The following is a 72,089-nucleotide window of genomic DNA, read 5'->3' as shown; positions in this document are numbered from 1 at the left end:
CCTGGCCTCTTTAATGGCTGAGTCATGTCTCCAGCCCTAAAAAGCATATGCTTTTAAAGCATTTACTATATGTCAGGCTCTGATCTAAGTAACACACACATATAAATTTATGTATGTATCGAAAATAATTTGGTTCTTACGTCTGACTGTAAAACAGCACTACTTTTGAAAAGACTACAGAAGTATTAAGAATGAAGTTTAATTTGCTTTCAAGCAATCCCACTCCTATTCCAAGATCCTTTTCTGTCCCTATTCATGCCCTACCTACCTGGCTCCACACAACAAAGGAGTACATTTCAGATGAAAGGGGGAGGAGCTAAGAAAAGATAGATTTGGGAGGTAATTATCCTGGCAGTTGGGAGTGGGAGACAGGAAAGGCCAATTATTAAACGAAGCAGAAAAGTTCGTAGCACTAGAAAATAAGGCACTCCTCTTTAGTCATCAAAGACCTGCAACAGAAAAACAACCCGCATATTTTTTCTTTTCCTCCAGCAAAGACTGACAAGGCCAAGTGTGTGTTTGGGAAGGGGGTAGGTGAGGGAGCAGAGGGCGGGCCCACATCTGCCGCGCTTTTTGTGGGAGTGGAGATTCGGGACCCGAGCTCACTGGTGACGTAGATCTCATGTGACCAGGAGTCGACGTGTGCAGAAATCCTGCTAGTCTGGTCCTTGTTTCCATCTGGGTACCAGCTTCCTTCAGCCTTGCAGGCGGCGGTGTGAGAGAGACCACCGAAGGAGACAGCTTGCTTGAATTCTCCAGGTTGGTGTCAGAAGGGGCATTGCCTGGGGTTTTCTAGCGGAGGGTGGTCTAGCGCAGAGACTTGAGTTCCAGTTAAGTCAGTCCCTCCACCCCTTCCTTACCTTCAGTTCTGCAGGAAAGGACACTTGTGAAGGGAACTAGGGCGGTCCCAAAAGGAAGACAAGGAGACCTTTGACGGCTCAAAAATAATCATACTCTGAGATTTGAAACCTCTCTTCTGACAGCCGCTCGGCTGCCCAAACCTCGTCTTGGATCTACAGATAGTTGGGAAGCGATATCCCTTTCCTCCCCCCTGTCTGATGAGAAACACAAGCTAACTTGCGGGGTGGGAAGGAGGCGTCCTGTGGGAAACAAAAGGGTGGGAAACTTCCACAAGCGAGACCTTAAATAAGGAAAGCTCCGTGAGCTTGATCTGTGGTGCTGCTCTGCTGAGCACCGAGGGCTCGCCCACCCCACCCCCAACATCCCCTCCCTTCTCTGTTTGCCTGCAGGTTTGTTCTTTGTGCTGCTGCTGGCTAAGTAGGAGAAAGAAACTGACCAGATCAGTACCTGGTAAGTGAAGGGAACTTTATGAAAGATTCCCAGGGTGTGGGTTGGTGAAGGCCTGCAGAGGGTGAAGGCCACACTCTCCCCCTCCCTTCCCCCTTAAACCCCCTAACCCCCCCCCCTTTCTGAGGGCCCTGTGTTAGGCCCGTAAGGGAGAAAGATTTGTGGAGGGTTGGGGCGGGAGGCGGGAAGGAAGGCCTTGGAAAAAGCTTGAGGGAGGGACTAGAGAGGGGAGGGGGTGGAAAATGGAGGTAAGAGGGGCGGGGACAGGGAAACCTTGATAGTGGACTAGCTTCTCAGGTGGAGGGTGTTCGCTTAGGACAGTTGGACCAAAATGGGGTGGGAAGGGAGAGGGAAAGAGGGAAGGCGAGGGGGTGGGGAGAGGATAGAGAGAGAGAGAGGGAGGGAGGGAGAGAGGGAGAGGGAGAGGGAGAGGGAGAGGGAGAGAGAGAGAGAGAGAGAGAGAGAGAGAGAGAGAGAGAGAGAACACTGGAAAGCAAGCAAACGGTAAGACCTTTTGTGAACAGCACCTGTACACGTACCAAGTCTTCCACTTACCGTCTCCTACTTGCTTCCTAGAAATAACTGCATTCGCCAATAGGCAGGAAGGAGCAAAGAAGGAAGAGAAGAATACACAAGATGAAACCCTGCCAAAAAATGGAAGGAAACCCAGAAAATGGGGATGTGCCAAAGCCCGAGGAAGAGCCAAAGCCTGAGGAAAAGCCCGAGGAAAAGCCGGAGGAGGGGCAAGGACCAGGAGAGGAGGAAAAATCCAAAGAAACTTTTAGGGAGAAGCTGATTCAGTCTCTTCAGGATTTTAAAGAGGATATACACAACAGGCATTTGAGCAGTGAGGATATGTTTAGAGATGTGGATGAAATAGATGAGATAAGGAAAGTGAGAAACAAGCTTGTTGTGATGCGTTGGAAGGCTAATCGAAGCCATCCTTATCCCTATTTAATGTAGTTTGCCTTGGTTTCTGTTTTATCTGGAATTATCATTGCAATATAGCTTTCTTTTAATGAGCTTTTTTTTCCTGATATACCTTTGCCCATCTCCCTACTTTGAATCTGTTGCTGTTAGTAGATTAGATATATCTCTTCTTGTCTGCATCTTACTGTTGGTTATATATGAACCAATTTACAAGTCTCTGGCTTTTAATAAGAGAGCTTTACTGATTTGTAAAAAATGAGCTTCTGATGGGATACAAAATGAAAAAAGGTTACAAAATACTATGAGAATATCGTATTTTGAAAGACAAGAGTACCTTTGTATGTTACATATATGCACATATAAACTTGTGAAAGATGAATGATTTTTCTTCTGCTTATTTGTATTTGCCATAGTCCTAAAATGAACATGCATTATTCTTGCTAAAAATAATAAAGGTTTTATAACTAAAAATAAGCATCTAATAGCACTTATTAATTTCTTTCTAAAACACTGGGGCACTTGTATTCATTGACAAAACTGTTAGAGCCTTTGAGTCAAAAGATTAAAATTTACATCGTTTCTCATTTATGGTAATAACCATAATAATCTTGTAGGAATTTTGTGGTGGCCAAATAAGATACTGAGAGCTGTTTGACAGGGTTTTATCACCATTTTCTCTCACAGGATCCAAATGCTAAAGATTTGCTCTTGTCATTTGGAAGCATAAAGTCATACCCATACTGTGCTTGAGAACAAACTCAAGCAACTGTTCGGCAGGTGCTACATACTCGTTATACCTGTCTAGACTCCCATCTAGCTGTTTTATGATGTTAACTGATATTCCAGCCCCTGTCCCCCATTCTGAAAATTTCAGTTCCCTGGTGCTACATAAAATTCTCAAGTACCAAACCCTAGAACACTTCTTTGATACCTTTAGTGGGCCAAATCTGCAGACATCAAAAGTGATGGAAATTTTGTCCACATCTTCCATTTTGATAGACACTTATGCAGTGCTATTTGGGTCCCAGAGTCTTTTGGCTATACCTTGACAGCACTGGAGTCTTATTTCCTTTTATAAGGCTCAGATAGAATGGGCTTATCTGAGAGTTTGAGCAGAACATCTAAGTCTGACTAATTCTTATGAAATTATTCAGAATTTTCATAAGAATTTCAGCCCTGGATATGAAGTTGCCATTCAGTCTTAGTGACTTTGCTTCCTTATAATGAGGGATTTCTCTTCTGCAGGCTGATGACAGGTTCTCTCAGGTTCAACAAGTACCCAATACTTGGGTGAATTTTATAGGGATGCTGAAAGATCTGGGGATGTTCCCACCTCTGGTTGGAAAGAACGTGTGACGGTAATATGCCACCTGTATATAATTTTTCCTTTATGACGCTCCTTTTGGGAGCTCTTCCTTTTTTCCCCAAGGTTATGACAGCTGGATAGATACTGACGAGGCTGGAATTCTGGCTGGAGTAAGGTGAGAACTGAGGGGCATACAGTGCCAATTTTACGAGAAGTAGTATATCTAGGTTTCTGTAGCTTGGAAGGTGGTCACTGGAGCACAACACAACGTGAAATGACTCACCCAGAGCACAGTCTTCTGCAGGTGGCCCTTTCTTTGGTTTCTCTACTCCAACCGGCACTAGGCATCTAGTAGGGGCAAACGTATCTAAAAGAGGGCAGGTTTATTTATTTATTTTGCACTGCACATCAAAACACTAGACTCCCTTATTTTATTGGGGGAACTTAAAGAGCGCTTTTCAAAAGAAACAGAGCACCAGCTCAGAATTTACTAAACAGAAACATTGGCTGTGGGGATCTTTGTCCCAGACACAAGAGCTTTAGATGTAATCAGATAATGTATGTTAAGGCAAAAGGACCTGGCAGAAGGGAGAAGGTAATTTTTAGACAGTAGTTACGAATTTTACATTGTTATCTCCATGTATTTATCTGAACATGTATTAAATAATTTTAGCTTAAAGTATATGAAGATAAGTCAGGTGAAGGGGCATGTTAAACTATTCAAATGATATAAGCGAGTCAGTTCGAAGAAAAAATTAAATAGAACGCAATGTTAATGGCCTTGGTGGTACACAGACATGCTAAAATTATACTGGTAGGAAAAATTTCCAAAGCATAATTGCTTTATGAATAGTATCTGCGAGCACCTGTCAGAAACTGTACCAAGCCTAAGGTTTTATCCTACATATAAACTGACAGTTGTCCTGCTGTTTTTCAGTGGATACTGGCAGAAGATACTAGAGTGCTGGCTTAGAGACTGAGGACATTATTATAGAAAAGCATTAACTAGAACGTCATGCTGATTTGTACTCTCTCTGAGTCTCAGATCTCTTGGGGGTGATAAAGGGCCCATGATAGACCCTTAAATATGCACCGGGACTGGAGAGTTTACTATTTTCAAAGAAATCATAAGCCTGTTCTGTGTCCAAGGAAAGATGTTACCTCATACTTCAAGGTTTCTTACTGTAAGTACAACGGAAAAATTATCTGCCTGGGTAGAGAACGCTCAGGGCCCCACATTCTTGGCACATGCAGTAAGAACATACAAGGACTCTCAGGGCCTTTGGCAGATTGCCTGTCCTAATAGCAGTTTGCTCTGCACAATATATCATGGTGATGTCAAGTCTTAGGAGAAAGTCTTTGAGGAACTTAAAAAATATACTAAAAGTAGTATGCCTATAATCCCAGCACGCAGGAAGCAAAAGCAGGAAGATCGTGAGATCAAGATCAATCTGGGCAACGTGGTCATTTTAAGCCCAGACTGAACTACCCAAGACCTCATTTCAAAAGAAATTACTCTAAGACATCCTTTGCTATATGGTCTGGAGAATGATCTATAATAGCCATATTTTTGGTTTTAAAGAAGTGAATTTATTAATTATACAGCAAGCTGAAATAAAAGAATAAAAAGCAATATCAGACATAGAGATGATAAATAGATGGACAGACAGACAGACAGGTAGAAAAATGTCATCAAATCAGATACTCAAAATATCCAGCAGAATCAGATTGAGGAAGTGTTCTTGAGGCAATTAGCTCATTCCAGAGAGTTCTCAATACAGAGAGCACCCTATGGAGAGTCCCTGGCAGGGAAGAGTGTGCCCCCTCAGGTGAGGCTTTCAAGAGAAAAAAACAAACAAGAAAGAGGCAAAAATAGCCAATCAGGAGCTTACAACATCCATCAAAACCCAGCTGAAGCTGAAGTTTTTGAATAAGCTTCCTCTCCATGGCTGAACTCCCATGGCTGAACTTCTTTTTCCTATTGCAGGCATTTTTGTATCTTTGGTTAAGCAATAGTAAGATCTATTGGAAAATGTTTGCCTTCTGGTTGTTTTCAAGGATACCGTGTTTTGACTTGGGTTGTTTTGCTGTACTCTCGCCTGTTACAGACTCAGGGAGGACAAGCCCATTCCTAGACAAGAGGCTTTGGAAGAGCACTCAGAGACAAACATGCTTGAGTCTGAAATGAGGAGCAACCCACTTTCGGAGCCAGATTCTCAGTGATCTCAAAAGCATGTGACAATTTATTAATTTAATATAACATACATTACACACAGTCGATACAGTAACATGTTAATTCACAATAACAAAGGCAGAAGTGGTAAAGCCATTGAATTCACCAGGATACTAAAGACAGGACTAAACTTGGGTAAATATTTTCCTAGGGAAATGAGAGGCAAACATGTTTAAAAATCAGACCCCACATCACATACTCTGCAAAAGGATGGGTGTTTTGCCAGTGTATGTCTGTGTACCACATACATGTAGTGCCCACAGGGGCCAAAAGGGAGCATTGGATCCTCTGGAACTGGAGTTGAAGGTGTTTTGTTGGTAAGCCACCATGAGGGTGCTGGGAGATGTAGTAAAACCAAAATAAATCGATGTTAATTTATTGGACAATTGGGTATGGAGTCATTTTCCACATACCAATTGTGTGTGTAGGGGTGTATGGGTGGATGTGTGCATTTTTTTAGATGGGGTCTTACTATGTAGCCCTGGCTGGCCTGGAACTCTGCTATGTAGACCAGGCTGACTTTGAACTCACAGAGACCTGTCTGCCTCTGTTTCTAGATTCCTGGGCTTAAAGGCGTATGCCACCATGCCCTGCCATTTGTCTATTTTTAAATAAAAAGTACTCATGGAGTCTTCTGCTCACATCTTCCTTGCTATTGTTAGTATATGTGGTAAATACTTAAAGGAGTGAGGTAGGTTTGAATATAGTACCTGTTTGCCATATACAAAGCAGGCCTATTCCCCAGGACAGTGACTTACAGGGCAGCACATTCCTAAGTCTGCTCATTTTTCTGAATTGCTCAGATACTTTAGCTTTTCTTTTTTCTTTTCTTTCTTTTTCTTTTTTGATTACATGTTTTTATTTATTTTCCAAATGGACCACAGTTTCCCCTCCCTTCTCTCCTCCTGATCCCTCTTCCCACCTTCCCCTCCCCCTCCATCCCTTCTTCCTCTCTCTGTTCAGAAGGGGGCAGGCCTCCTATGGGAGTCAACAAAGCAAAGCTTGGCAACACCCCCCCCCCCATCAAGGCTGGGCAAGGCAAACCAGCATGGGGTAATAGGTTCCAAAGAGCCCGCTCGTGCGTGCAAAAGGAAGAGGTCTTGATCTCACTGCTAGGAGCCCCACAAACAGACAACTCTTACCCACACGCAGAGGGCATAGGTCGGTCCCATGCAGGCTCCCTAGCTGTTGATACAGAGTCCAGGAGCTGTCTCTGTGGGTTCCCCTGTCATGACCTTAACTCCCCCCTCCCCCGCCCCTGGATCTTTTCTTCTCTTTTCTAATTCTGTTTTCCCTAGCACTCTGGGCCCCACTCTTTTTCTAAAGCTCTCATCCCCAACACGTGGCTGATCTCCATGGCAGCTTAAACTCAAACAACAGGGCGTTTTCTCCCCTTTCTCTTCTCCATCTTCCTTCTCCAGGCAGCTCCTGGGATTTACAGCGGGTCCGCCCCGAGATTTTTCTTTTAAAATCTAATCAAATTGTTCTTGAGCTTTTCATAGATCCCATTCTTAGATTCTTTTATTAATGAGACTAAGAACCCCCAAATTGGCCACTGATTTCGCTGTCATCAGTAGAGAAATCTCCACGATAGGCCTCAGATGCCATCTTCCAAAAGCTTCAGTGGATAGTCACAAGGATGTCAGAACAGACACAGAGACGAACCAGAGGCTAAGTGGGCTAAAGGTACTGAAGATGAATTGCAATTAGCCTCTGGGCCTGCAACACTCTATCCTCTCCAAAAAGGTTGAATTTCTAATCAGAGTCAGTTTTGCAGATGGCTTAGTGTAAGGTTATAGGTGGGGCTCTTTCCGAGAGCATTCATTCACACTGGCTGATGTGGGATCTGATGCCGTGGGTTTTTTTTTTTTTTCTTTCACCTTTGACCTTCACTCTTGTATACAGTTACCTTGGCCTCCCTTCCCCTTCAGAAGGATAAGAGGGGTAAGAGATAGGAAGTGTTTTTTCACTAGGGAGATGTGCTACTTTTCCCAGGAGTGCCATCACACCCCCAAATCTTACTGTAAGCACTTTTTTTTGTAAAAAATTAGAAAAGGACTTATACTGATTTTATGTGTTTGACGGTTTTGTCTGCACATATGCATGTATCTGCACCACTTGTGTGTAGGGCACCTGGGGAAGTCAGAAGAGGGCCCTGGGAGTTACAGACAGCTGTGAGCTGCCATGTGGGTTCTGGGAATGGAACTCTCTGCCAAAAGGGCCACCTGTGCTCTTAACTGCTCAGCTATCTCCACAACCTGTCTATGTACTGATCTCCATTCCACTTTGCCTCAAATAATGTGCCCCCCAGGCCTAGAATCTTTGGGCATTCAAAAAAATGAAAATAAACAAACAAACAAATCAATGTTCCAGTCTCATTCCAGTTTAAAATAAAAGAAGCATAAAAATCCAACATGTTTATTTCCTAAAGACAAAAACACCCACCCCGTGCCAGGTAAAAATGCAATTAATAAGAGGATTTTTCTATGGGCAGTGTACCTACTTTTCTGTATTAGGAAAAAATATTCAAACTAGCAAAGACTTTGGCTTACTGTGCAGAAAGCACTGTGGGAGTTTAAATGAATGCTATAATTAAACGGCTGGGCCAGGATCACTGCGGGTGAGAAATAAAAGGGCTGGAGGCTGGGTATGAGCTAGTCAGCCTGACCAAGAGAAGAGGAGGGACAGGGCTGATTAATGTGTGACTACAATTCAAGTGCCTTGAACACCTATACCCCACTGTGGGGGGCTGGGCTCTCTGCTGCTGGTGACTGGAGCCATGGGGGCAGGGCTTCCCTAGAGCAATCTTTGCTAGGGTCTAAAAGACCTAGAATCTGTAATATGTACTTCATAAATATTTATAAAATTTCTTTAAAATCACAAGGGAGAAACCACCAGGCTGCTCCAATCACTTTGTGGACTATTTGCTATGCAGCTTTGCTAAATAAACCTCTGCACAAACTGGGGGTGATGGCGGAGAGAAGATACAGACTAGTAGATGTACGCACCCACAGACGCTAAGATGATGTCCCTTAGGTAGCGAAAAAGAAGGGCCGTTTCTTTTTAAGGGGCAGTGTGGTGTTTTACCAGGCCTCTACTTGCCCTCCAGTGGTTTACGAAATAAGAATATATTTTTTTAATTTTCTAATAGGAAATTCTATTGCCCTTGCACTATAGAACTCAAGTTATTGCTTGGACTTACACAGAGTCATTTGCTTCTGTGAACTCTGAGTTCTTTTCCAGATGTCATAACATTAATCTACCAATGGAATGTGAGGCTTAGCCAAGTTCACAAAGCTGTTAAATGAAATGCGTGCCTAAGGTCAAAATATTTACTTGTGTGTGTGTGTGTGTGTGTGTGTCCTTGCAGCTGGATGTGCATTCATATATATGTGCACGCCATAGGGCAATCTTGGCTGCTGCTCCCGGGACATCATTGGCCTGGAACACATCAAGTAGGCTAGGCTGGCTGGCCAGCAAGCCCTAGAGAGTCTCCTGTTTCCGCCTCCCTGGCACACCTGACTCTTTACGTGAGCTCTGTGCTTGGAACTCCCGTTCTCAGGCTCACACTGCATGCATTTTAGTTTTGGAATATCTTCCCAGCCCCAAAGCCCTCGCTCTTACTCACTGCCTCCAACACAGCTGGTGTTTAATAAATAGTAACAGCAGTGCTATGCCGAATAAATTCTTTTCCGTTTCCTCAAGGTCTTTGTTCTTTCAATTCCTTGTCTTGGTTCCTGCACTTTGTCCTCCCTAAAACTAAAACCTATCCCCTTGATAGGCCACAGTCATCTTCTGAGTGTTTATCGAAGAAGGGTTTACAGTTGCAAATATGTTTCTTTGCATCTAAAACTCATCTCTCAAGGACATAGTAACAACTGTTAAGAATTTAGCCATCAAAAGCAGTCCTATGGCTCCAAGACAGCATACAAGGACAAAATTCTAACTTTGATAATCACCATCACATTCTCAAAACAAAACAAAGAGCCAAACCTGACTTTGTCTCCTTACATTAAACAGCATTTTCAACCTTTTACTTCTATGATGTCACTGAGCCCCTTCCTCCAGTCCCAAATTGCTTTCCTTTAGAAATTACTAGCTCTGGAGGTCGAGCAGCTGAGCTACATATGAGTCTCCCACTAGCTTTACTGTCTACCACACCTCTAGCATGTGGGTCTCAAGGATAACGTTTGCCTAGGTTACTTTTCAGGGAACTGAAGATCACTTTTGGAGAGACCATCAACTCTTCACTTGTGTCTGTGGAGGAGTCTACTGGGTAACTTTGACTGTCAGGAGGTTGAAAAGTCCAGCATCATTTTGTGACCATAAATCCCCTGAAGAGCCCTGGAGACTGAGTATGCTTTTCCATCGTGCTGATTACTTTAAAATTCTAACCACATTTCTTCAAGCCTTAGCTCTACCTGATACTGAACCCTATCAAGAAAGTGGATTTGAGACTTAGCTGTCTTACCCCAACACTTAAGCAACATGTGAAAAATTAATTCTCTTTTGAAAAAAATCAGTTTCAGTTACTGTGCAGATAAATTAGGTGTGATTCACTAACAAAAATCTCTCAACCAACCCATTATATACTTAGTCTGGATCACACCTATCTATCTATCTATCTATCTATCTATCTATCTATCTATCTATCTATCCATCTATCACAAGATAAATTTTCCTTCTTGTTAGATAGCATCTTTCTATATAATACCTTTGGGTGCTGGCTAGTTTATGTCACCATGACACAGCTAAAGTTGTCTGGGAAGAGGTATTATTCTCAGTTGAGAAAATAACCGCCATCTAGATTGACCTGTGGTCAAGCCCATGGTTTATTTTCTTGATTGATGATTGATGTTAGAGAATCCAGATCATTATGGGTGGGGTCACCCCTGGGCTGGTAGTCCTGGGCACTATAAGAAAGTGGGCTGAGCAGGCCATGTGGAGCAAGCCAGTAAGCAAAAGTCCTCCATGGCCTCTGCATCACTACCTCTCTCCTGTTTGAGTTCCTGCGCTGACTATCCCCAGTGATGGACTGTGATGTGGAACTGTAAGCTGAAATACACCTTTATCTCCCACGTATTTTTAGCTCATGGTGTTTTATCACAGCAATAGAAACTATAACTAATATAGGATATAGTGGAATATAATTTGAATATCCATCAATTCACTCACTTAAAGAATACAGTCCAATGATTTTAAGTATATTCGCAGTCCTGGGCTACCACCACTATAATTGATTTCTGTACATTTCTACAGATTCAAAAGAAGCAGAAGGACATACTTAAGTCCCTATCCTCCTAGTCCTAAGCAAAACTTAATATACCTTCTATCTGTACAGTTTCTTAGATGTGTAAAATATGGTCTCCTGTGGCTTATTTATCCTAACATTCTGACGATCAATCCACATACATTAGTATCCAGAGTCAATGTTTCTGTCAGTACCTCATTTCTCTTTATTGCTTGTAATGCCAGCACTGTCCCTACTCACAGCACTGGAGTTACAGACAAGTGGGGGAGGGCTCCTATGTGGGTACTGGGGAGTAAACTCAGGTTTTATGTTTAAGGGGCAAGCACTTTACCAACTGAGCCATTTCCCCAGCCTGGTAGTATCACCTTAATGATGATGGTTTTTAATAAGACTTTCTTACTTCTTCACTAACCATGCCCATTTTAGAATCCTCTAATAACGTCTTGATTGGTCTATTCCCAGACATTCCCTTGGTTATCAATTACTCTGAAAACTAGTAAAATATGGCCTCTCATAAAAGAATAGATCCCAAGGTTAGAGGCTTTAGTTTGTTTTGCTTTATTTTGAGTCAGGGTATTGATTTGTAGACCAAATTTTCCAGAAAATAGAATTATTTCTGCTTTGGCCTTCTGAGAGCTGGGACTACAGACATGTGCCACCATGTCTAGGTGAAGGTCAGTGTTGCTAGTTTGTTTTGACCATAGGAAGCTTCCTGTCAGTCATCTCCTTTGCTTTCTCCAACAGTCTAGCCAGACAATAGTAAACTACCTTTACCAAATTTATCTAATTACTTCCCAATCACTCCTACCACAACTTGCGGGAAACGACTTGAATTTCTCCAGTTGAAAATGAGCTAGGTTCTACTGGGAGAATAGTAGTAGCTGCTTGCTTTATGGCTTGTGTATCTCCAAGGGTGAAATGTCTGATCAAGGGCTGTGGATCTGGGGACAAGGAGCATAGCAATTTCCTTTCTGGGCAACATTTCTATTCTAAAATGTGTACTCTTCCCGGAGACGTACAGCAGTCTGAAATCCTCTCAGCTTACCTCTGTCAATGTAAAATAATACCTTACTTTAAAGAATGTAAGAAAATAGCTTGTTCTTGGCCAAATATGCATGACAATGGTCCAAAAACATGGATTGAAATTAAGTGACATGTTCCAAAATAAAAGAGGTTACATGCACTTTCTTAGCTAAAGCACAAGAAAAATGTTTGAAATGAACACGTTCAACAAACACGTTGCCTTCAGATGTTATCTCCCAGCATTCTTAGCTGTCTTACCTTTAGGCTTAGTGGAGCCTAGATGTCTCCTTAGCTCCCTGATAACATTCCAAGAGCTTTACCTAATGGCCAGGAGGGTGTTAAGACAGACGCAGAAACTGAAAAAAACTGGCCATTAAAGGACAAAGATAACCAAGGTAATTTTGTCCCCTGACCTACACCCTTCCTTCCATCCCTTCACAATGACAATGTTTTTCTATTTTGACAAGACTCAAACAGCCAGTAGAACTGTTATCACGGAAGCACCACAGTTGGAGAACTTTCCTTCCACGCTGATAATTCTGGAAAACCATGCCTTTAAAACAAGGAAAGGATAAGCAGGGCCCCAGCATTTTTCTGTGCTTCCACATTCAAGAGACAGCATGCATTTTCTAATTGGTTTAGGGGCTGGATGGAGTTCTTACCTTTGGATTGCACTCATTCAGCATCCATCTTAGTCAAGGGTCAGCACGGCCATCTTGAGCAATGCAGATAGCCTTCCCTCCCCAAGAAGAAAGCTCCAGTCTCAGAGTTGCAAGAGGCTTGTTTTCAGTTGTCTGGTAGAGTGCTGTTTATGCCTCACCCTCCCACACACAACTGAGCTAGGGATTTTTCTGGAGAAAGGTATAGATCACGTGTCACAGATTTCCCCCTATTTTATGAAAATTTTCTCAAATTTGTCAAATTCATGATTCTTTATTGATGTATGTTATTAATACTATCTAAACAGGTTTGAGTTATTTGGGCATTTTGTTCCAGTTTGATTTTAGAGTCTTTACTAGCTTTATGAGTGAGAAAGACGTCAGAGCTACTTATGTTTCCATGCTAATAATATCGCCTAGATATTACTTGTCCCAAGAAGATATCGATAGCATATAGGTTAGGTATTCTTACTCTGAGGCCCAGTACACACCAGACTCAATATCTACTGTCTCACATTAATTAGTCTCCATGTACATATGAATGCCACATTTTCCTCATCCTTTTCATATTTCTACTGTCTTACCAGACACATAATATAAAACACAGAGTAATTGATCTGAATGTATAATTTTAGCAAAGAGCTATATCCAGGGTATTAAAACTCTAAATTAGGGGCTGGAGAGATGGTTCAGCAGTTAGGAGTGCTCATTGCTCTTCTAGAGAACCAGAGTCAAGTTCCTAGCACTTACATTATGCAGCTCACAAATGACTGTAAACTCCAGCTTCAGAGGATCCAATGCCCTCTTCTGACCCTGTGTGTACCTGCCTGCATGTGCATAGAACACACACACACACACACACACACACACACACACACACACATGCACACCCCTCTTTAAAACTCTAAATTAGGTACTGAAAATGTTTGATAAATATGGGTATGTGGCACTAGCACAAAAAGAGTTCAAATGTCATCAAACTATAAATGTTTAATTAATATAGGAATGAATACATTATATAGCTTGGAACTTGCTAAAAGGAAAACGGAGTGGTGGTTTAAGAATACAGATTAGGAACTAGAGACTTCAGGAACTTGAATTCCTGTTTTGTTCCTTCTTATCTGTTGCTTAGCTTTGCCATCATGCGATTCTTTTGTTTGTAAAATGGAAGGTGCTATCAGCACCTCCTTTCTAGGACTGCAGAAAGGAAAATATGTGACCATCAAGGTACATACAATAATGCTTCACATATAGTAACATGTTCTTAGCTCTTATTTTTCATTGCTCTTTATGTGTAAGAAAAATTGTTTAACTTGAATATGCTATTTTATTTTATGTGCATTGGTGCTTTGCATGACAGCTATGAAATGCGGTGTGTGTGTTGGAAATTGAACCCAGGTTCTCTGGAAGAACAGCCGGTGCTCTTAATCACGGTGGCATCTTTTCAGCTCCTGTATATGCTCTTTTATAAGGCCTTTTAAATACTGGTATTTTTTGTGATTCTAGATATCAAACCCAGAGGCAGTGACTCCTTTGTTTCTGCTACTTTACTGTGTGTTCCTGTCTCTGTCTCCTATTATGCATAGGGGTGATAGGTTTACAAATTTTTTTATGTGAGTTCTGTGGATTTCAGGGATCAAATTCAGATAGTCAGGCTTGCATAGCAAACATTTTTCCCTGATGATCCATCTCCCTGGCCCTGCAATTACTCTATTTGACAACCTGAGCATTTGCCTGGGTCTCTGTTTTACAATTTGTAAAGTAAAGCACTGGGACTAGATTATTTCTATGGTGATTCTGTTTTTCATAATACATTGTCTGTGAAGAAACGAGACTCTAGACCATAATTTCCTACTCTACAAATCTAAAACTAGGTGAAAGCCCAGGAAAGAGTGCTATAAAATCCAGTGTTCACTTAAAAATGATAGATCCACTCATTTATTTTTTTTCAACTCATGGTTTCTTTTTCTCTCCTTTCTAAGCCCACTGCAGTGACTTTACACCACTTAGCTCCCAACCAGTACACAAGTGAGTATTTGTGGCTATGCTAATTATTTAGAAATGCTTTAGAAATCCTTCATGGATCAATAATACCAATGGAGCAAAGTTGTGGTGATTTTCTTCTAGGTCATAGTGAATGTGATTTGCACCTAACCATTATACTCCAACATGTGCTGCTAACATATTGACTTTTGCCTAGCAGGAGGTCGAGAAATGGATGGTAAGAGGTGGTAAGAGGTTTCTAACAGTGAGGGGCATGACAGCTTGTGAATATGGCTAGAATTATTGAGCACTTCTCTTGAATGAGGTGACATTTAAATTCCATCTACTTGAATCTTGGAAGAGGTCTTATCACTGCTTTTATTGATTGAGCACAGTGGGACTCCCAAGGCCAGATCACAAAAGGCCACATCACTTCCAACAGGAGAGTTTTGCAATTGAAACCCGAAGATAACCATGTTGGATATGCTACGCATGAATTCTGTCTCTCGGCTAGCTTACTTCTAGCATCAGGCTATTTGTGTCATCTATGGACTTTCAAGTTAGCCTAAAGTCAACTATTCACTCTATGGTTACTGTATTATTTCTGATTACTTGACCACAGAATCACTGACTGTGCGTGTGTGTATGCTTGCGGGCACACATGCATACCAGTGAATTGTGAGGTGGTTTGTAACCATCAGTAGGTCACCTGTAGAGTCACCTGTCATTCTGCAAGCAATAGCACTGTATTAGTTACTTTCCTATTGCTGTGATAAAACACCATGACCAAGGCAACTTACAGAAAGAAAGGCTTATTGGGGACTTATAAGAGGAATAAGAGTTAATGAACATCATAGCTGGGAGCATGGCAGTGCAGCAGATAGGCAGTCAGGCATGGGGTGGACACAGCAGTCGAAAGCTCACCTGATGTGGGAGTGATTTCTTACTAATAAAGAAACTGCCTAGGCCCCTTGATAGGCCAACCCTTAGGTGGGTGGAGTACACAGAACAGAATTCTGGGAAAAAGAAGCTTAGTAGAGGAGTCACCATGATTCTCCCGCTCCAGACAGACACAGGTTAAGATCCTCCCTGGTAAGCCAGCTCGTGGGCTACATAGAATATTAGAAATGGATTAGATTAATATGTAAGAGCTAGCCAATAAGAAGCTGGAACTAGCCGGGCCAGGCAGTGTTTGAAAGAATACAGTTTCCGTGTAATTATTTCGGGGCATAAGCTAGCCATGCAGGCGGCAGGGTGCCAGGGACGCAGCCCCGCTGCTCCTATTTCAACACTCACCTATTAATCCAAACAGGATACAGAGAGAGCTAACTTAAAATGACCCTAGTCTTTTGAAACCCTAAAGCCCACCCCTAGTAACAGACTTTCTCCAGCAAGATCACACCTCCTACCCCCCCCCCTTCACCACCACAGCCATCACTAGGAACCAAGCATTCAAATGCCTGAGACCTATGGGGGACATCTCATTCAAATCACCACACACACATCACAATCATGACACCTATTTATAACTAAACCAATAAGAGAGTTTGGGGCAGCTGACATGGTAATGCCCATCTGTATTTTCAGCACACGGTAAACAGGCAGGAGGATCATGAGTATGAGGCCAGTCTGCCCTATGTAGCAAGATCGTTTCAAAGAAAGAGTTGAAGAAGTATATAAAATGGTAAGGAAATCAATTCATAGTTACAAATTTGTAACTTTTTTTTTTTTTTTTCGAGACAGGGTTTTTCTGTGGCTTTGGAGCTTGTCCTGGAACTAGCTCTTGTAGACCAGGCTGGTCTCGAACTCACAGAGATCCGCCTGCCTCTGCCTCCCAAGTGCTGGGATTAAAGGTGTGCGCCACCACCGCCAGACACAAATTTGTAACTTTTTAAAAGAACAATTTTCACATAAACTTTTACATTTCTGATATCTCCATGTGGATGTTTCACAACCCTGGGCCTGAATTTCCGCAGGACAGTTGACCTGAGGTGCGCAAAAACCATCTCATTTTCATGGGACATGTGCTCTCCAAATCAGCCGTAGTCTTGCTGATCAGCCTTCACTCACATATATGGTACTTCTCACCTTGCTAGCTACAAAACTCACCTTGCTAGATACAAAACACAAACTAATAGGGTCCACTAGATGCAGGGTCCCACCAAGCATCAGAACCGTCAAACAGTCCTTCCAACATAGCAGTCCAATTTAAAAGTTTGTTTTAAAAATTGTGACTTTATGGGGCCAGTGAGGCGGCTCAGCAGCCAAAACCACTTCTGAACCAGTTCCTTCAAGCTGTCAGTTGATCTCCGCACGTGCGAATAAATAGGGCAACTGACATGGTTTGTAGAAAGTACATTTTTAAATGTGATTTTTTTTTCTGGATGAGCTCATTGTGAATGCTTCACACTTAGGGAAATATTAATATCTGAAGTTCTTATGTAAAAATTTGCACGGTGTGCATGTATAACATACATTGTGCATGTGCAGTTTCAAAGGCTATTGAAGCATGATGGAAAGACAAGGAAAACTTGGGGGACTGGGAAATGGAGAAAAAGTCATCCAGTTGAAAGGTTTTTTGCCAGCACATAAGCCAGAATTCCAGCATAATTAACAGCTGTTTATGGCCTTCCTCTATTCCCAGATACAAAATCCGTATTTTTTTTTGGATTCTCACCAGAATTCACATGTTAAACTTTTTAGTTGGTCCTGATTTGTATGTGTTTGCAATTTTTTAAAGATTATATTTTTAATTATGTGTATGTATAGTCGTGGTGCACACATAAGTGTAGTGCCCTCTGAGTCCTGAAGAGGGCATCGGATTCCCCAGAAACAGGCCAGAGATGGGTGTTCAGAATCCACTTTGGTCCTCTGCAATTCTTGCTATTAGTAGCTGAGCCATCTCTCTAGCCTGTTTCAACTTTGTTTGTTTGGTGTGTATGTGTGCCAAATTGAAGTCCCTAAAAGTTTAGAAAATCGTCTTAGACTTAATGAGGTGGCAGTGTGGTATCGCGTCTCCTTCCCTTTACTGCTGATATCATGGGGCCCGAGTATAGGATCTATCTGAAACATTATTCGTGAATTTTCCTGGCTGTCACTTGGCCCATCTGCTCATCAGCTAAGCATGGCTTCCATGTTATCTTTGTTTCATGGCTGTTGTTCTGGCCAGAAATCCAGAATGCTATAGACCCAAAATTTAGAAATCCCTTAGACACATTCATACCCTTGCCTAGGTTAAAAAGGAGTTTTGTTGGCTCTATCCAGAACAATCATGAGAGTAGATCACCCAGAGTCTTGGGCCCCCTCACACTCCCATAAATATTGAAGACAAGCCTAAAGAAAACATGTGGGAAAGCTACTCCTCAAAGTCTCATATGCCAGGTACAAAACACAATAGAAACGACCACTTCTATACTTTGCCAGCCTCGCAATTCTAAAGGCGCTGTTTTCTTTCCTTCAGCTGTCTCCTAGAGGTGCTGGCTGTTTTGCCTATTTTAGGTACTCTCCGTGAAGAAGACTGCCTTAGGCAAAGGGAATGCTGCCTGCTGAATGCAGTCTTAGCAGTTCTCAGCTTAAATAAGGAAGAAGTCTAACAGCTTTTCCCTCAGTACTCGCCAAACAGCTCAAAGCCAACTTAGGTGAATTCAGGCTCCGCATGTTTTCATTTTGTGAGAGATTGAGATCCCAGGCACTGCACATGTCTATTTCTTTTAACTTTGCACTGGATGGGACAGTGGTTTCCAAGTCATGAAAGAAATCCCCAAATGGGAAGTAGAAAAAGACAAAATCTCCTGAGAAAATTAGGAGCATGGGGACCATGGGAGAGGGTGTAAGGGGAGGGGAGAGGCAGGGAGGGGAGCAGAGAAAAATGTAGAGCTCGATAAAAATCAATTAAAAGAGAGAGAGAGAGAGAGAGAGAGAGAGAGAGAGAGAGAGAGAGAGAGAAAGGAAAGCAAGAAAGAGAACAGAAATCCAACTACAGAGGCCTAGAGGGAAAAGTAGCTACCAGAGCACAAGTAAATGGCTGTCACTGGATGGGTTGGCACTGTCAGATCCAGGCAGGGATATATTCCAGAGACTTGCACTGGAGGGCTGGAGTATTCCTCATCCAGAAACCTATACATCTTTTATTTCTTTCTTTGAGATATCCAAGCAAGCCCCCCCCCCCAAATAGACTTTGGCTTCAGTGTAAATTAGAAAGTAAAAAGCTTTGGCCTTAAACTATACAGAGAAAGGCATTTTTGTCTGTAAAGTCATTTCCCTTCTGCTGTTTAGTTCTTAAAATAGAAACTATATTGCTTTAGATCTGAACGACTAGCTTCAGGTTTTGACCTTTTATGATTTTACTGCGTGTCTACTGAGCCTTACTAGTGATCAAATTAAACTCTATCTTAAGATGTAAGCTATCATGTTCTTAAGAAATGTCATATCATAGCTTGGGATGAAGAATTGCTCAATGCTATAAAATAAAAAAAAATTAGATCAATGACTTACCTTGAAACTGGCTAGTGATATCTCTAAATGAAAGCTAAAATAATTTAGTCTTTAAAAACTGTCTTTGCACATGACTATGTATGCATTGTCATACACGTTTACGTTTTAATACTTTATTTAATTTATACTTTAATAATTTATTTGATATTAAATGAGTGCTCATGTAAATTGAAATTATAATGTCATCCCAACTTCCTTTCAGGTCATAATGTAACAAGCGTTTAAAGGTTAAAAGAAAAGCTCCACTAGGTCCAACCAGTTAACACTTCATCACCTGTCCCTAGATACCAGTTAAAGAAAAGGGTAATTGTCAGGGGCAGAGAATGCGCAATCATTGTGACCCCAGGTCCATTGTTGGGGGCATTAATAAGAATCTTAAATTAAAATTTTAAAACAAAAGCAAATGGTATACATAATTAGGCAGTTCTGGTTAGGTGTTATCTAGGTTGATAACGGTCTTAATTCTGATTCCAGAAAATGCCTCAAGAAGTCCGTGTTGCTTAGGTGGATGGACTGGTTTTCAGGAGATGATTACTATGATTATTCCTGCTTGTCAGTGCAACCCTGCACTCATCTGTGGCGCTAGGCTTTGGTGGGGGGGGTTCTAAGGACTGGAAATATGACATTTTTCTGTGCTTTCAGTTGTCCCTGTGTAATTAATATACTTACCTACAGAAATAAGGATGCAGTGCAAACAAAAATGACATAATATGAAGACAGAAATGCTTTCGTTTCTGGTTGCCTTATAAGCCCAAATGAGATAGGAATACTCTAAAAAATTCAGAGGTTGGAGAGATAGCTCACTGGTTAAAAGTATTGGCACTCTTCCCAGAGGACCCAGATTTGAGTCCCTGCATCTACATGGTAACTCACAACCATTTGTAATTTCAGTTCTGGGGAATCCTATGCCCTCTTCTTGACTCCTTAAGAATCAAGCATTCGGGCTGGAGAGATGGCTCAGAGGTTAAGAGCACTGGCTGCTCTTCCAGAGGTCCTGAGTTCAATTCCCAGCAACCACATGGTGGCTCACAACCATCTGTACTAAGATCTGGTGCCCTGCTCTGGCGTGCGGGCATACATCGAGGCAGAATGTTGTATACATAATAAATAATAAATAAATCTTAAAAAAAGGAATCAAGCATTCATGTGGTATGTAGACATACATGGAGGGGAAAAGTCCTATACTCATCATCATCATAATACATTTTTAAAAATCAGTTTCTAAGTACCTATTACAATAGGACTTAAATCTCAAACAAACTGCTTCATTTAAACTTGTTGCTGAAAATGTTTCTAGTACTGTTAATATGATTCTGCTGCATTTCATATACAGCTTTCTATGAGTGACTAAAATATAAACTTGTTTTAATCAAGAAAAAATGTGTTCCATCATATTGAGTGAGGTAACCCAGACCCAGAAAGACAATTATCTTATGTACTCACTCATAAGTAGTTTTTAAGCATAAAGCAAAGAAAACCAGCCCACAAATCACAATCCCAGAGAACCTAGACAACAATGAGGACCCTAAGCGATACATACATGGGTCTAATCTACATGAAAAGTAGAAAAAGACAAGATCTCCTGAGTAAATTGGGAGCTGGGGAGGGGGTTGAAGGGGAGGGGGGGGGGGGGGAGGAGCAGAGAAAAATATAGAGCTCAATAAAATAAAAAAAAAAAACCAAAAATGTTTTCTAAATTTTGTAGAAAAAACAAAACTGAAAAGAGTCATCAAGGAAGAAAAGAGATAAGGAAAGTTTTAGGATTAAGATATATTGAGTAAAAGGAGATTAAAGAAAAATGCACATGCTTTCAAAGAAGAGTAGGTTTTAGATAGTTTTGTCATAAAATAAAATAGGTATTTTTTTTAAGTTGGAAGTAAAGACCAGGAAGATGGCTCATCTGAGAAAGGTACTCTTTGCCATGCTGGAAGACCTGTGCTTAATCTCTGAATGCACACTGGGGAGGGAGAGCAGGGACTTTTGCAAGTTGTCCTCTGACTCTCCTCATGGTTTTCTTTTAAAGTTTAAACTAAAAGGCTTAAACATGTTACAGGAGCTCTGAGTAAATAAATTCTAAGACGTTTATGAAAACGTGGAACTTTAAAAACTAAAAATGCCCCTCAATCACTGCTCATTGTATTTGGTATGTGCATATAGTCAAATTTAGTATAATTAGAAAAATAATTCCAAGGTCAGATATTGCTAGTTGTTTATTTCATCCCTCACTCCATGTGTTCCAGACACTAGGAGGAAAGTGCGGAAGCAGGAAAGCACTCCAGGTTACCTTTTAAATTTGAATTTTGCTCTTCTTAAGAACACAGCTAAAACAGAGACAACCAAAAGACCCAGGGAGAACGATACAGGTAATGACACAAACCTGGTCAATATAATAGCATTGATCCTGGGGAATGATCTATTTCTTCAAGCAGATTACAAATGGTGGCCTCGAGAGAACCCAGGGAAAATGTTACACACAATCTGTAGGGAACCAAGGCCCTAGGAAAGAACTTCCCTTCGTGGAGTTTGAAAGTAACAGGCTCCGTTGCTCTACAAAAAGGGAGAGCACTGTAAAAGACATGTACTGTAAGAGACATGTCTTATATTATGTCTCCGAAATCGTCCTTCAGCTTCCTATGACTGCCCTCAAAGATGCTGCCCAAGGTAAGGGCCCCACAGGCATGACTTCAGAGAACTATCATTTAACTTGCATAATTTTGGAGTTTGACAGGCAAAAAATTGTTAACATTTGGCGGCTTTGTTAGAGAACAAAGTACCTTAATCAGTACCCCAGGAGTCTTTTGTTTGTTTGTTTTTTTAGTGCAGTAACTAGTATTTCTGAGAAAGTCCAGTGTACTCTTAGCTTCTTTCCCCTAGTTACCCTATATTTCAACTTTCTGTTCTCTTTCCTTAGACCTTATAACTATCTAAAATGATCCTATTCATCTGCTTACCTGTTTGTTTTCTATTTGCACCCATCATAACAGAAGTTCTTTGAGTGTGTGGGCCTATCTATGCTTTCTGCTCTCTGTTGCTTAAGAGCATGGCTGGCATATGATAGCTCCTCAGCTCTTAGTTGTTTAAGATAATAAAAAAATATTGTATACTCATATGAAAAAAATCCCCTCCCCCCCAAAAAAAACCTAGTCTCTCTCTGTGTCTATTTTCTTTTACGATGAGATAGTATCCTGTTATGAAGACCTGGGTGGATCACGATTTGTTGTGTAGACCCGGGGGGCCTCAAAGGTAGAGCAGTTCTCCTGCCCCTGCCTTCCAAGTGCTAGTATTATAGACACTGCACCCCTCCCCTCAATCACTGCTCATTGTACTTGGTATGTGCATCTTTTCTTTAAATGTAATTGACGGTACCTTTCTTTTTCATTCATATATTATTAGTTTCACAGAGTTTCTAGATCAAAGTACCCCAGGAGGCTTAAAACAATAGAAATGTGTTTTCTCTCAGAGTTCTGGATAATCAAAATCCATAATCAAAGAGAATTATACTTCCTCAGAGAATCTAAATCCAGGTGGATCTTTCTTTGCATTTTCCTAATTTCTGGTTGTGACTGTCAATTGCTGCCATATTTTGGCTTAAAACTGCCTTTCTCCAATCTTTTCTCTGTCTGTCCTTACTCTGTGTTTTCATCTGCTGAACAAAGACATTAGTCACACTGGATTAAGATCTTTGTGGATGGCACCATCTCAAATCATACCTAAAAAATGGTTTTTCCAAATACAGTCACATACACGGGCAGCATGGATGAGGACTTTTACATATCATTGGATGACATATAATTCATCTCATAGTGCCAGTGGCTGAAATACTTGTCTCAAAATTTTCTATATCCTTTAAGATAGAACTGGTGTTCTTTGTTACCTTAGATATTAGCAACAGAACTGAGATGGAGACTGCTAAGCTTGGATAGTATAAAGAAAGTGACTTCGTAGACATTTGTGTATGAATTTTCTATTTTTTAAGCGAACACAGAATTTCATGAATGTTGACAAGTGTTCTGTCACTGAGCCACATCCCTAGTCTCTGCATGAGTTCTCTGGTATGCCACTGAATTCATCCCAAGGTCCAAGGGGAAGGAGGAACATTACTACCACAGGCTTGATGAGTCAAAGGAATACACACACACACACACACACACACACACACACACACACACAGAATTTAGCACTTTAAGACACTACATGGAGATGACCTCTTCTAGCAAGTTCCTAAACTGCTGTAAGTAGACTATAAGATGACCTTGTCACAATGTATGCATCTTCTGTAGTCCTTGAAATAAATAATATCCTACTGCTGTTCTCCAAGAGATGATAAGTTGGATATTCGTTGTTTTTACTTTCAGATATTCAAGTTCAATAGCCCCTTTCCCCATTATTTCAGACAATATTATTCAATTAAACATCTTTCAAATGATCCAAACTCTTTCAGAAATACTTGCAAACTTTTATTAGGTCCATTCTTTATTCTGTAAGTCTTGTCATCAACTTTAGAATGGGCATACATTATGGGAAGCCTAAGGGAAGCATGCTTTCCTATATTCTTGACACCCAGTTTCAGTTTGTAATGTTTTAATGTTGATGAAAAGAGAAAAGCACAAACAGAGTGCAGCAATGAGCATCAGGAAGGCACGGAGAAATATCTAAACAAGAACAGGAATACTCATACCCACAGAGCCCACCAGTGCTTAGAGCCTTACCCCAAGCCTAACATTCAACCAGGAGAACAAAATGAGAAGAGAACAGAGCCATTAGCAAAGTCCAAAGGTGCACGTCAGTCAAATATGTGTGAATTTCGTAGTGGATCATTGTCTCAAAAACAAACAAGCAAACAGACAAAGACAGGATATATCTCAAAGGTTAGCGCCCTTGCCTACCAGGCACGCATGGATTCAATCTCCAGTAGTGGGAAAAAATATCATGAGATTTCAGCAAAAAGAGGCTTCCTCTGAAAGAATATTAATCAGCCTGATAGCTCCAGAATGTGATTGAAGGATCTTAACAAGTACAGGTGAAGTCATAAAAACAAACAAACAAAACCAGCAAATCAATAATATGCTTTCCCCACTGTTTTCCCATGGGCGGTGGCCTTAACTGTATACAAGTCTTGCTCTTCAACTTTTACCTGACTATAGTTCTTAAAATAGGCTCAGGCAGACAGTTGCCTATTGGGCTCTTTTTGTTTCGAGCAATTAACCACACTTTCTATTCAGAGTCCTCTTAGCCACTTCAGGACCTTTGGAATGTGACTTCTGGGTCTAGGATGTGTGGGACCAAGGTTTTCTGTTGCCTAACAGGTCTCCTTCCGTGTGTTTGTGTGTTTGGTTTAGTGGTGTGAGAGCTTGCAGAAGAGGAATAAAAAGACAAGTCTTAGTTCTGGGAACGCACTTCAGTGACAGCGTACTCATCCAGCTTGTTTAAGGCACTAGGTTCAATCTTCAGAAATGCAAAATAAAATACACCTCTTCATCTAAATATCTAGGATGATGCCCATGTAATTAATCTCCCATGTAAGTGAAACTGCCACACAATTCATCACTATTGAGATTCAAGTTAGATCCTATATATTACCATGACAAGAGCTGGCACCAGAGTGGCTCTCTTAGCTCTGTTACTGCGTTAGGTTTGCTGGCATCTCTGGAGCCTGGGCAGTCTCTTACTTGTGACTTTCAGTCGACATTACTACACCATGTATGCCTTTTTGCCCTGCTTTGTAACTCTGTATCTCAAACTTTTGTTTCCTCAACTTCAACTTTGGACCCTGCCAGCAGGGAGGGATTTCTTTTTCTTATCTTTTTAGAATTGGAAACCTTGTTAGAAAAACAATACTGACCCTTCAGTTTTCTTTCTGTCACACAGAGAAACCTTGTCTTGAAAAACAAAACAAAAAAAAAAAAAAAAAAGAAAAGAAAAGAAAGAAGTAAAAATAAAAAAGAAAGAAATAAAAAAATATTCATTACTTTATTGTAACCAGTCTCCTATATAAAATTTGATTTGAAAGTAATTAGGTGGCTGCAAACAAAGGCTTATCCAGGATGGATGAAAAGGGCAATGTTCAACTATGCACCCACCGAAAAAAATAAAAATCCACTTGATAAACATCATATTCAATGGATGATTTATCTACTTGCAGGGAATTCTTTCAATGTAATTCATTAATTTTTTTCTACTTTACACTATAGCTTTCAGAACAATATCATCAACAACAATTACCATTCTTTCAGCAATTATTCACTTACTTTGCACAACAAGACTGGTGAATCACTAAGTATGCCAAGTAGACATATGGATTTCACAAGTTAATATTGCTAAGGAAAGCATCACAAACTGATACTCTTAAAATATTGTAAAAACAGCCGGGTGGTGGTGGCGCACACCTTTAATCCCAGCACTCGGGAAGCAGAGGCAGGCGGATCTCTGTGAGTTCGAGACCAGCCTGGTCTACAAGAGCTAGTTCCAGGACAGGCTCCAAAAAAAAAAATTGTAAAAACAACTCAATGGTAGTAAAAAAAAAATAAGGAGTCAATTTTATCGGCAATTTGGCAGGCTCTGTGAATTCTTATTCTGGGTAATCATATTCTGTTAACAATCCTATTTCACTATGGGCACACAAAACATACACAAGAAATTGACTTGGAGGTATACATCATTACTTTAGCAGACGGAATCTGATCCCAGATTCGTCTGATATCCTAGCTCATGCTTCTTTCCGCATCCTTTCAGTCAGTATCATCAACACGGCAGTCTATATGATGTTAAATCATGCAAAATTTGGCCTAAAGATGGCTCTATACTAGACCAATTACACAAGAAACTGCAAAGTAACTTAAAGGAAAAAGTTAAATGAAAGCCTAACGTTGGCGTATACTTCCTAACAAACAGCTGCATCTCAACTGTGCACAGCATTCTGCCTGCAGTGGGTAGCTGTGGAGGAAGTGTTCTAACCCTGTGTTCCCATTTGTGCTTTGTTGCTGTGGCAAAACATCATGACTCAAAGCATGTCGTGGGAGTAATTGGTTTATTTGACTCACAGGTTATCACCTACCACTGAGCTGAGCTAAGGCAAGAACGGAAGGTGAGACCATGGAGAAGTGCTATTTACTGACTTGATTTCCTTGATTTTCTCATCTGCTTTCTTATATAACGTAGGACTGCCTGCCCAGCGGTAACACTGCTCACAACTGGCTGTTAGTTCCGTGGACACCAATCATTAAACAAGAAAAGGACCACAGGTTTGCCTACAGTCCAGTTTGATGGAAGCAATTCTTAAATCGAGGGTCTCTTTTTCCAGGTGACTCTGGTTTGTTTGTATCAACTTGATAAAAAAAAATCATCAGGGCACTATGCTTAAAAAACACAACAGAACAAAACAAGCACTAAGCTGTAATCAATCAAGCTGTCTCTTTACCTCAGCTCTGTTTTCTGTACAATTCCATTTTCTGTCCAAAACATGAGGCATGCCATGTTGAGGAACAGCATCTTTGAACCTGCTCTGGCTATGGCTTTGGGAATCATTCATTGTTCAAATTTATCAGTTTGTCTAAATTTTTTTTTGGAGACAGGGTTTCTCTGTAACTTTGGAGCTTGTCCTGGAACTCACTTTGTAGACCAGGGTGGCCTCAAACTCATGGAGATCTGCCTGCCTCTGCCCTCCCAAGTGCCGGCATTAAAGGTGTGTGCCACCACTACCTACCAAAACTATTCTGTTTTTAAAAAGGAAGTGAGAGAGAGAGAGTTCAGAAATCGCTAGCATTGATTCAAAAAGCAATTAGTTGCTATGGTTTTGCAATTTGAGATATCGGAGCTATGTGCTAACATCTCCAAAGTCACAAGTTTATAAGTGATATATAGCTCCGAATCCTTAACACACCAAGCATTCACACGTTACTTCTCCAGTATCCCACATGATTTATCACGGAAGGAGAAAGTACAGACATTTGAGGCCCAAACTAGAGGCAACTTCTTGCTCTCATAAGAAACAGTTATTAAGTTGTAAGTAACAATGCTATGTTTCTAAAAATCTATTGTCTAGCTGTGATCTTTTTTTTTTTCATCCCTGGGCCTGTTTTGGCTGCAGTGTGAGACTTTGTCTCAAAAAAAAGCAAATAACCAAAAAACTAAAAACAGTGATTTCAATGTGGAAGAAACAGTTGGACTCAGGATGAGTTTCAGTGTGAGTTTAATTGCTTCACCATCCATCCTTTGCTTATTTATGATATTTTTGAAACATTCAAATCAGAGTAGGAGGTTTGGGGAATAACTTCTAGATATTTTCTATTCTTCAGTCCATTAAATATTTATAGAGTAGTTTGAAAGGTTTGGAGAGGAAAGCAAGAAATTAAAATGGCTCTTTTTCATGAGGACTATGGACTCAAAGACATCTCCTATAACACCAGCACTTGGAAGGTAGAGGGAGGAGGCAGAGGCAGGAAAGAACACCCCAAGTTTGGGGCCATCCTGATTGATATAGTGATTCCAGGCCAGCCAGGACTACATAGTGAGACCCTTTCACACACACACACACACACACACACAATCCTATAAAACAATAACTTCTCACTGAAGGAACTATCCCAGGTCAGTTTTAAAACATTAGCTGCATTCAGCAAGAGTCCCTCACTCTTAAAATAAAATATCAAAACAGACTAATGCAGTCTGTTTCAAAAGAGCCATTCAAAACCCAGAGAATATATTTTCTGTGTGATACACACAGGTTGACATAAACAAGCTTTTTTTTTTTTCATTCTGCAGAATGAAGCATTTCTTTCAAAGCTGGAAAGTCACCAGCCTTGGTAGTGCAGGCCTGTAACCTTAGCTACAAGGGAGGCTGACGCAGGAGGTTTGAAAATTCAAGTGTCTCTCCAACAACATACACAGGCACTGTTGTCCTCGTTTTTTTTTTTTTTAAAAAGTTTACAAAGTGTGTGTGGTGGCAGGGGGTGGAGCGGTCTGGGAATACAGCTCAGAAGAGAGCTAGCTTGTCCAGCAATTATGAGGCTAGAGGATTTATCCCCAGCATTCCAAAAAAGAAGTGACCCTTGGAATTTTGAATTTTCTGAAGCATGCTGATTTTATTTACGGAAATAAAGAGAAGTATGTACAATATAGCCCACTCCCCACTTCAGGTTGTCTGTGGGAAGAGGTCCTGGGGAAAACGGTTGACTATGGTGGAAAGGAATCTCAAAGAAGGCTAAAGCCAAGACCTGGCTATGGTGGGAGAGAGAGATGGAGGAAGGTGCAGACTCTCCCTGGAAACAGGGAAGGGAGAAGTCCAACCTCCCGACGGTGATGCCACTTGTGGGTCCTCAGATTGGCGAGGATCTGGATGAGTGACGGGTGGGGCCTGAGGTGCTTGCTCGCTGCGGGGAGGTGGGGGCGGGGCCTCCTGTCGAACTGGCCAGAGCTGGGGAGCGAGCTTGGCTGTGACGCGGGGCCCTCACGTGACCCGGGGCTGCAGAAAGACGCAGCCTTGGGTGCAGTCGTCACTCGCGTCTGGACACCAGCTCCGTGCTTCCCTGCGCACGGCGGGCTGGCATCGGGCCCTGGGCGAGCGGAGCAGGTAAGGGGCCCGCATGCAGCGGCCCTGAGGGCGACAGCTTCCGGATGCAACGGAGCGTACCGGAGGACCGTGCAGCGGCACCGCGGCTTTCTGCACCGCAAAGAGAACCGTGGCTGGGCCCGGGAAGGGGCGCCCCTGGTTGCAGGCGGGGATGGCGGGGGTCTCGGGGAAGGGCCAGCTAGGCCGGCTGGCCTAGGAGAATGCTAGATCTAGCCCTGGAGAGCTAAGAAGGCTTCGGGTCGGTGGAGATCGTGGGCCACCAGGTAGGGGGATGGGCGGGGGCGGGGTCTCCGCGCCGAGTCGCTCCCATCCCACCCTGTCTGCAGGTCTGCTAGCCGAGAGTCGCAGCGGCGCGTCTGGCAGCGACAATTGAGAGGAGGTCTACGCGGCAAGGGATAGGCCCAGGTCGGTTCAGGGGCTGCCTGTGTGTGTGTCTAGGGGGGCGGCAGGAGGAGCGTGCGGGAAGCCCTGTCTGGGACCCTAATGAGGGCCCCCACCCCACCCTATTCTCCATCTCAGTCCTCCATTTTGGTGCCTGCAGAGCTTAGGGAAAGGATCCTGGGAAATAAAAAATGGTGGGCTTTGGAGGAGGGAGGGAAAAGAGAGCTGGGGGAGGGGCTCAGAATGGAGGCTCCCTTGAGGTTGCCTGGAGACTCTAAGGTGGCAAAAATAATAAAATAATAATGAAAACTTTTGTTGTTAGTCTCGGAATATTGCTGGTCAGTGCACCAAGCATTCAGTTTCTTTCCTTGCTCTGTCTTACTTGTGTTCAAAGAATAACAACCAGAAAACAAAATCTCACCATGGCAAATATCCACCAGGAAAACGAAGAAATGGAGCAGCACCTGCAGAATGGACAGGAAGACCGCCCTTTGGGAGGAGGTGACGGCCACCAGCCTGCTGCCAACAACCACAACCGAAGAGGACAGGCTCGCCGACTTGCCCCTAACTTCCGGTGGGCCATACCCAATAGGCAGATTAATGATGGGTTGGGTGGGGATGGAGATGATATGGAAATGTTCATGGAGGAGATGAGAGAAATCAGGAGAAAACTTAGGGAGCTACAGTTGAGAAATTGTCTGCGTATTCTGATGGGGGAGCTCTCAAATCATCATGATCATCATGATGAATTCTGCCTTATGCCTTGACTTCGGCCCTGTTCCGTGAGATCATACTGTGATTCCCGATGGATTCCTTTTCCTTGCATTCTCCTGACATGCCTTTACTGATCTGTTTGTGGTGAGCCTTGTACTATTTCTATGTACCAGGTGGTCTTGTGCTGCCAGCCTCTAACTGGAGATTGCCTTCCCCACGCAGTGTAAGTTTCTGTCAACAGTACAGTGTTGCCCATTTGCATGGAAAAAATGTAAAGTAAATAAAGCATCTGAAAAGCAACCTGACTATTTATTATTGTCTCCTTAAAGCATATAGAAATACTTACATTAAAAAAATGAACCACAAAAAGTCTGAAATTCAAAAGTATTGGGGGGCGGTCACATGTATATAATTTTCCTTTTATGTGGAGTTTCATAAACTTTTTCAGTGTTTTTATTAACTTACTGCAGCTGTTTATAATTATTTGCTCAACAAACTTAAAGCGTATATCCCCTTACAAATACAATTTCTTAAAATTGTCCTTAGTTTCTTCTGTGAAGGAAGGGTCCATGGAGTCTTACAAAAGCTGTGGAATGGACCAGGTCAGGTGTGGGACTCTGTTGGTTTAGGTTTTTCCCTACCTGTCAGCATTCAATAAGCCCAGGCCTCCAACCCTCACTAAGTAGTTGGGTGAACTGAGGGGTAGCCTCAGCCCTCGCCCATTCTCCCAATTCCATACAGGAAAAAAGAGGTGGGTTCCCCCATGTCATTTGTCACTATCCCACTTCTCTGATTAAGGTAGGTAGCTTGTGCATACATCCCCTTCAGACTCCTGTTTTCTGTACCTAGGAATGACATAGCTAAACCTCATTGTGACAGTGTGGAAAATGCCTTTAGAACTTGACACATTTATCCAGGTGGGTATAATCCCCATGGTTCTTGGCTCTTAAAAATATAGCCCTTTCTGGATTTATTTTGTGCCCCCAATCAAAAGACTCTGGCAAGGGTTCACTGGAGGCTGGCACAATAGGTAACAGATACCTTTCAGGGTTGTGCCCAGAACTGCATAACTAAACATCCAGAACACAAATAGGCTGGCAGCATTAAGGTTTTCTACCCTGGGGTGGATTTCTCTAAAGCGGCCTATCAGCAGTCCTGCCTACCCGGTTTCCTAGACTTACCGGAAACCTCAGTTTCACTGGGGAACAGGCATTCTCTGGCTGCATCCTGTTTGTCCCATCCACACCTGACACAAACTCCATTGCAAGCTCTTAAAAACATGTACAGTATTTTCCTTAATGATTTTTAGGTAAATTTTTAGGATACCCTTTAGACAGTAATACAAAGTGATTGGAAGTTGTTGCTTATTCTCATAGGCTAAGTACAGTGGCGTTAGATGCCCTGTTTGGTACTGTTCCTAATTGATTCTCCATAGCAGAAGCCTAGTAATCGCTGATCTGGAAACTTTTAAAGAAGCACCCCCAAAGGAAGTCTTTAATCCCATATGCAAAAATTATAGACATTATAATATGTTAGTGTTTATGGGAATATAATCTACCTACCTGTACACATAAGGGAAATATTAAAACTGAGTTCTTGATACTTGGGTGCCCTTCTCAGCTTGTTGTCCACAGTCAGTGACCTCTGAATCAGATTACTGTTTTTAACAGTACCCAGTTGATTTTTCATATGTCTTAAGATTTGAAAACATAGGTACAAAGAAATTGGTAGAAATCGGCCCATTTTACAAACACGAATTTCCTTACTTGATTATATAATGAATATACACTTCTAAACTTATGAAATTGAACTATACTAAATATACAGTGTATGAGTATAGTTACGCTTGCCCTGTATTTAATTTTTAAAATTGTTAAGTTACTGCATTACTATGAATATATTTATGATACTAAAGTTATACATTACAATATCTGTGTAGGTTCATCCCTGTCCATTTATAACAATAATTTTGTCTTTATCATCCTAAAGGCCAGTGTTCGGCACAGTGCATAATAGAATGTATATTAAATAGCAAAATAGCTTGTATTTATTAAGTTATTAAGTATTTTTAGTTATTAACCTAAAATTATATACAACAATCCATAGTTTTGCTTATGGTTGATTTATTTTTTTTTACACAACAGAAAGTTTTTATGAAGAACATTCAAACTTACTATCTTTTAGAAATATACAATGAAAGGTCATTATGCATATTTAGATTGTGCCAGAAACTAAATAAGAGCATAAGCAACCGCAATCCAGTCATCCAGCAATATCACTTGTAATTTCTTCTTTGTCCTGGACGCAGCTACAGTGGAGTCTGATGCAGAGCCTCATAGAAGAAAAACCCTGCCTCTTTCTTGCCTTTGAAGCTGGGTGTGGTGGCACTGGCCTGTAATCCTAGAATTTGGGGGTGGGAGTAGAAAGATTTTGAGTTTGAGGCTATCCTAGGCTCCATGAGACCACCACCACCCCAAATTAGTTTTCATTTAGCCCAACTCAGGAGCAAATTTTAAGGCAGCACATTTCAGTTGGAACTTTTTGAACATAAATTATACTCGCTCCTGTTTACTTGAACAAGATGGAACTATTTGCTTAAGATGAAAAATTGGCCCAGTAACAGAAAAAGGTCTGCATTCCATTAACAAAATTGTCAAAAATGCCCTGGCTATTCTGTCTCCTTTCCTGATAATCACAGGTATTCTATAATGCTATGCTGATGCTGTTTAGAAAGAGCTAGCTTTGGGATTTTCAGTGTTATAGCTGCACTTTTATTATAATTGTGACCAAGGCAGACAAAGAGGACCTACCTCTCTCTAGGGCACTAGATAAGTATCAAACACTGTTAAAAAATCACCATTACTGTTAAATTAGGTCCATTATCGGTGTAAATATGCTGGCATTGGGGGGTGGATAGAGCAAATGGACTCCTAAGTAGATGTTATTGGATTCTTTCTTCCTGCCCTGCCTTTCTTGAACCCGACAAACTTCTTTTCTGTCAGCGTCAGCCAGCTTGAACACTCCACAGAGGATTTGAGAACACTATTGCAGCTGGCTTGCCCACCTCCTGGAGGTTCAACTTGGATGTCTGAAACTGTTTATTTCAGACCTTTCACTTTTACAAACCTTAACAAACTCTAGACAAGCAGGTAAAAGCCTGTAGGATAAGACAGGTCTGTCTAGAAGTATTCAATTAAATTGTCATCCTTAGGACTGCAGTAATAACTGCAGAAGTAGATAAAACCAGCCAAAGAGAACATAGAGACTGAGAGGAGATTGGACTAACAATCTTTAGAGAGAAAATATAGCTCAGTTCCTAAGACTCCAAGTTTGTAATTTATCAGAAGCAATTAGATTAAAATCTACAGCCTCTCCCCTTCCTGGTCTAAGAGAAGCAATGAGAAGAAAAAGTACAAGATGGTGACAAAATGTTCACAGTAGGTATATAACAGCGAACAAAATGAGCCTCAGAAAATGGTGAAAAGTGTATATACTCTGTAAGCAATCTGATACTGTTTTATAAAAGTCACAGAAGGCAATGAATGTTCTCTAGATAAACTAGGACATTTAAGAAAGAGATGAGTTAAGGCAAGGAGGGTTCTGTTGATAAACAAGGATGTTTAATAATGAAAAACTGACAATCAAGCCACTAGGAGTGTCATACTGCTTAACTTCTATCATTGCTCCGTGAAAGAATGCGGCATTCCCTTCCCCGTTGCTGTCAATAAATGCCCTGACAGCAACTTAAGAGGCAAGGATTTATTTTGGTTCACAGATGAAGGGGCCAGTCCTCCATGGTAGGGAAAGCATGGTGGACGAAGCTGTGAGGTGGCAGCTGACCACATGGAGTCTGCAGAGTGTGATGGATGCTGTTCTGTTAGCTTCCTCACTTCTCATGCATTCCTGGGCTCCCGCCCCCCACCCCCCTCCCCCCACCCCGGGAATGGATCCCCCCCTCCCCGCATTTAGTAGGAGTCTTTTCACCTCAATTAGCTTAATTTAGATAAGCCCTGCTATATGTGCCCAGGGGCTAACCTAACCAAGATAATCCCTGACAGACATTCGCCTAGGCTTGTCTCTGGAGATTCTAGAGTCTGTTGAGCTGACAGTATGAACCAGCACAGAATTAAAGATCAGAGCACAGTAATGACAAAGCTACTTCTCTGTCACCATCACAAATGCACGAAGAAAAAAAATCAACTTCAATGGAGCGAGATTTATTTTGCCTCATGTTCCCCAAGGTTTCAGTCATCAGTTGGTTCTATTGCACTGGGCCTGAGGTGAAGCAGAAGCACCAAGAGTCGAGAATATGGGGCAAAGGCTGCTCACTTTCTGTTCAGGATGCAGGCAGAGACAGGAAGGGGCCAGCCACAAGTTCTATTTTGCAGGATATGTACCAGTTGATCTACTTCTTTCAACCAGGCCCTAAGTCTCACTATGGCCATCATTGTAAATTCAACAAGCTGAGGCAGGGTAGAAAGACAGGGGAAATATTGGAGACTTGAGGAGAAGGGACTCCCCCTCACCCTAGAATCCAGCCAAAGCCTCTCCCAGCAAAGAAGCAAGAATTCCAGCATACTGTTATTAACAACTCCTAGCCAGCTGCCACTGGACTCTTCCTACCCTGCTTGCCTTGAACAAAAGGCCTTTCCCCCTTCCCGGATGGAAAAATTTGAATTTTCTAACAAACTCACTACCCAGTCCACTTACAAGGATAGGTCATATACTAAATACCTTGGGCAATGCTTCTGGTTTTCTCTTATCAGATTCTAATTCCACCTAAGCCACCTGCATAGCCAGCCTATAATTTCACTTATCTAAGGAGGAGAAGGAATGTGATTTCTTAGCTATCTTCTGAGATGTAATCTGAGAGCTACCTTAATAGTATATATGACTAATGTTGACAATTCCTAGCTAACACTCCCTTGAGAAGCCCATACCAATGCTTAGGTAAACACTTGGTGAGCCTGCTGCTCTGCTGCTCTTGGAGAAGCTCAGACTCATGCCTTAAGATACAAAATATACTTTCTTCCGAGAGCCTGGCTTGCTGTCAACTGTTTGCTTTTTGAAATTCAAACAGCTTTAATACAAATCTCCAGCACTGTTTTCTAAATTGGCTAGTCCTGATGTTCTTTTTAGTAGCAAAGCCAAGAAAACAAATCCAGCCTGAGCTGAGGTTCCTAAAAGCTTAGGGGAAGTCTTAGGTTTTCTAGGGTGGCAGTGTGGAGCTCTGTGTCTGTCTCCTCACTGCTGACGAAGAGATTAATTCATTGATTAGGTCAGAGCCCTCAGAAACCTATCATTCCCCCCCAAACCAATCAACTGGCAGCCATAATTTCAGGGACATGGTTGGGAAATTCAGATTCAAATCACAACAGATATGTTGAAAAATCTATAATCAATATAAGAATGGTATAACTGGATATCAACATGTAGAAGAATAAAAATAGATCCATATCTATCGCCATGCATAAAACTTAAGTCCAAATGGATCAAAGACCTCAATATAAAGCCAACCACACTGAAACTCATAGAAGAGAAAGTGGGAAGTACACTTGAACGCATTGGCACAGAAGACAATTTCCTAAATATAACCCCAGTAGCACAAACACTGAGAGCAACAATTAATAAATGGGACCTCCTGAATCTGAGAAGCCTCTGTAATGCAAAGGACATGGTCAACAAGACCAAATGGCAGCCTACAGAAGGGGAAAAGATCTTTACCAACCCCATACCAAACAGAGGGCTGATCTCCAATATATACAAAGAACTCAAGAAATTGGTCCTCAGAACAAATAATCCAATAAAAAATGGAGTACAGACCTCAACAGAGAACTCTCAACAGAGGAATCTAAAATGGCTGGAGGACACTTAAGGAAATGTTCAACATCCTTAGACATCAGAGAAATACAAATCAAAACAAGTCTGAGATTCCATTTTACATCTGTAAGAATGGTCAAGATCAAAAACACTGATGACAACTTATGCTTGAGAGGATGTGGGGTAAAGGGAACACTCCTCCATTGCTGGTGGGAGTGCAAATTGGTATAGCCGCTTTGAGTATCAGTATGGTGATTTCTCAGAAAATTAGGAATCAATCTACCTCAAGACCCAGTAATGCCACTTTTGGATATATACCCAAAGGATGCTCAATCGTACCACAAGTACATATGCTCAACTATGTTCATAGCAGCATTATTTGTCATAGTCAGAACCTGGAAACAACCGAAGAATGGATAAGGAAAATGTGATACATTTACACAATGGAGTACTACACAGCAGAAAAAATGATGTTATCTTGAAATTTGAGGGCAAATGGATGGATCTAGAAAACATTATATTGAGTGAGGTAATCCAGACCCAGAAAGAGAAATATGTACTCACTCATAAGTGGCTTTTAGACATAAAGCAAAAAAAAAAAAAAAACAGCCTACAATTCACAATCCCAGAGAACCTAGACAATAATGAGGACCCTAAGAGAGACATACATGGATAATATACATGGGAAGTAGAAAAAGACACGATCTTCTGAGTAAATTGGGAGCATGGGGACCATGGGAGAGAGTAGAAGGGAAAAGGAAAGGAAGGGAAGAGAGCTGAGAAAATATATAGCTCAATAATAACAATAAATTTTTTTAAAAGGGGAAAATCTATAATCGATATAAGAGTGCATAATGTAAGTTTTGGGTATATAATAGTATAATTAGGAAAATAGCACTAATGATAATAAAGATTTACAAAGCTAGTAATATATTTTATTAACAGGTGAAACACAGCAAACAACTGCTGAAAAATATCTTTAAGATTCACCTGTGCATTGTGGATGTAGTTCAGTGGTAAAGCACTTCTCTAGTTTGTAAAAGGCACTGGGATCGGTCTCCAGTACCACAATAAGTAAGTAAGTAAATGAATAAATAAGTTTGTGGACTATTTCCCAAAGTTGACATATAAACTGGGACACAAAAGAAGGATTTTAACCTGTCTGAATATATTTCCAGACTTGCAAAGATAATTAGAAGTCTTCAAATATTTAAGTCAAGCAATACATCTAAATAAGGGTGAGTAGAAAGGGAATTACAATGGCATCAGGTACTATTTTGAATTTAGAGATAATAAAGATATGGCACATGGGGACTTATAGGTAGAAACTAATGCTGTCTTACAGACCAGTGTTGAATTAGACCTTTCATATCCATCTTGTTGAGCACTCAGGTGTCAAAAATGGTTCATTAGGACAGCAAGGAAAACTTAAAGTAACAGTAAAATCTTATTTCAACACTGCAAGCAAATGGTGAAAATGAATAGTGCTGGCTTCACATTGTAGTTTTCCCAATAGAACAGAGTCAGAAGTGGGTCAGATGGATTAGCACAGATGGCAAGAATCATCCCAATGCAGAGGAGCCACAAACCACACCTTCTTGCTTATTTAAACTTGTGTTCAACACATATACAATGCACATATGTATATACATGTATAGATGATAATTTGAGAAAACATAACACTCTGATAGTTTGATGGGGCTGAAGATTATGGATCTGGTCCTAATAGTGAAAGCATTTTCTGCATTTGCAAAGTAAATAATGGATCATTGATAATCCAAAATAGAAACTAATTAGAGATTTAGTTATGAAAGCTATGTTTGATTTAGGACATTTAAAAAGGTATCATAAAACCATAATAGGCAAAATCCTATGTAGTCAAGGCTAAAGAACAAGTTATTCCAGAACGGGTTTCTCTAAGTGACCCCTCCAATCAATCACCTCACCACTGGGAGGAACCACTTCCGAGTCTACCTGTATCGTTCACTTACTTTGATCTGTGTTTAACTACTCATGAACATACCCATGAACGAAGCACACACAACTGTTTTCATGTTTTAATCTCTAACTGTATTGCTATTACATATTGGTAATTGCAGGATTTGTTCCTAAGAAAGGTTCTTGAGTTTCTCTAATGAAATCTTTTGTCACTTTAGCTATGCTACACTGACCATGCTTTCTCATGTGCCTAAGTCTCTGAGTACAGACTTAAGGGAGCATATGTTGTTTCTGCCTCTCTTTACTCCCTCATTGACATTGCCAAGAGTGCCCACAAAGAAGTTGTGCCAAGTTTTCCTCTCCCAGTATTATATTAAGATCTCACAGTTCTCCAAGTTCCATCTTAAAAGGATGTAGCATGAATCTTGCCAAATTCTATAGTTATCTCAGGGCTTAAAAAGAATTCACTGTCTTCACAATTAAGATTTGTATGTCAAATAGGCTTTTCATATGGAAAGAAGATGGACAATTGTGTAAGTTAGCTAACAGCCCAACAACAGAACACTACACGAACAAGTATAAATAATTTTGGAAAGCACATTGTTGCGTAGATGTGAGGAAGCAATATATAGATGATTGGAATCAGTATTAAAGAGATAGTTTTTAACTGCATGGTAAATATTTAAATTGTTAAATGATTATGCTATTTGCCACAATAGTTCCCCTTAAACGCCAGATAAAGCTTGAGGGATGCCCTTTTACCCTTATTTGTGTGTTTTCATTGTTTATGGCTGAGTTGACAGGTCCTTAGCTGTCTCTATGACTTTTGGCCTCAGGACACCACTCTGCTCATCCACTTAAACAGAAAAATCTACCTCCTGGTTAGCTACTCGGTTTTTGTACACAACTTAATATCCTCTTCGATCTTTGTTATAGAGCTCAGATCCTTGCTACTGAAGGGATCTGTAAACGTCTTCAGTAATACCTGAATGAGGAAACTCTTCCTCTTCTAATGTCCCCCAAAGCCCACCTCTCTCTCTCTCTCTCTCTCTCTCTCTCTCTCTCTCTCTCTCTCTCTCTCTCTCTCTCTCTCTCTCCCCTCTGTGTGTGTATACATAAAATTTTTATATATTTCAGATAAGATTAAAGAAACACTGACCTTAGAGAGCTTATTTTCCCATATGTGACAGAAAAAAAAAAATCCCTAGAACAAGGGGGAGGGTCCTAAGCCCGCCTACTATCTGGTAAACACGGGAGATGATCAAGCCTCACAGCAGAATGTGTTCTCGCACATTGATCTTCCATCAGCCTTCCTTCCCAGGTGCTGGGGCTGACAGACTTCTTTCCTGGCTCTGGCAAGGGTCTGGAGCAGACTTCTTGCCATCTGTCTTTGAGATTAGGAACACGAGTGTTGTAGTCACACATCCATGAAGACAGAATAGAAATACCTCATATGAGGGACTGTCCCGAGATTCAAAGCCGACACCAAAGATCCTGGAGCTAGCTACAATTATCATAAAAACATGCTCTATAATAGTTGCTGTTTTTTCTCCCCAGAGCCAAAAAAAAAAAAAAAGATGCTATGGTGGCCTTGTGACCTGTCTCCTTAGCCAGTGGCCTTTAACAATTATGCACACCAGAACCACCGCGATGTGTATTTTCTGAACCAAGCAAGCTCGCCCCTTTTGTTAGAAATAGGATTTATTCTTGACAGGCCAATCAAGCTGTTAAGCCATAATAATATGAGCCCAAGGAAACAAACTCGTATGCTTATTTGATGCGGATAGTGTCTGTGCAAGTCCTTATTATTTTAGATATTTTCAGTCTTCGTCTTTTTTGGACATTCTGATCAGCATGTTTTCCCAGACGTGCCACTTTGAAAGAATGGTCATTGCTTTATTTATTCCGAAGTTCTTCCCTTAGGACTGCTGGATTTAGTAAGGCATAGAAAGTACAGCTGCATTCAAATGAACAGAATAAAGATACATGCAGCATCAGGAGAAAGACAATGCGTGGGTGTGGGTGCATGGTAGAGGCAGAGGGTGAACTGTGGGCCGGGAGAAGACAGGAAATCTAATGTTGATCAAGCTGGATCTCTATCTGCTACTATGCCTCTCCTCCTACTCAAGGGCAGTTGGACTTTTGCTTTAATCAGGCTTCTAAATGACTGGATGATGTTCATCGACATTATAGAGTACTTAGTCTGAGTCACCACAAGTTTAAATGTTAACCCATCCAAATACATCATTGCAGAAACATTCAGAATAATGTTCAGTTGTCTAAGTACAATGGCCAAGCCAGTTTCACACATTTAATTAATTTTCACATTCAAATAAAAAGTATTCATCATTTATCCTGAACATGAATTTGACTGGTTGCTACCTTTTTCCCTCTGGTAACCCTGGAGGACTTCCAGCAACAGCCCCAGCCGAGAGCCCAGCAGATGTCAATACTAGTTGCAAAGCATGTAAAAAGAGCCTCCAGGTTTCCAGATAAATAGATCCTCCAAATGACTGCAGCTCCAGGTGACAGGCACCATATGGGGCAGGAAAACATCCATCTGAGCCAAGTCCACACGCAGACCACCAAGAATCAACATCTATATTATTGAGAGGTATCAGTTAAGCAGACACATAAGTCCAAAACATTAAAGTTTGATTAAATGCTCCCTCCTTTTGAGTGAAGCATTTTTTTTAATTGGATGAGAAACAATCCTTTGTTTCTGTTTTCTTGTCACATGCCTTAGAATGACAAGGCATGCTTTGGTCAGTGGGATTCTCTTACTCCTGAAAACTCAACAGGACTTCTTTAGAAAATTGACTATAATTTGTGTATGAGTGTTATTTGTAGAAAGATGACAAAAATCACATGGTCATCTACATCTAATAGATGTATAAAAGGATTTTTGACAAATTCCTCAAGAAACTTGGAAGAAAAGGAAAATATCTCAGCACAATAAAGGCTCTTTGTGACAAACCAACGTTATATTAAATGGGGGAAATCCAAGCATTTTCAGTAAAAGCCATAAAACAAGGATGTCTGCTTTCTCTGATCATATTTGATATAGTATAGAAAAATTTGGCTAGAGTCATAAGATGAGAGAAACTATTAAAAAATACAAATTAGAAAAGAAGAAGTTGAAATATTTCTGTTTGCAGATGATATAATTTTTATACACAAGAAACCCAAAAGATTCCACAAGAAAACTTATGGAACTGATAAAAAAAGCTTTCAGCAAAGTGGAAGAATATAAAATTGACATACGGATGTGAGTAGCCTTCTGTAAAACAAGGACAAGTCTTTGATGAAAGAAATCAAGGAAACAATCCATTCACAATAGCTTTAAAACTACATTGGACACCTATCACTTGAGAAGTAAGAACAAAGTTGATAAATGGGTTCTCATGAAATTAATAGGCGAAGGAAACTGATAATCCAGGAAAGTACAGAAAGGGGAAAATTCTTTGTCATCTTATACATCTAACATAAGATTAGCATCTAGAATATACAAAGAACTCAGGAAACCAAACATCAAGAAAAAAACAACCTAATAAAAACGGGCTATATAAGATTAGCATTTTTAATATACAAAGAATTCAATAAAACCAACAACCCAGTAAAATTAGATGATAGAACTAAACAAAACATTCTCAAAAGAAAAATACAAATGGCAAATAAACATTTCAAAAATTAATCATCATCATTAGCTTTCAGAAAACTACATTTAAAACTATAATCCATTTCACCCAAGTCAGACTATCTATCACCATGCAAAGAAATGAAAACAAATACTGGCTAGGATGTAGGGGATAAAAGAATTTTTATCCACCATTGGGAGTATAAATTGATGAATTCATATATAGCTATATATTCAAACTCTGTATCCTACCATGGGGATAACTGCATACTTATTTTCATTGCTGCTCTACTCATAATACCTACAAAATAAAATCAACCTAGGTGTCTACCAAGTGATGAATGGATAACAAAAAATATGTGTGTGTATGCGTGTATACAATTCATATTAAAGGAAAATGAAATTTGTAGGAAAACAAACAGAATTAAAATCTTATACTAGGAAAGACAAGACAAATGCCACATTTTCTTTCATATATGAATCCTAGTTTCAAATTGTTATATTTGTGTATTTAAGTTGGGATGCCCATAGAGGTCAGGGACCTAGATGGCTCAATGGTTAAGAGCACTGACTACTCTCCCAGGACATGGGTTTAACTCTATCTCCCACATGGTGACTCACAATGGCTTGCAACTCCAATCCCAGGAGCAATTCAGCTTCCCTTTCTGGCCTCCATGGGTACTAGGCATGGTGCACAGAAGGACATGTAGACAAAACACCAAGACACTAAAATAAATACAAATTAAATAAATTAAAATGAGTTTGAAAAAACATATCTTGAACAGGTGAATATACTTCCCCCTGAAGACATGGATTATTAAATGAAAGTTTCAGTGCCAGATATTAGATTCCTCCCTATGAGTCAAGGGGGCCCGCAAAGTGCCCCCAAACAACACAGACTATTGTCATTCTTCTTGGTTGTCCACTATAACTAGACAACAAAACCTTACTGCTGAAGACACACGCTGGTTGCAGGGCATAAAGAAACCAAACTCCACTATCCAGGAAACTTCCTTCTTGGTGGCTAAATATAAATAATAACATGTATACTACGTAAGTTTTTATTACACAGAAAAGTTTTTCTCAAAAGTTGTTCTTGAAACACTGTCTCCTGCTACCAGGATAGACCTTGTCAACAAAGTTACTTTCCTTGTCCACCTATGTACAGAAACAATGTCCTCTTTTACAGGACAGCAGGTACCTGTGTACTACAGTCTGGCCGTGGGACTACTCAAACACAGCACTGCAGGTGAACATTTCTGGAAAATTTTGGAATTTATTAGTAGGAAGGCAGCATGCTGGCAGCTCTTAAGTAACATCATTTAATATCAGCCTTCTGCAGGATAAAGTCCGTGTAGTTTTCTTCTTTTGCCTCCTTAGCTCTTCTGCTCAAGGATAACTATGAATGTGGCCCAATCCCAAATCATAAGTTTACTTAAAACATTTTTTGTTGATGTTTCTTTTGGAACTTCATTGAATGCCTCTCAAGTATGGACGCTGAAGTTGATAATGTAAGTGTCGCAGTGTCGAGAGGATTTTGTTGGGTCATTGAAGTCTTTTGAAGAAATTTATAGCTATACTTTGGGAGACAGTGGAGCAAAGAAACAGGAAAACAGCTTTAAGCCTAATAAAAGTCAACACACACACACACACACACACACACACAAAATCAGGGGTAAATCAGAGACATAGCTCCTGCAAGGTAGCTTACTGCCTCTCTGATTGAATGGAGAGCACTTGGGTTATGCGACCGTAGTACAACTTGTAGTGTCTTAAATCAGGTCGATCATGGGTGATTATACAGAGAGAGGGGGGTATAATGCATGTTGGTTAATGGCTATCCTTCTATATTGGGGAAAGTATCAGGAATGGAGGATAAAGATTCCTCAGAATAAACAACTGTATGGCTGAATTGACTAGATTTCTGCCAACTAAATTGTGGGTATATTATTCTAAAAACTCCTCTGAAATGATTCTGAGATTGTATTACATGACATTTGTTGATGTTTCTAGATCATCCAGTCACATGATTAGAAGACAGGGTCTTGGTTTTTTTTTGTTATAAATGACTGACTGACTGTATAGTGTAAATATCTATATGCTGTGTATACTTATAAATATAAGATGTATGCACATCATATGCTTACCTGAAAGATCTAGCAGATATCTGGAGCCACAAAAGACATTTTTGTCTCCCTTTTTTACTTATACTACTCTTCCATGGTCAAGATTTGTTTTGTTTTAGACAGGGTCCTTTAAAATATAATGCATTAAAACAGTGAGCTTCATTATGACATATTCATACACGCATTATACTTTGATCACATTATCTTCTGCTAATGGCTTCCACTTCTCCAGATTCTATTCCTCTTTCCTAACAATACTCCCATTTTTATATAACCCCCCAGATTCCATGTATAAGATAAGGCATACTTATCACTCATTTTTTAAATGTATTTGTTCTATTTAATTATTTAGAATTTATTCAAGGAGTTACTTTTAAAGAAAATAAAATTCCCAACCCCAGAAACATGTTTAATTTCACCCATCTGGACAGGCTTCTGGTAATTGCTTACTTCCCTGCCTAGTTTCTTTAACGAGTTTGCTTTCTCAGGTAGGTTGAAGAGGTGATTCCGTTTTTGCTTTCAGAAAAATGCAAAGACAAGGAAGGGAGGGCTATGGGGGAAGCTTTTCCAGTCTGTTGAACATCCTGTGAATATCAGTTGCCATAGAAACCTGACATCATTAGAGTGACCTTGAGGACTTTTAAATGGAAACCAGCTCCATCTATTACTGAGAGAAGGGGCCAGTCACTGGGAAACTGTTTTGTTCGAATAACCTGGTCAAAGTTCTTCTCATTTCCTGATTCTCATCCTGCTTTCTCTCAGCGTGCTTTCTCAGGTAGCCCGAAGGTCTTCGAAGGCATTTTGTTCTCAGAAAAAGTCTTGGGCTCAAGGAAGGATGGGCGGGGGCGTCTCTATACAGCCGCCCGTGCATGGCGGTTGCTATAGAAACCTGACGTCATTAAGGCTACCAGGATGACTTTTTTTTTTTTTTTTTTTTTTTTTAATGGAACACTAGGTGATCTGGCAAGAAGAGCAGAAGTTCCCCGCCCCCAAGTATTTGGACTGAGCTGAGAGTGTGAGTGCCCTACGGTGCGAGCTGACATCCATGGGTATTGGAAGACAAAACTCTCAGACCCAAGCCTGAAGGTGCTGCTTCATCTCCTGAGGGAGAAAGACATGGAGGCTTCTGGATACACAAGCGTGTACTGTCCTGGTTCAGAATGGCCAGAAGCCATTTTCTGGGAGAAGATGGGGTGTTTGTGGAAAATAAAATAGGCATCAATGCCTGCACTCGCCCAACTCCCGGCTCTGTGAAAAGGGATGAGAATGGCTCATCCACAAATCTCTTGAACTTTTAGTGATAATGCCCGCTTCAACCATCACCAGTGATAAGCGTGAATGTCTCAGATGGCTGTGAAAAGACTCCTTTGACAGGCTTGCTAAGAATCTGATTTTAACACAGACTTTTCTAGATTTTAAGAGACTTTTCTCTGGGACTAGGATGTTGCCTCTTACTTATATATGCATTTTAACAAATTTTGATTATTACAATTTTTAACATAATTTCTTTATTGGTCCTTTAGGAATTTCACATCCTGCAATTCTGTTCATTTCCAGGCACCCCCATATCTTCCCTTCACCCCACAAGAGAATAAAAATTTAAAACCAAAGCAAAACAAACAAAAAACCAAAAACAAAACAAGCAAAAAACCTCTTCTCTTTTCCATTTTTTCCTCCCTGTCCAACACACCTCTTCATTCATCTTAGTGGCATTGGGATCCTCGGTGATCACACACTATATCCTTTTGTCCAATCAGCTCTTGTCGCAAACGTTCATTGAAAACGTTCATTGAAACGAGTCATTGGCCTCATTCATGACCTCTGGTTTCTCGCATACCATCATCAGTGAACTCCAAAACTCCTCTCGGATATCCTGTAGCTTCCCACGTAATAGAGATCCTGCTGGAATCATTGTACAGGACCAGTCCCTCCAGTCCCCTCCAGTGTTCAAGCAGGTCATAAATGGGGCAGATGTTAGGATGGGCCAGCCCAAAACCCTGAATGTGGGCCTGGGTGGTAGCCTAGCTTGTGAGCCCAGGCCACTAGGACTGCCCCCCTCAGGTTAGGGGCGGAGCCAACTCACCTATGCCCATGCCATTAGGGCCATTTCTCCCATGCCCATGGTGAAAGGTAGGACCAGCTCTCCCATGCAGGTAGGGGCCAGCTACTTGCTGTGTCCAGTGAAGGGCAGGGCCAGCTCAGCCTGGCCTTAGATTTCATAATGCATGGTTTTTATACCACCCTGTGGTAAAATGGGCCACAGACATCAACACAGACCCCAGTTGCAAAATGACTATGGACCCAGACATGGCTCTTGGCAACAGCTGGAGCCCAGATGACACCATGGCTCCAGGTGGAAGTACAGACAACTCAGATCATCACGACTCTGAGAGACAAGACCTACAGACACCAATAAGGTCACAAGTTAAGGTCCAGACCTTGGGCTCCTGTGCGGCATTTGGTGGCAACACAGGCCTCGGACTTCAAAACTGTCCCCAGCTGTGGTAGGACCATGGACCCAGAAATGGTCCTTGGCAGCAGCCAGTTGTGGATGTCACCATTGCCCCAGGTGGCAGCACAGGCAACTCAGATGGGCATGACCCAGATGCAGGATGGCCCTCAGACACTATCATGGCCCCGGATGGTGGCCCAGATTTCAGGCATCCACATGGCCTTTGATTGTAACAGAAACTATGGAATTCAACTCAGACACTGCCTGCTGTAGGGCCACAGACCTAGACACGGCCCTTGGCAGCAGCCTGAGTCCGGATGGAGTGCTAAGAAGACCACCCATCTGAGCCTGTTCCTCACCGCCTTCACGTCTCTTCACAGCTCTTGAACCATTCTGATGCCCTTTCTCTCCTGTTTCTTCATCACACATTTTGCTCATGATAATGGCCCCCTCGAAGCACCTGGCAGGCCTGTGGATGTCTTCCCGACAGGCCAGAATTTGACAATCCAGGCTGGCTTGTGGGTGGCTGACACTTACCTGAGCAGAATGTCATCAGGCGTGCCAGGGGTGTCTTCTCACAAACCAATGATTGCAACTTTAAAAAAAAAATGTGTCTATTGTAAGCACTGCAACTTACATGGAAAGGGATCTGGCAGTCAGGGGCCAAGGAATACCGCAAAGTTATCATAAGCATAGCTGCCTATAGCTCTGCTCCAGGGAAAGGCTTTGTAACAGTTCGTTTGGGCAGGGAAGGGTTTCCCCAGTAAAGTTGTTCCAGTTCTGCCAAAGTTCCAGGGAGTAGAAGAACTCTGCTCAGCTAGGAGAGGGTTTCCCTAGCGAGAGTGTTAGAGTTCTGCTCTGTTCTCTGCTCTGACTCAGCCTAAAGCTGTTGCTTCTCTACTCCACTTCAGTGACAGGCCTCCTCCAAACCTCATTCAAGGGATTTGTTGGGAGGGAAGAATCCAGGAGAGTGACTGCCTCTGCCAGGGTGGAAAAGGGCGGCTCCAAACTGAACAGGCACAGGGCTTATATAGGGCTACTTGGGGTGAAGTTTTTTTTTTTTTTTAAGAAGATTTTCAGGGTGGAAATTGGTTGGATTTCAATTCCTCACCTTGGAAAAGCTCAGAGATTAACTGGATTTTGTGCTCTGGGATTGGCTGGTTTTGTGCTCAGTGATTGGTTGGTTTTGTCCCCAGTTGGCCTGGGGCAGAGGGTTTTTCTTTGGTTCTGGTTTCAGGGCCTTTTCTTTAACCCTTTGGCTCTGGTTTTAGAGCCAGTGAACCAGCTCTGGTCTCAGGGTGAGGGTGTGTTTCTTTTACTCTGGTTTCTTTGGCTGGCCTTTTAACCTACATGTACATATACTGAGTGGGTGCCGGATGAAGGCCAGAAAGGAATATTGCTGTAAGCATCACAGCTCAGATGAAAAGGGATCCTGATAGTCGGGAGTCAAGAAATACCACAGGCACCATAAGCATAGCAGTTTACAGCCCTGTTTAAAGGGAAGGCTTCCCTAGTGTAACAGCTCTGCTCCAGCAGGGGAGGGGTTCCCATTTGAAGATGTTAAGTTCTTCTCAGGTCCCCAGGAGCGTAACAACTACTCTGCTAGGGGCAGCTTTCCCCGGGGAAACGGTTACAGTTCGGTTCCACTCACTCTTCTCAACTCTGGCTCCAGTGAAAAAATTTTTCCTCGCTGCTCCATTTCGTTCTGGAAAAAGAAGACCTCACCCAAACCTCATTCAAGAGATTTGTTGGGAGGGAAGAATCCAGGAGAGAGGCTGCCTCTGCCAGGGTGGGAAGGCAGCTCCCAACTGAATAGGTACAGGGCCTATATAGTGCTTCTCACACAGGTGGGACTTGATGGGATTTCTAGCCCCTTTGAGCTTGGACAAACTCAAGCTGGCTAGATTTCATGCTCAGGGATTGGTTGGTTTTCTGCTCAGGGATTGGATCACTTTCCTGCTCAGGGATTGGTTGGTTTCATGTTCGGTTTCAAGCAGGAGGAGATTCGGCTTTGGTTTCAGGGTGTGTTTCTTTCACTGGCCCTTTTTAAACTTTTGGCTGTAGTTTTAGTGCCAGCGTGTATTTCTTTCACTGACTCTGGTTCTAGTAGCAAAGGGTGTGACTTGCCTTGGTTCTGGTTTCAGGGCTAAAGTGTGTTTCTTTCACTGACTCTCTTTTCAAGGCCAGGGTGCGTTTCTTTCATTGGCTCTGGTTTCAGGGTCAGGGTGGATTTCTCTCACTGGCTCTGGTTTCATGCTCAGGGTATGTTTCTTCTGCTAGCCCTTTTACCATACATATGTAGCTATCTGCACGTACATATAGTGAGTGGGTGCCTGGTGAAGGCCAAAAAGGGGTGTTGCATCCCCTGGAAATAGATATACAGTCCATTGTGGGCCACAAACTGGGTGTTGAAAACTCAGCTCAGGTCTTCTGTGAGAGTAGCAAGTCCTCTTAACCACGGAGGCATCTCTGAAGTCCAAGTCCCCAAATTTTAAACATAACTACTATTTTTCTACTTTACTCCATAATGACAATAGACATCTTCTTATACGCAGATAGGTCCAAGTTTCATTATTTACCGATCCAGAAGGTTTCATTTCTATGTTACTCAGGTTCTCAATCCCAACCACTGCCCTGCCCTGTCTCCAGGCAAATAACAGCAATCTGTCATTATAGACAAATTTATATGTGCTTGAATGTATTAGAATAAATACATCTGGCTTCCTTTTTTCATCTTGCATATATGTTTAAATTTATTTGTTTTGTTGCACACGATAATTATTCTTTCTTTTTTCTTTTTGTAAGTATTTTTTAAAGATTTATTTATTGGGGGCTGGAGAGATGGCTCAGTGGTTAAGAGCACTGACTGCTGATCCGGAGGTCCTGAGTTCAATTCCCAGTAACCACATGATGGTTCACACCCATCTATGAGATCTGGTGCCCAGAACACTATATACATAATAAATAGATTTAAAAAAGATTCATTTATTTACTATGTATACAATGTTCTGCCTGCAGGTGTCCCTGCAGGCCAGAAGTTGGCACCAGATTTTATTACAGGTGGTTGTGAGCCACCCACCATGTGATTGTTGGGAATTGAACTCAGAACCTCTGGAAGAACAATCAGTGCTCTTAACCTCTGAGCCATCTCTCCAGTTCAATTATTCATTTTTAATACTGAATGGTGTAGCAATGTATAATCACACTATAAGTTTTAAAGATTTAATTTATTTTATGTGTATATATGTTTCCTACATATAATTCTGAAGAGCACATGGATGCCTGGTGTCCATGGAGGCCAAAAGAAGGTTTTGGATCCCTTGGCACTCGAGTTACAGTTGGGAGCTGCCATGTCGGTTTTGGGAATTGAATGTCTTTATCTGTTGGCTATTGTTTAGGTTGTTTTCAATATCGGTCTCTTTTATTGAAAGGTCTGAATTTTCCCCAGTTTACAACTGGCCCTGAGTTTCGGTTTCCTAAAAGGACAATGAGGAAGATGGCACCTATGCAGAGATGAAGGTGACAGCCCATACTAGGCCTGAGGCAGTCCCCACAGTACTTCAAGGAAGTGACCAAAAAGGACATTTCCTGTAATCTCCCTAAGACATACCCTGCTTTTTTCAAGTAAGCCCCCAAATGGCAAAACTATAAACACAATTAAAAATTACTAATGTAGCTACAACTTGCTTTACTAATTGTGTTTGAGATGACCTAACTGTTCATAGAATTACTCTAGCTGAGTTTAAAAGTGCCCTGAGTGGTCCTGTTGGGGTCTCCATTTTAGACAAATGGTAGACCATGCATTTCGGAATAAATGTTTTTGCTTTTATGTAATATTTGGGCCTGGGGTCCTCTTCAGCAATTTAAGACAAAGTATACAAAGCTGCTGCAAACTTATAGAAATAAGTCTTTTAGAGAAACTATGTTTTCTTTCTCCAGCATAAGAGCTTGGGGATGTGACGGTAAGACGACAATTAACATATCAAGAAATTGGGAAATACTTTTCCAAGTCTCTGTCCTGTTTTCCATGACCACCAGCAGTGGGTACGAGAGTTTCATCCTCCAGAGCCTTGCCAGGTCTTTGTATGACAAGTCTTTATTTCTGAGTATTTTATGGATGTGTCGAGAGTCCCCTCAGGGTCACCTGCCTCTCTTCCCTAAGTGTTAAGGATGTTGCGGCTGTATGTTTCTCTTAGTGGAGCATCTACTCACCCTTCTGGCTAACTTTTATTTCCTGAATTGTCTATTTTCTTAGTGGCTCTTTTTTAGGCTTTCTGTATTCTGGAAACAATAAGGCTGTCACATGATACACAATTTCCCACATTCATTTTCCCAGGCAGGAAAAATATGTTTCTATCATATATTTGGAAAAGTGGACATTTTCTCACTTCATGGAAGTCTTAACAATCCAGTTATTTCTTCATTTAACGAAAGGGGGTTTGTTACCTCTAAGAATTTTCCTCCTAATCTATGATCCAGAACGTTAAAAAGCTTTCTGATAAGAGTCATGTAACATTTATATTTTAAATAAATTACCTTTCAGATTTATTTTTACTTTTTACTGTATATATGCTTGTGTGTCTGTGTGTGGGGTATGTGTATGTGCGTGCAGATCCCATGAAGACAAGAAAAGCTATGATTTGTCCTGTTCAATGTCTAGGCACTACATAGAAGTGAGTGGGCAGATTTTTTCTAATTATTTCATATTTTTTATGTTATCTCCAGTGACAGGTATTTTAAATTACAGTTTTCATATAATTCACTGTAGCCTACTGTAGGTAGTAGATTTTAACAGAGGCTGTTAATGAATCTTTTAGGTTGAAATGTTAGGTTTCTTTCTCTATGATAAAAATGTCCTTGATGCTAACATTTATTTTCCTGTGTTTCAGTTCCAGTATTTTGACGTTTCAGAGAATTTAGTGAATTATGACAAAATAAACAAATGTCCAACACCCAGTTTGGGGAAAAATTTCTAAGACAGTCATAGGCCTAATGTCGCTCCAAATAAAATCTGTGGAATCATAGAGATAGTCCTTTACCTCCAAGCCAGCTCCATCAAGTAGGTGCTGAGATCACAGGGGGGGGGAGAGGGGGGAAGGGAGAGAGGGGGGGAGACATGTGAAGATTTATGTATGTATCTGTAATTCCAGAAAGGTTAGTATGATGAAGAATCCTTAATCATTTTCATTATATCTAATATAATTTTCCCAAAACAAAAAGGACAAGGTTAGTACTCATGTGTTTCCCTCTTGTTTTCCCATCCAGTCACGCAGATTTTAGCAGTGTCTGCTGTAGACTGTGTACAGAGGGGGTGTTTTATGGATGGTTTTGCTATATGGATTATTACCATGACTCCTGCTAAGGGTTGCTCTGATACCTACTTCCCTGTGCAGTTACTAGTCTATAAGCATTGCTTGTCTTTGAGTAAAGTTTCACTTTTTTCTCTTTTGCTTATTAATGTATTTACTCATGCGTTTGTGTCTACTCAGAAACACCCATTTTTTTTAAAGGAGTATACCTTTGTCATCATTATATATTGTGATACTTAAATTATCCCATAACGTGCCCGTGTGAAGACACACATTCAAGTGGACCTGCTCTTCATTTATCTGCCTAGAATTCTGGATTATCTGACCACCCCTGGAAGACAGTAATCACCAAATGCTAGCTGGCAGTGACACATTGTCTCCTCTTTCTGTCAATGTCAGCTCTCTTCTATGATAAGAACAACAGGAAGGCAGAGAGAACACGCAGAAGGTTGACAAGAAGCTGACATGAGCCCTTGTGTTCAGTATGTGAGAGTCGTAAGTGCCAATGGTGTGTGTGTGTGTGTGATGTATACATAAGTGTGTATAGGAAGGATCTGTGAGATGAACAAAGAAGAGGAAAATGTCACTGCACATCTTTGACTTGACTGGATGCAGACAGACTACTCCATCCCTATGTTCAGTACAGTAGAGTGCATGAGCATTCTCATCTGCCTTCCTCCCCTCTCCATGAGCATTCTCTCCCCTTACTCTGCCTTCTAGTAGAACAGGGGAGAAAACTGTGAACTCTCCATACAGAACCAGCTCCTGGAGAAGAACCAAGTGTGGTGTGGTCTTGTCAGTCTGTTACCTAGCAAGAGTGACAAGATCATGTGGGACTCACCAGGTGAGTCATTTCATTTTCTCTTACCATCGGTGTAAACAGCAGCGGATCTGTGATGCTTTGTAAGAACACATCCTGTTGAGCAGGTAGTAGCAATAGCAGCATACTGTGGAACAATAACATTAATAGACTCCCCAGATGACTGTACCCTGCATGGGTTCATTTAAATGACCAGGACTGAAATGGAAGCCATCCCTATCAGACCATTTCCCTGAATGGGCCATGCATTACTGCCTCACATTTGCAGGGAGTCCTTATTAAAATGGTAGATATCTGGGTCCACAACAGACACTGAATCAAACCCTGGGAAGTGGGGTGTGGCAAAGCCACTTCTTTCTGATGGCTGTCCATGTTAAAAAATATTGCTACTGTGTTTGATATTCTGTCCTCTAGGATATGGAGTCACAGACTGCTTAATTCCATACCATATTCTCTTGCTACTCCCGTAAATACCAGTGTGTTACATGGCATGTCAAATACGCATCAATTCCTTCATATATATTTATCCAGATATTCACATAGTGGCCTCTTTTGTGAGCATCTTGTTCCTGCACTGTGAAGACTAGCAGAGGTCCTGGAGTATCATGTTAGATGGCTAAATTGTCAGTAAGTAGAGGTAAGCAGTAATTGGAGCAACTCCATATGTTATTTGTGCTTTAAAGAACACAATCCCAACAATTTCCCAGTTCTTCCATGTCTGTCCTCCACCCTTGTAGCCTCCCTCCACAAAGGAAATTAAAAAATAAAAATTAAATTTACAAAACAAAACAGAAAACATCTTGCCAAACCCTCTGGGCAACGACCTGCTCCTCTGTTACCCACAGAGTTCTCTCCCTGTCCCATTCTGTCTCACTCCACGGTGTATGTGCCACTTTGCTCCTGCTTTTCTTCTTCTCCATCACAGTGCCATTGGGAGCTGCGGTATGTCACACGGCAGCTCATCTAGCTTTGCTTGCAAATGTTCATTGCAAAGAGTCCTTGCTCTGCTTTAAAGTCTCTGGCTTATGCTACATCATCAAAACTGAGCCCTCACTGAGACTTCTTTCTGCTATCTTGCTGTTGCCCCAGGTCATGGAGATCCAGCAGTTATGGTCCCAACAGTTCTCCAGTGCCTTGTGGCAGCTGGTGAGGGGCAGGGCCAGCTCTTGGGAGAGAGGAGGGTACAGCCAAAGAGGGGTAGTGTGAGCTCCCCTTGTTGTTGGGTCCTAAAGTCTTCCTTGGGGGAAAGAGTGAGAAGGCACCGTGTCATCATCTCAGACATTTGGAGTTATGTAGAAGGCATTCCCCTCAGCCACCTGTATGGTGGCCAGTAAGGGGCGGAACCAGCTCTTCCTCACCCACATCATACCAATGCCAATGTGTGACAGAAAGTGAGTCAGGACCAACTCTCCTGCTACTGTCAAGGGGCATGGCCATCTCAGCACCACCCTTGACCATCAACAGGGCTTCGGGTGGCAGCTTGGATCACAGGCCTCCACATGGCTTTTTGTAGTAATACGGGCTTCAGACATCAGTACAGACCGTGAATGGCTGCAGTAGGATCACAGACCCAGACATGGTCCTTGGCCACAAGAGGGCTTGGGCATCGCCATGGCCTCAGTTGGCAGCAAAGGCCACTCAGATCAGGATGGCCCTGGCAACAGCATGGTCCTTAGACATCAACATGGCCTTTGGTGGTGGCAGCCCAGACCATGGATATCCTCATATCAACACAGACCCCAGCTATGGCAGGGCCCTGAATGCGGGCATGGTCCTCAGTCTGTTCCTCATTGCCAGCAAGGCTCTAGTCCTGCCTCTCTCCACAGCACGTGGACCCACTCCACTTCTCTTACCCCCTCATCTCTCCACTACACACTTGCTCATCAGTGTGGCACCTGTCCCGCCTGTGCCACATGGCACTGAGCCGGGGCTCTGGTTGTCTCTCCTATCAAGATGGTTTTAAGTTTATTTATTTTAAGATTTGTTTGTTTAGGAGAGTTTCATATGATGTCCACCTACCAGAGTAGTGGTAGTAGTAATAGTAGTTGTAGTAGTAATAATAGTGGTAGTAGTACTGATAGTGGTAGTGGTAATAGTTTCACCTCTGGGACCTATGAACTCGCCAACCATGGGATCATGAACAGATTTTTAGTACTAGGCAAGTGTTTCCTCCCGTGAAATGGGCCTTAGATTCAAACATAAAGTTACTTGGTTATCTCTGTGATATTCATGCCACTGTTGACCCATGGGTATATCCTGCCATGCTGGCCATTATTGTAGTTCACAGAGGGATAAGAATATTGATGAGTTTCCTCTCCTCAGTAGCCTGGTAGTATCTTCTGGTAATAGGAAAACTAGGTAAGTACGAAGGAAGGTTTCTGGTCAGTGTCAACTTGATTTCCCACACCCTGTGGTCAAAGTGTGTGGTGTCTTAAGCAATAGGAATCAAGAGCAATGACAATGACCTGTATTGTTTTGGGGGATCACTGGAACAGCCCTGACCAACAGCTGGAGGGGGTATGCCACACTGGCACTGGGCTTTTTAATAATCCATGGTGTCTGGGAGGAGCATCATCCCTTTTGTCAGGTAACTCCAATTAAACTCATACATATTAAACAATTGTAGGTTTGGCTTCTACTGTCATGTCTTGTCTTTAATTCAATCTGTAAGAGAAAATATTCCACATCTCCCTGATAAATCTGACTTGCTGCACTCACGTGAAGATTTCCATTTTAACACAGACTTCTTAGTCTTTTCCAAATTCTTCCTGATGTGATAGGTCACTGTGCACTTATCTGTTGCTTTCCTGGCCCCAAATCTGGAATCAGACATTTTCCCCAGGCATCTTTGAGGGGGCAGTGTTTGTGGTGTACTCAATCTGAGCAATGGGGTTGTTGGTGATAAGTAGTTGATTGGATTCAGTGCATGGAATGAGTACTTCAGCATCTTCGAGAGCATAAATGTTGTCAGCCTCTGTCCTGGTTTCTTCTAGGGCACTCTGTAGGAGATCATTTTCTTTTCTTGGGGGGTGCTCAACTATCCAGTGTTTCAAAGCACAAGCATACATATTTTATCAATTCTCCCACTCACAGTAAAGGTGTGCACTCTTCTGTTCCCAATGCACCTTTCTGAATTGATGAAAATGCTCAGGATCTGCACTGCCCAGCCCAGGAAGCACTAGCTGTCTGTGGCTGTTGGCCACCGGAAATCTGAGCAGTGCTGAGGGTGACACTTAAAATTATGGTTAAATTTTGTTTGTTAAAAGCTGACTTTATTTATTTTAAATAGGTTTATATAATTTATTAACCTCCATGTGCCACATGTAACTGTGAGGAAAACATTAGGCAGATAACACTGGCCTCATTTCTTCACCTTGTGTTGTGTAATCACAATATGTCCTGGAGATAATGCTATAATTACAATCACGGACTTTATGTTGCCTTCTTAAAAATTATTTTGTTTGTTTGTTTTGAGATAATATCTCAGTATATAAGTCGGATAAAACTTGAACTCACTATGTAGCTCAGGATAGCCTCAAAACGACTATTCTCTTGTCTTTACCATCAGCCTGTTGGCATCACAGATGCATACCACCATACCTGGTTAAGCACATGAGTACCTCGTCATTTGGGTCATAGATACACCTGAGATCGTGCCGTCACTCTCTCCTTCCCACAGACGATTTTCATAGTTCTGATCTTGGAGTTCTACATTGTTGCTCTGACAGTCTTTGTGTCCCCTTCTGTGTTCTTTGGGATGGATCCTTAGAAGAAAGTTCCCTGGTCCCCAGATTGCACGCTTGTGTTTTACTAGCATCAGATCCCTCCATAGGCTTGGAGAACAGTTGCATTCTCTCCAGCAATGGAGAAGCGTGTCCCTTTGCTCACAGACTACCCACGTGGAGAGCTGAGAGGAGGTGACTGCTATGTGAGAAACCTGCAGTGAGCATTTCCTGAAATCAGGACAGTTACATGCTCAGCCTGGACCCTCTGCCTGTCTTTGTCTTTGAAGGTGTGGTTCCTCTTCCTCTCTGAGTCCTGTGGCTCTGGCTCTAGTCCCACAGTGTGGGAAAGGGAAGTCACGTGCTTGGTGTAACCTCAATGTCCCCCTTAAAAAAATTGCTTTCTTATAGATCATCCATACTTGGTTAAGTATGGAGACATGTTAACTGCACTATCAAATGAAAAGCAGAATCATAAAAAAATCTACTCCGCACCCAGGATAACTTCCAAGACAGACACCACACAAGGTTTATCCTCCCTCCCCTCCGTAAGGGAGATATAGTCAGGTGCAGGGTGGGGCCTGATAGCGAGCACTATGGGAAGGATGGGCCAAATTTTCCTTGGTTTCCCAAGGCAGCATTTGTTTTCCTTTGTGGACCAGACAGTTTAATGCAGTCTCTTTGAATGGTTTCCATGGTAATCCACTTGAGCAGACCAAAAGAGGGAAAAAGGCATTGTGTGAGACATGTAGATGTGGGGTTAGAATGATGATGCCTGACACACAATAAACTACAAATTCACAGAAATAAATTGATGATATGGCTGAAGAAAATGTATGTGTGTGTGTGTGTGTGTGTTTGTGTGTGTGTGTTTGAGTGCGTGTGTACCTTCACTCAATCTTATATAATTCACAATACACAAAGAGAATCCAGGCGCATTGGAACTTATTATTTTGTTACCTATTTTGAGGAATATTTTTGTTTCATAAAAAAATTCCTTTATTCAGTGAAAATCTAGCCTTTAGAAAATAGAGCCAAGTGCCATCTGGTGATCAACATGTGAGTTGCAGGACTTCAAGGCAACTATGGAGTTTCCCCATAGGCAAGGTTGGGGCATCAGAGGGCAGTGCGGAGGTCCGCTCACTCAGAGTACTCAGGGAGATCAGTGCCCTTAGGATCCCGACATCTGGGGATCGTTAGAGAATTATGCGATACATCTGAGTGTTAACGTGTACGTAGCTGCCAAAGAACGCATAGATTAATATACAGACTGCAACTTTCCACTCCAGAGAGGATCTCTGAGGTTTCTGGGGTCAGGTCATGTGGGACCACTTGGACATGTGTGGCTATGCTGTGTGACCATTCTTGTGCATGTTTTCTCCTGTGTACATCATACCTCCGACTCTCTCCTTAGTACCTGAGACTGCGGTAGCTGTGGAAGCTTCACATCTGACTTTTGGTCAACACTGCCTAGTTTTTCTACATAGGGAGTACATGGAATTTCTCCTCCAGCAATGTATGGGGTTTTCCTCTGTCACATTTCCCATTTAAGTGGGTGTAGCATAAAGACAACTCAGTCATTAAGCTTTCAATTCTAGAGTATGAAGTCCAGAATTACCCTAAGACATATGTTTTTTCATCATTGTTAACTATGGAATACATATGGAAATTAGAGAAAATAAAAAGCAATTCTACTTTCTAACACTAGAAGAATATCGACAACATCTACTAAAATTTTGTGACTTGCATAGTTTGGCCACTTGGAAACATACATGCATTCTTTTATGGCAGGGTTGGGACATGCACACAGAAGTTCCAAGACTGTGGAATTCTTGGCCCATCTGATGGCTCACCAGGCAAAGATGCTTGCAGCCCAGCCCAATGAGTTTGAGGCCTGGAACCTACTTGGTGGAAGAAAAGAACCAACTCCTGTAAATTGTCCTCTGATCTTGATCACACTACGTACCAGCACAATAAATATATACAATAAATTCTTGTTAAACCTATGAATTTTTCTACTGCTTAAGGAAGCAGTCCCTCTTCTCCCACTGTCCACACTGCCCAGGGCAGAGGTGACCATGTTCCCAGTTTCCCTAGAGTCTTTCCTTTGGGAACCCTGACCCTGAGGTGGTGTTTCACAATGTTCCTTCCATCCCTGCTCTTGCAGGGTGAGGTAAGTGTCCAGGTGGCCGCTGCAGTGGGAAGAGTCTGGTCCTCCCAGTGGCTGAGATGAGCAGCCTCTCTTGCCACACAACCTCCACAAGAGGAAGCAGCAGATGAGATTAAGAAAAAACGGGGGAAACGTGGCAGAAACCTTCAATATTCCTTCCACACCAGGTGACAGGCGGGTTTGAAGTCCAGCCCTCTGAAGAATGTTAGAAAGCTCTGGAATTCATGGACTTCCCTGAGCTATTGGTAGCAGGCCTCACTGTGTTTACAGTGGAAAATCCCTGTAGGCAGTGTGGGAGTGTAATAGAGACACTGAGTTTGTATGTGCGGGGGCTCTGGATTGGGGTGTGCTGTGAAATGGGGTCCTGAGCCAGTTTTCTTATCTTGGAATTAGTTGAGTCTAGGACAAGCCTCTCTTTAAGAAAGCTGTTTGTCCTCTCCCTAGGTACTCAGCTACCCTTCATTTTCCATGTACAGTCAGCATCATTCCATAAGCTCATTGCAGCAAGGCACAGTTCTTGTGTCTGGGCCTATCAATTGTCTAGATGCTTCTGCGCACACTGTGGAAGGCAGATATCCTTTATTCAATTGTCTACTGAGTCAAATCCTAATCTTTTCCTGAAAAATCTTCCCAGGCATCCTTAGAAGCAGTGCATTACTTTATTCTATCAGTTAACATACAACATCGAATGTTACCATGACGGACGTCAATGTTTTGTCTATGTTGTTAATCTCAGCTATCAGTTTTCCATCGATCTGCCATTGGAACATTTCTCTTAGTCTCTTTTCTTGAGAGTCCCTAGATTGACTAGATGTAACATTAAATACTTCATATCCCATAGAATCCAAATTTCAGATAAGTAAAATAACATGACATGCTACAACCAATGAAAATAATTGTTTTGTAGAACTGAAATTGTATGGAGTTGAGTTCAATCTGACAACTATAAACACAACAGATAATGTGGAGTAACCTAAGTTGTTATTGTCGTGGTGAAGAGATGAATGTATAGTGAGACTAGGGAAACACACCTTCCCATGTAAGGGAATATTTGGAATGGAAAATAAGGATTTCTTGGGATCAATCAATGCATTGTTGAAATGACTGTGCTTTTTCTATTATCCAAGGCCTGTCACTCCAACACAACAGTGAAGCTCTGCTGCTCCTGAATCAGCAAAGTGTGTGACTATGGCCAGTCTATTAGTTCTTTTGCAAGAGATGGCAAAGTGTGTCTTCCTTCCTTTACAGGGCTAGCTCACCTAGAAATCCACTAGGAGATCTCCTCGGGTCTCTCTGATAGTATTCCCTGAAAGTCACATTTGAAGGCAGCAACCCCCCCCCCCCCGACAATGGGAAGTTTCTGTGGTCCTTAACATGGGACAACTTTGCTAATTGCCTGCCTCTTGGCCTCCTCTTTCCTAGTGAGTATGGTTTTCTTTGGGTGACCTGAAGGGTGAAGAAGTTTTGCTTTCAGGGAATGAGAGGTCACAGAAGGGTGAGCTGGGTGAAGATACCTTCAGTGTGTAGAACATCATGTGCATCATAGGTACCGCTGAAACCTGATGCCATTTTTACATTTTAATGCCTTTTTATTGGAGGCTGGTGTGAAGAGCAAGGCAGAGTCCCACCTCCAGGACTTGGACTCAGGTAGAGGTGTGGATTACCACAGTAAGAACTGAACACCTTTCATGGTGGGGAGACCCAACTATCCCAGAAGGTTGGAAGGTCTTTCTTAGCAAATTTAAATTGTTCCATGTCTTATGAATTAGATACTGGTGTGCTGCTCAGGAGATTCCCATGATTCCAGGCCTCGGGTGTAATCCCAAATCTTTGGATCCACGGATAACATTCTCGACTTTTCTGAGAAGATTTGTATGTGTAAACTGAGTCTTTAGAGTTCACCATTCTTATCCAGGCATTTTAACAATCACAGCACCTACACACCTATTTTTCAGTCTTCCTTTCTAAGATTTAATTTTATTTTTAATTTTGTGTATGCCTTTATAGATGCTCATGGAGGAGAGAAGAGGGTGTCAGTGTCCTTGGATTTAGAGTGACAGGCAATTGCCAGCTACCCAGTTTTGGTACTGGGAAGCAAACTGAAAGAACAGCAAGTGCTTTTAACCGCCAAGCCGCCGCTCTAGCTTTTTTCACCATTGTTGTTTTTTTGGAGACAAGGTTTCACTATTCAGCCCTGGGTGTCTTGGAACTCACTGTGTAGACCAAGCTGGCTTTGAACTCACAGAGATGTGCCTGTCTCTGCCTCCTGAGTGATGTAATTACAGACCTGAACCACAATATTGAGCTTCTACCATTCATTCTAAACCACAATTTCCAGTGATGTATGGCAAAATTCCCAGTCACACATCTGGTCAACCCCGAGCCATACAGTTCCTTCCTAATTTCAACCCTCACAAGCCAACATTGCTCCCATTTGGCACCCTGGAAATTTCTACAAGCAGAGCTATTAACTCTATAGACAGGTTCCATGAGATCATGGATGACAACAGGGGTGATAAAGGACAAGGCTGTTGTGTTGTAGCTCTCTTATGAAGTACAGTAGCATACCGTGTTCAAGAGTGATATAAAGAGTTTGTTGCTGGCATTCTCCCCTAGTGTCCAGCTAAAGAGACTTCCAACACCCATCTATGGTTTAGATTTGCTTCTTTATATTTTATTTTATTTTTTGAGACAGAGTTTCTCTGTGTCACAGCCCTTGCTGTCCTGGAGCTAGCTCTTGTAGACCAGGCTGGCCTCGAATTCACAGGCATCCACCTACCTCTGCCTTCCGAATGCGGTTTAAAGGCATGCACTACCACCGCCCTGATAGATTTGCTTCTTAAGTGGCATTTCTGACTCATATAATTTATATCTACTTGCATCAGTAGATACTGCCAAGCACGATTTAAAAACGATTGTTCCAGTCTAAATTTCCAGGCAAGAACTCAATGTATTCCACATGCTTGCCAACACTTGGTGACATCCAACTGGTTCTTCTATTTGTGTGGATATTTTGGTATCTCATAGTCTTAGAGATGGTGTGCCTCATGTATCTCAGGCAGATCTTCAATTCCAGCTTCTCCTGCCACAGCCTAAGTGCTAGGATTACAGGCATGCACCAGACAGTCTGGTTTTATATAGTGGTGAGGATTGAATCCAGGGTGCCACAGATTCTAGCCAAGTACTATACCACCTGAGCTACAACTCCAGTCCTTCTTTTGAGAGGGGGTTTAAGGATGACCTTGGATTTCTGGTCATCCTGGATCAGCCTCCCAAGGGCTGAAATTAAACACATGTGTCATTGGCCTCGGCTGCCATAGTTTTAGTAGGTAAATCTCTAGTGCTATGTCTCTTTTAAGTATAAGAATGTGTGTCCTCTCCCTCTGCATTAGTCCATGTTCTCAAGAGAAACATATCCAAAGAGGACCAAACGGATATGATACCATGTAGATTAATACCATGTAGATGTAGTGGCTTACACGATCATTAGGTAGTCATGTTATAAATAATGGATAACCTATGAAATAGTTACGGCTTAATATCAAGGGCAAAGAACTGGGAGAACCAATGCTAGAATTTCCAGTTGAAATGTCACTTTTGCATTCAGTTCTGAAGCCAGTGAAAGAAGATAGCTCGGTTCAAGCAGTCAATTCGGTCTGTCCAGTTTGGTCTGGCCATCGGATGTTTGGGTGATGTGAACCTGAAAAGGCAAGCTGTTTTGCTCAGCTCACAAATTCAAGTTTAATATCATCCACAAAGATACACCCAAAATAACATTAGCTCAAAGTCTTTAATTTTTCAGACTCCATTAAGAGTTTGTCTTCTGCCCTATAAAGATTGCTGATTTAACCCTTAGTATGCCATATATTATTTAGGTCACTTCTCTACCTTTTAAATTCATATTGAAATTAGAGGCTAAACTAAACTCAAGAGTTTGGCAAAAATAGGTCAGCTCTGGTGATGCTTATTCCTACAGTCTCATTAAGAACTCACTGTTCTAGTTGTCTTTCTTCTGGTAACATCAAAGCTGATCATCTGGTGATTGGTGAAGTAATCATACAATTTCAAATATGTATTGCACACCAAAGTTTTTGCAAACAAGGAAGAATGTTGGGTAGATCTTCACTGTTAAAAGGGTGCTATCATAATTTTATAACTATGTATGTATTATTTAGATTTTCTATTACAGGAACTTCTTATCAACTTTGCTAAATGCTGGTATGCAAAGAAGGTTCACATAAATACTTAATTCTTTTGCAGTGGTTTTCCTAATGTTTTGTTACTCAAGTAACATAAATCTTATTTGTTTTGCTTTCCATTAAATTTCTTTACATTTGGGACACTGAATATATGAACACATGAAATATGAGTATTACAGGAACATGCAATTCTAATTATGAATTTAATCTTAAATTTGAATGGCTTTCATAGCTAGCCAGTGCCACAGTGTTATATAGTAAGTACTCTAGATGTTTTTCCATATCTTAATTTCTTCACTTAGTAATATACATTGAATATCCCTTACACAGTAGAGAAAGGAATCCTGCTTTATTATTCCTGCATTATATAAAGTATAGTATGTGGATGTACCTTGTATTATTCAGTGACTCCCTCATTAGTGAACATCTATATTATTTTTCATCTTCTTTTTTTTTTACAAGGAAAGACCTTATGCTTATATTCATATCTTTTGATATTTGTGCAGTGTGATTTATTATACCTTTGGGATAGAATCTTAGAAGAAGTGTGACAGGTTCAGAAAGAAAACATACTATAACTCTTAATGAGATGATTTTGCCTAGGTGGTGGCTGTGGCATATGCCTTTAATCCCAGCACTTTGGAAGCAGAGGCAGAGACTGGAGGATCTCTGTATCTCTGTGAGTTCAATCCCAGCCTGGTCTACAAAGTGAGTTCCAGGACCGCTAGGGCTACACAAAGAAACCCTGTCTCAAGAAAACAAAACAACAACAACAACAAAACTACCTCCAAGAAAGAGGGAGGGAGGGAGGGTGGGAGAGAGAGAGAGAGAGAGAGAGAGAGAGAGAGAGAGAGAGAGAGAGAGATTGAATCACAGACTTCAGAATACACCAGGGAGAAGTAAATGTGAGTGAGAGAAGATGGCCCCAAGGGCAAAATGCTTGCCACAAGAGCATGAAGACCCGAGTTCAGATCCCCAGAACTCAGATAAAGGTGAGAGAGTACTTGTGTGTCATCCTAGCACTCTTGGAGTGAGACAAGAGATGATAACAAAACAGTTCCCAGACACTCACGAGACAACTAGCTCAGCAGACACAAAGGCACACACACGGGAGTCAGTCACAAATATTTCCTTGCTAGCATGCTATGGATGAAGAGGTTTTTTTTTTTTTTTTTTTTTTTTTTTTTTTTCACAAAGGTGTGACCAACACACCAGGTAAAGCTTCCAGAAAGCAAGGTTTAATCCTGGTTCAGTCCACTACAGAGAAGACGAATGATCAGCCACGTAATAAGTTGAGAGAAGGAGTGTGCGGCAGAAGAAGGGTGTCCATCACTTGCCTGACAGGAATCCGAGAGCTCAGTAGGGCAACATATTCCCAAAGAAGCATCCGAAGTGAACTACTTTCTCCAACTAGGCTCCATCTCCTTCAGAAGCTACAACTTTCCTAAATGGAGCCATTAGCCTGGACCAAGCGTTCAAAACAAGAGCATGGCAAGGGTGGGAGGTGGGGGAAGGTTCCTTTTCAAACCTAGTACTCTGCTCAGTGGGTACCCAGAGGTGTCTTCTGCCAATTCAAGTGGCTGTTTTTGGGAAAGTTCAGAGGAAACATAATGGGAAACTATGATATTTTGTCGCCATGCGCATACATCACTAAATGTAATTTTAAGTCTTTAAAAAAGGAAGCATAAGCTATCATTTACAATAGTACAGGACACCAAGAAAATCAGCAATACAGCCTATGCGTGGAGGTCAGAGGGCAATCCTTGGGAGTTATTTCTCTACTTTCACCATGGCAGTAAGTGCTTTACCCGTTAAACCATGATGTCAGCCCAGTAACTCATACTTTCTGAGGAACGCAAATGGCATGGCGTTACCATCTTTGATGAAAGCCATATCTGTATATTAATCCATACCTATCTTTATCAATGAACATAATAATAGCACTGATGAAAGAAATCTTTTTTATTTTTAATTTATTAGATTTCTAAAAATACCAATCCAAGTTCTGACTCCATCCCCTCCTCCCATTCCCTTCCCCCACCCCCACCCAGTCCTCAGAGGAGGGTAAGGCACATTGCTTTGTGAAAGGAATCGTAATAATATGCAATAATAACTTCCTTCTTATCTGACACTAAACGGTAAGTTATACTTTTAAAAAAATCTCACAGCCTATGAGATGGAGCTATTGCCTGACTTTAAATATATGGGAATTGATGCAGGCAAATGGAGTGAAAAGGCTAGATTTGAACAGAGGCTATGCAGTTTCATAATAAGTACATGTGGGTCTTTCTGACGATAAAAGTCCCCTATATTCACAATTATAGCAAACAAAACTCCTGCAAACAGACACGCGTTTGCTGTCCAGAAACTGAGAAGAATTTTGCCAATTGTCTACATCCCCCTTTAAGATGGTAGCCTGCAAAAGAGCAAGCGTTTTGCTTTCAGAGAAAGATAAGGGAGAGAAAGGAAGGTCGTGTGTAAACAGTGCCAGAGTGGAGGATAAGACTGCGGGTCGCTGTTGCCACAGTAACCTGACGTCATCAAGGCGATCCATAAGTTTTTAGTTAGATGGACTTCATCTACCGAAAACAGGGTTTCGCTGACGCTAACGTGTTTTGCTTCCAAAACTTGCACAGGGTTCTGCTAACAGAAAGCAATCTGGCACACTTTCTCAAATGACTGTGATTAGTTTGGTTATCTTAAAAGAGTTTACTTTCAGGGACAGGCAAGGGCATGGAAAAGAAGTCCATGTGGAGACATTTTAAGATTTTCTAACAATCATAGCATCGCGATTGCTTTAGAAACAGGACGGCATTATGGTGACCAAAATGTCTTTTAAAGCACATTCTGCAGCTAAAATCGTACTTTTTAAAATCTGTCAATGGTCTGCGTCCTAATCTAATGAACGGTTTTTCTCAGGTGGCCTCAAGGGTGAAAGGTGCTTTGTTCTCAGAAATGGGAGTGGGGGTGGGGGAACTTGAAGACGGGGTGGGTACACAGTCATTTCCGGTTTGAGGGAAGACTGAGTACGTCCCAGTTGCTATAGAAACCCGACACCTCTTTTTGACAACATGGGCAGGTTTTGACCAAGAACAAGGGGTTGTGATTAAGAGAACGGTATCCCTCTTTCCTTCTCTTGTGGTTACCCTGAGGTGGGCATCCTTGCACGGTTGAGAGAGGCAGGGATCACTGATCTAAAAGGACTAGTTACTGCTTTGAAACTTGGGAGCAAGGAGGCTCAAGGGCAGCAGAGATATGGGATCCTGTCCTTAAGGGAGTGTGCTACCCTTGACTCTTTCCACGTAGCCCATCTTCTCCTTGAAAAAATTGGGGCAGAACGCAAGAGGTCACCCCGCTGGATCACTGGTATCTTCTGGTTAACTCCAGCTTAAACAGCAGTTGTAAGCACTGCAGCTCGGTTGGAAAGCAATCCTGACCACAAAGTCACCATAAGCATAACAAACAGCCTATAGCTAGCCTTGTTCCAGGAAAAGGCTTCCCCAACAGAACAGATCTGTTCCTGCAGGGGAGGGGTTCCCCAGCAAAACTGTTCCAGGAGAGTTTTTGTTAGGTTCAATTTTGGCTTTTTAAAAGTCTATTTTTATTTTATTTATGTTGGAGTGCTGTCTGCAGGTATGTCTGTATGAGGGCAACAGATCCTCTGGAACGGCCAGCTGTGAGGTGCCATGTGGGCGCTGGGAATTGAACCCAGGGCCTCTGGAAGAGCAGTCAGTGCTCTTAACCACTGAGCCATCTCTCCAGTCCCTGATTTGGGCTTTTTGATTCGTATTGTATCATCCATAAATTTTATGTTTAATTTTCCCATATTGTTGCACATCTCGATGAATCGTATTGACTTGTTTGGCAGCAGTGTTGAGGATTGAACCAAAGCTCTTCAGCTTGTTGGTAGACATTCTACCACTGAGAGCTCTCTTTACTTTCTCTCCTTCCCCTTCAAACAGCAGCTCCTGTTTGAAGAACAGAACCCCTGCTTCAGTTTACCAAATGCTGGGATGACAGGCTTTGGACAGCACACTTGCTTTATCTCTTCACCCCTTGGTGGAAACATTGTGTTTCTGTTGGTAAAGCTACTATGAGCATCTGGGAATTGTGGCGACACGACGTTATGTTATGACAATGTCGCTTACACTCTAAGAGACTGGAACTTTTGCTGGACCTCACTACTGAGGTAATGGTCGCTTAAGATTGCTTTCCTACTCTGTACGGGGCCTACTTATTTAACCTACATTTCAGAGAACAATGCAACAACAAACCTTACTTCCCTTGCAATTTTCCAAGGCAATCAACTTTTACAGCCTAAGCTAATGCATAGCTGTAACCTTCAGTTATGGGCATACTCCACTGTGCCCCTGACCCAGAGGAATGTATTGTATGCACGTTGTGGTAATCAATGCTGCTAATAGCAAATTTAGGTCGAAAGCAATCACACAACCTCACAAAATGAATACCTGCCATAAATGTTGAAGACAACACAGAGATATTACTTGATAGCATTTGTCTGTATATCTGGGTCGGTTGGAGTCACTGACTTAAACCTTGTAAGCACCCTGCTAAAGAATTCTGTAAACTGTCCCTCATTCCTTCCCCGTGTGACACTGTCTAGTATGTTCAATAAAAGAGAAAAATCCTTTTTATAAGGACACACACACACACGAGGGGGAGGGAGGGCAAGAGGGAGTGAGGGAGGGAGGGAAAAAGAGAGAAACAGAGAGAGAGAGAGAGAGAGAGAGAGAGAGCATAATAGCTACTCATATGAAAGTAGTCCCAGACAACCCAACTACAGGAATCTCAGGAACACTCTTCAGAAGAAAGAAAAGGTGGAATCGGGATCTTTGTCTATGGTTTCATTGACAACTGCAGACATCTCAGCGATCCTATGTTTAACATTACTCACTCCTAACCATTCTAGGAGGAAGGCATCATTATTCCCAACTTACACAGTCGGAACAAGGCTAATGAGGAATCACACAAACTCATTCCTTCTCCTTAACTGTGTGCTTGTGACAACTCAGTCAGCAACCCTATGTCTATGGTGAAGCTAATGGAGCAGAGGACATCACAGTGCAGGAATCTCGATGCTACACCAAATCGGCTGGAGAGTCAGGGGCTTATGATCTCTTTGCCTCTTTCTCTCTCTTTCTCTCTCTCGTGTGTGCATGATCCTGTCAACTATAAGTCAGCGGAAATCTGATACTGAATATCAGTATTACCAGTACCAATATCAATGTTCTGATACTGAACTATACATCAAGCAGACAGAAGTTAATAAGAAACAGTCTAAAATCCATCGCCATCATCACCTTACATCACAACAATGGCTCCGAAGCTTGAAGCTCAATTCAAGCATGAGTGTGCGCTGCTTCTTATTGCTACCATTCCAGGTGGCCTCCATGTGAGTCATACTGTTTGATTCTAGCCACTCTCCTTGCTTCCATGGTAGGAAGGAGAAAGTTGGGCCAGGTTGGAATCTATTGAGGTCCTTCTATGTACCATATAGTACGTGAAGTATTTCAATTCTGTAAAAATCCATTGGCTCATTTCAGAGATAATCACTGGAAATGTAATTTCTCAAAAGCTTTCTTATTGTGGCCAGAAGATGACGCAAACCAAAATGTACTGATTTCTCTGTTGCCCTGAATGCATGGATCCTTGAATCCCCGTCAGCCGCCCCAGTTCTCAAGGCTATAGACCCTGGCTAGATGCCTTGCGGTCCTGCCATTCTGACATGAATCATCAGATGTTACCTGCCTCCACTGGGAGTGGGGTTGAGACAGGGTTTCTCTGTAGCTTTGGAGCCTATCCTGGAACTAGTTCTTGTAGACCAGGCTGGCCTCAAACTCACAGAGATCCACCTGCCTCTGTCTCCCAAGTGCTAGGATTAAAGGCGTGCGCCACCACCACCACCCAGCCACCTGCCTCCAATTTTAACAGATTATTTTTCTCGCCATGAACCATCTATCACTTCAGCTCCCCAAGGGTGGCATACATAGTTAACTTATTCACTGCATTAGGAATTTACTAAGGTAGTACCCTGTCTGCATGCCCTACCATCTCATTCTATAGCTGCTTCTTACAAAAGGAAATTCCCCTGTGGATATTTGTGCCCACTCACAAGGAAGGACTCAAGGACACTTTCTTTCACCAGTGGGCCTGCTTCTTCAAGCAGCAGGACAATTCACATCTCTGAGTTTCCCATTTTAGTAATTTGCACGATGTTTTCATTTGCCCAAAGTCAGCTAAGCACCTGAAGAGAACACCTGTCTGTGCATGTCTGAGAAATTGATGAGTTCCACAAAACTCTGGCTATGTGCATATCTGATATCCTGGTATAATGTCTCAGACTGTAGCCTAGAAGCAACTGCAGAATTGGAAGGGAAACCTTGCTGACCAAGTTGTGTTTATGATACCCATATAAGAGCACAAAGTGGGGAGAAGTTCACCTTATGCTAAAAAAAAAGAGAGAGAGAGAGAAATTTCATACATCCTCTTTGCAGAAAAGTGGGGGAGCATCAGTGTGGGACAAGAGGGAGGCTTTCATCTGCTAATGTTCTCTTAGTTACAGCATAGACCATCCCAGGGTTATGCGCCTGGCACACAGAGAGCTCAAATCTCTTGGAGTCTGGAGGTAGTGTGGAGGTTTGAATAAGAATGAACCCCATAGGCTCCCATATTTGAATGCTTAGTCTCCAGGGAGGGGCACTCTTTGAGAAGGCTTAGGTGGTGTGGTTCCTTGTTGGAGGAGATGTGGCATCATAGGAGCAAGAATGCCACTGGGGGTGGGCCTTGAATTTCAAAATCCCATGCCAGGCCCAGTGTCAACCTCTCTCTCCCTGTGGATCAGGTAATAGAACTCTCAGCTACTTCTCCAACACCATGTCTGCCTGCGTGCCACCATGCTCCCTGCCGTGATGGTAACAGACCAACCTCAGAACGTATAAGCAAGGCACGTGAATGCTTTCTTTGATAAGAGTGGCCTTACTCATGGTGTCTCTTCAAAGCGATAGAACACTGACCACGACAAATGACGTTTTGTAAATTCCTGTGTACTCAAGGTCTTTACAGGTTCAGTTTACCAGGTGTATCCATGAAGAGGGTCAAAAGGGGACTACTGTCTTCTGAAGAGCACATTATTTTAGACAAGTAACTTGAATGGCCTCCTGCTCGCCCCAAATGTCACACAGTAGTCTCTTGTATTAATGACTGACATCTTGGAACAGATTCTAGTCAATGCATTATGGGTATTCAACCAGCCCCAATTCTCCCTCTGCAGCTGCTGATGGGGCAGAGGAAATCCCTTACAGGACGGTGGTAGTTTGAATGAGGAGGGTCGCCATAAGCTCCTATGATTAATGTTTCAATGGTGGATGGTTTAAGACAGATTAGGATGTGTGGCCCTATTGGACGAGGTTTGTCACTGGGTGTGTGTTCTGATGTCTCAAAGCCCTCTGCCCCTTCCTGTGATCAGGATGTAAACTATCAGTTACTGCTTCAGTGCCCTGCCAGGCTGCCTGCTGCCATGCTGCCCACAGTGATGGTACTGGACTAACCCTCTGACACTGACAGCAAGCTCCCAATTTAATGCTGTTTTCTGTAAATTCCCTTCAGCACAGCGCCTCTTCCCAGCAATAGAACAGTAGCTCAGACAATGGCCTGTGGCTGTCAAGGGACTTGGGGTTCCTGCCTCTTTTCTTCTGTGTTATCTCTTCTTGTAGGTCTCAGGGGATAATTTCTTTTTCAGTATCTAGTTAGTGGCTCTAAAATGATGGGGAGGTAAAAGAAATACTTTAGAGATCTTCTTGCAACAGAGAACGGCCCCCAAGCTTGGTCTACATCGTAAGGGTGAATACATATTACATCTGAACCATATGCAGACCATATTCATGGAAAAGTACCTGGCAAACACACCACAAACACCATGGAAGCATACATGGCAATCACACCACAAACACCAGGTTGCTCTTGGAAATCCCCAGCAGGCATGGTGCAACACAATGGCAGTGACTGACCAGGATACAACTTGTCTGGCAGGGAGCCATCTGGGGGCTGTACCACAGCCTCCTGGAGAGGGGATGGAAAGTCTAGGAAATTCATCCATCCCAGTGTCAGGGGATTCAATGTGACCACCACATTCATATTCTCTATAGAGCACCACTCTGTATCCCGTGTGCACTGCCCACTTTTCACTCAGGGAGGATGAAGTGAGTTGTGGAGCACTACAGTTGCTGCAGTCCATAAATGGAACTGCTCTATATGTGTGCCAGCTTTCCAAACACACTAAAAACGCATTGCTATTCCATAAAACATCAGCCCTTTTAAAGAAAATTAATGTAGGCATGTAGTTTGAATGCCACCTCCTGGCCATAGTGGGAACTACATCAGTGAGAATCTTGGGCCCAGTAGATTCTGTGGTTGGGAGGGAGGGAACATTGGTTGTGACCTGGACTTGAAGGGACTTTACCTCTGGAGATAAGGCAGTGTTTTTCACCTCAGTATATTGTCCTGGCACATAAACCTTGACATCTTAGATATATCATATGTAAACCTGAGATTGTAGACCAATCCCAGTCTAAGGCTAATATAAAGCAGCCTCATTAGATAGAGATGGTGGAGCTCTGTGTAAACACGAACACACACACACACACACACACACACCCCACACACAGAGGCCTGCACAAAGCATCAGAGTCGATTCCATTTGTCCTTCTTCTTCATTGCCCAGAAACAGAACACAATGACTACTTCTAAAGTACAGAAGGTATATACATCCTTTATCCAATGTGTGGGTGTGTGCCCGTGTGTGCGTATGTGTGTGTCTGTGTGTGCCTCTGCCATTGTATGCATACATGCATGTGGTCAGGGGACAGAAGACAGCCTCTGGTGTTGTACCTCAGGCGTCATCCTCCTGAAGTTTTACTTAGACAAGGTTTCTCACTGGCCTGGAACATGCAAGGCAGGCTGGGTTGGCTGGTCAGCACACTCCAGGGATGGGCTCGCCTCCACTTTCACACACAAGCATCTCCCTCCACATTTGCTATTTTTTCTGCTGTAGTTTAACTTCATTTTCTTGATGATGCTCTCTAGGGATGGAACTCAGGGCCTCATGCCCACAAGGCCAGCCCTTTACTGATTTAGCTGTCTCCCCAGCCCTGCTTTTACCACCCGAGCACAAGTATTTTCTCAGTTTACACTTTAAAGTACTTTCCTTCCTGGATACGAAATTTCAAACACCACAGGAAAGCACATATAGTACCATAAGTAAATCTGTGCCTGTTGCTGGGCTGATTCCTACCCCTAAGGCACAGGACTGTCTGCAGGGAAGTCTCTGGAGAATGAGCTATGTGAGTACAGTCCCAGCTGCCATTTTCTGCGCGCCTTGCTGTATGTGGTGGTGAAGAAGTCACTTCCCCATTTAGGGGATGGTAATCTTTAATGTGTCTGCCAGGGGCGCACAGGGCTGTGCCTCTCATTTGATGGAAAGAGGATGGTTTCCCATGACAGAACTAAGCTGAAATTTTCCCACAGTGAATGGAATGATAATAGTCCTGATATCTACCTTGTGTCTTTAGTGCAGAGTCTCACGGTGCAGCCCAGCCCAGCCTGGGACTCTTCCCCTTCCTCCTCCAGCCTTCAGAGTGCTGCTGGTCTTCCCAGCTTAGCACACTGCACCAGCTCAAGTATTCATTTTAATGTAAACACATTCTTAATGCTACTGTTTTCTTCTCGGCCCAGTAACATTTTCATTCCATTTTCTACATGTGTATTGTTGAATTCCCAAGAAATAAGTAATTTTATCATCGAATTCCTTGCAAAAATTTATTTTATAATGATCCACATGTCTTGAAAAACCATGTTTTCTAAGATTGCTATTCTCAGAAATTTAGCATTTTGTGAGATATTTCTGATTTTTGTTTGGTTTTCATTTTGAGGCAGGGCCTCTCTATCCTAGTCAGGCTGTTCTGAAACTTCTTAGCACTAATGATCCTGTAACCCCAGTGTTCAAATAGCTGGAAGTGCATGCATTTGCC

At 41.9% G+C, this 72,089-nt stretch overlaps 2 protein-coding genes and 2 long non-coding RNA genes across 5 annotated transcripts; 3 read left to right on the top strand and 1 right to left on the bottom strand.

Annotated features, from left to right (window-relative positions):
- The first annotated feature begins 595 nt into the window (after positions 1-595).
- On the top strand, positions 596-2,712 carry Tceal9 (transcription elongation factor A like 9). Its single transcript, XM_050130409.1, has 3 exons — positions 596-759; positions 1,251-1,311; positions 1,885-2,712. The coding sequence occupies exon 3, from the start codon at positions 1,945-1,947 to the stop codon at positions 2,269-2,271; it is 327 nt and encodes a 108-aa protein (XP_049986366.1). The 5' UTR covers positions 596-759; positions 1,251-1,311; positions 1,885-1,944; the 3' UTR covers positions 2,272-2,712.
- A 25,973-nt stretch (positions 2,713-28,685) lies between these two features.
- On the top strand, positions 28,686-30,150 carry Bex3 (brain expressed X-linked 3). 2 transcript variants are annotated; one of them, XM_050130411.1, is made up of 3 exons: positions 28,686-28,755; positions 29,082-29,160; positions 29,577-30,150. In XM_050130411.1, exon 3 carries the CDS (start codon positions 29,589-29,591, stop codon positions 29,901-29,903), a length of 315 nt encoding a protein of 104 aa, XP_049986368.1. In that variant the 5' UTR covers positions 28,686-28,755; positions 29,082-29,160; positions 29,577-29,588; the 3' UTR covers positions 29,904-30,150. The 2 variants fall into 2 exon arrangements, with proteins under 2 accessions (XP_049986368.1, XP_049986367.1); XM_050130410.1 differs by having other exon boundaries at positions 29,531-30,150.
- Positions 30,151-32,084: 1,934 nt separating this feature from the next.
- Positions 32,085-45,359, bottom strand: LOC126493424 (uncharacterized). The gene is made up of 4 exons (XR_007589812.1): positions 45,062-45,359; positions 43,393-43,498; positions 41,867-41,971; positions 32,085-32,250 (listed from the first exon to the last, which is right to left on the bottom strand). It is a non-coding gene; the product is annotated as an uncharacterized lncRNA (long non-coding RNA).
- A 6,374-nt stretch (positions 45,360-51,733) lies between these two features.
- LOC126493422 (uncharacterized) lies at positions 51,734-69,039 on the top strand. The gene is made up of 3 exons (XR_007589811.1): positions 51,734-51,976; positions 55,785-55,964; positions 68,906-69,039. It is a non-coding gene; the product is annotated as an uncharacterized lncRNA (long non-coding RNA).
- Positions 69,040-72,089: the final 3,050 nt, after the last annotated feature.

This window comes from Alexandromys fortis, unplaced genomic scaffold (genome assembly GCF_014885135.2).
Source record: "Alexandromys fortis isolate MF-2015 unplaced genomic scaffold, M_Fortis_MF-2015_v1.1 scaffold_331, whole genome shotgun sequence".
Taxonomy (NCBI): Eukaryota; Metazoa; Chordata; class Mammalia; order Rodentia; family Cricetidae; genus Alexandromys; species Alexandromys fortis.
This window is presented reverse-complemented; position numbering and strand designations above follow the sequence as displayed.

What these genes read in the sequence shown, in the direction of transcription:
- Bex3 (XM_050130410.1), top strand. Translation starts at nt 29,559, where the DNA reads ATGGCAAATATCCACCAGGAAAACGAAGAAATGGAGCAGCACCTGCAG.
- Tceal9 (XM_050130409.1), top strand. Translation starts at nt 1,945, where the DNA reads ATGAAACCCTGCCAAAAAATGGAAGGAAACCCAGAAAATGGGGATGTG.